We start from the raw sequence: 72,089 nt of genomic DNA, 5'->3' as shown, positions 1-72,089 counted from the left end.
AGCCACTCTAGCACCTGGGGCAGAGGCCAAGGAGCCATCCCCAGCGCCCGGGCCATCTTTGCTCCAATGGCACCTTGGCTGCAGGAGGGGAAGAGAGAGACAGAGAGGAAGGAGAGGGGGAGGGGTGGAGAAGCAGATGGGCGCTTCTCCTGTGTGCCCTGGCCAGGAATCAAACCCGGGACTTCTGCACGCGAGGCCGACGCTCTACCACTGAGCCAACCGGCCAGGGCCGAGAAATAAATTGTAAACTTCACTTACATTTAATTAATTTAAATCTAAAAACCCACAGGTGGCTAGTGGCAACCCTATTGAACATACTGGTCTAGATCTATTTACTTTAAATAATCAAACATACTAATGCTTTGGTTTTAGACCAACCTAAATTCCAATACTACCTCTGTTACTACCACCACAAGACTTTAGATGGGGTACTTGGTTTTCCTAATCCTCAGTATACTCATCTGTAGAGTGAGGGATGAGAAGAGACACTTCTTAATCTTGATTTGAGTATTGTATTGAATTAATGAATGCAGACCAACTATCACAGATCCTGACAGTAGTTGATACTCAAGAAATGTTGGTTTCCTCCCAGACCTATGTGGCCATCTTGAAACTGTGTGACTTCCAAACAAGGATGGGATTAGAGAATTTAGATGATTTAGTAAACTGTGCCCTGCATTTCTAACTGCAGTTCCAGGGACCTATCTGAAGGCAGCAGGCCCATCATTGCTACATTTTAGCAGAGCTTTTCCATAGTCAAACTCCACAGAAATATTCATGACCATGTTTCCAAGAAGAAATGCGTATCCAAACATGAGTTCAGCCCTTCTATATGATATATAGATAAAGACCACCTACCCACACCCAATGTTTTTGTCTCATTTCTTAGACTCAAGTTTACACATTTTATCTTTAGGGAAAAGGATACTTAATTTATATCTTCCCCCAGTGAATAATTCTTCACTTTCCCCCTATTTGTATGAATATTATGTTATATTACTACACATTATATGTTACTAAAACTTCTATTGTCTCTCAACATTTTTTACACCTGTATTTTTCTAATGTGTCTTAAGATGTGCCCAGACCCTTTGAGAAAACTACAGGCTTTTACAAATGGAATTCCTTAGTTACAACTAATATGGGCAAAATGGGTCCTTCCCAAAATTTCTATGTTGAAGTCCTTGAAGTCCTGTTTACCAGTACCTCAGAATTTGACTGTATTGAAAATAAAGTCTTTGGCCTGACCAGGCAATGACACAGTGAATAGAGCATCGGACTAGGATGTGGAGGACCCAGGTTCGAGACCCTGAGGTCACCAGCTTGAGCGTGGGCTCATCTGGTTTGAGCAAAAGCTCACCAGCTTGGACCCAATGTCACTGGCTTGAGCAAGGGGTTACTTGGTCTGCTGTGGCCCCAAGTCAAGGCACATATGAGAAAGCAATCGATGAACAACTAAGGTGCCACAACAAAAACTAATGATTGATGCTTCTCATTTATTTCCCTTCCTGTCTGTCTGTCCCTATCTATCCCTCTCTCTGACTCTCTTTCTGTATCTGTAAAAAAAAAGAGAAAATAGAGTCTTTGAAGGGACAATTAAGCTAAAATGAGGTGATGAGTGTTGGCCCTAATTCAAATTTCTTCTTAAGAAGAAATTAGAACACAGACACACAGAGGGGGAAAACGTTGTGAAGATGAAGGAAAAGGTGGCCATGTACAAAAAGAGGAGACAGGCTTCAGAGCGAAACCAAACCTGCTGAAACCTTGATCTTGGTCTTCTAGCATCCAGAAGTGTGAGACAATAAATTACTGTTATCTAAGCCACCCAGTGTGTGGTTCTTTGTAATGAGAGCACTAGCAGACTAATATAGCAACCTTTCTTGCCATCAGGATTCTTGATTTTTATATATATATAATTTCTAAATATTTTTTATTAGTTATCCTAACTCAGTTGCTGAAGTATAAATGAAATGTTCTGGTGATAGAAGTTGATTGCACATTTCTGTGTGAGCCAATAATGTGACACAAGACTTTAAAAGGATAGCACAATCGGTCTGTGATTGTGCCATAAACACGTTATCTCCACAATATAGGAAGCCAAGACACCTCTCCTTCCTTGTCCAGTCAGATCACACTTAGAACATTTTTCTCAAGTCCACAGACCATATTTAAAAAGGAGGTTAACTCGTCAATAAATGTCAAGCACTGTTATGTGAATTGTATACCATTCATCATCCCACAACCCAATGAGATAGGTATTAATACCCCTTCTCCATTTTACAGATGAGGAAACTAAGAGAGGTTAAATAGGTTGCCTATGGTTAGACAGCTGATAAGTAGGAAGTCTGGATTCAAACAAATTCTATGTAACTTCATTAAACCTCTTTCCAAAGATAGGAAGATCTTCGTTCTGGGTAGCATAAGTGGATCCAGAACCTTGCCTCCCTTTCTTTGCTTTTTCATTCAGGAATCTTCACTTCAGCCACCCTCTCCCACAGCCATGTTGTGGACTCGGTCATCTCTCAGAAGTGCATCATATTTAAAATCTTCACCTCCAACATGCCTATTCAGACCACCACCTCCTGTTCCACTCTTCTTCATTCACTTGTGTGCAAGATGAGTGTCCACCTCATCAAGAACTTTAGTTTCTTTTTGATCCTTTGAGTTTGCTTCCTTCTTGTATTCACTTCTTGGTCTTGTATCCACGTTAGACTATACCATTCATCACTGCTGCCCTTCTCTTGCACATGTCCCAAATTCCCTCCCACACTGTCCTTCTGTACCCTCTGCCAGGTGCATCCCGACCCTGATCACTTCAACTGCCTCCTTCCTCTGCACTCGCACATGGGTTGCAAAGGGAAGCTATGAAAATTATCCATAGATTTATATAGCACTACTGACTTATGATCCCAGACTCAAATGGGTCCTTAGGTCTGTTTGGAAATCTTTTTGGCTTCTGCAGCCAAGCCCCACTTCCCAACAGCAGAAGCAAAACTGAAAACTTTCTTCATTTTCCTGAAACGTTCACCGACCACTTCACTTTTAACAAATAACCTTTTCTACTCTTTCATAAAGAAAATGGAAACCACAAAGAGGAAGTTCCTCAACCTCCTGCCACCAGCCTTACAAACTTTCCTGCATCTGCCCTCTCTGTGCCTCGTTTTACAGGAGAAGGGAGCACTCCTCCTGTCTAGGGCTCCTTCCAATTTCTTCCTTCCATGAGCTCAGGAAGCATGCTCTATCAAAGGTCCTCCATGTTTAGCTTCTCCCTTTGTCCTAGCTCCTTCTCAGCAACATTTACAGACTCTTATTTAAAAACAAAATGAATGGGTGAGGGGTATGCAGCATAATCAAATGTCAAAATAATGTGGAGATATTTCCTCTGAACATATGTACCCTGATTTATCAATGTGACCCCATTAAAATTAATAAAAAAATGAAACCAAATCCTTCTGGTGCCTGTATTTTTTTTTATTCCAGCCAAGTTCTCTCTTCCCTATCAAAGCCAGTCATATTGTGATAACTGCATTCCTCGCCTTACCCCATTAACATCTGGCTTCCCTCCCTGTTGTCTACTGGAATCTCTTCCTGAGGTCACTACCTTCATTTTGCTGAACCCAGATGTCATTTATGAGTCTGTCTCATACTTAACTCTCAGTGTCAAATGACTGGTACCTGAGAATGCAGTGGCCGCCAAGCCCCGTCATTGCTAATTTGCCCTCTTTTCTTGGAATGGTTTTGTTCCTTTTCATATCAGGCTCTCCTTCTTCCACTGTCCCTCAAACCACGGTCTACAGAAGTGTCTGCCCCAAACTGCATACTTTGCCACTGCACCCTCCCATGACACTGTTTACCTTCTACTCACTGATGACACCTACACCTGTGTCTCCTGCCAGGCTTCATTGTTGAGCTCCACATCTGTACACCCAACTAACTGGACAACACGTCTTCTCAGAGATTTCACCTTCATAACAAACCCAGAGTCAGTCTTGTGGAAAACCTAATTCACTACCTTCCTTTACATAATGGTTGTTCTTCCTGTGCATTTTCTCAGGAGGTTTCATTACCATTAACCCACCTGCCCAAGCCAGAAACCACAGGTCAGCCTTGACTCCTTCCTGTCCCTCATCTCATCCTACCTTACTCCTCAGTCACCAAATTCTGGCAATATTACTTATTAATTCTCCTATTCTTCTTTTTTGCCATTCTCTCTAGTCGATTCTAGTCTAGTCTACTTCACATCACTATGCTCTCTCACAGTGTTGGTATAATGTATATTTGGTGTATTGTTTAAGAATATTTAATTCTGCTGTAAAAGAGAAGGAAAACAGGAAGCATGGAATTAGTGTGTGTTAGTCTTAGAGAAATAATTTATTAATCTAGAAAATAAGTGAGCTAAGAGATTAAGTATTGCAAAACACGCGTATGGTAAACATAGAAAAGGATAAAAGGACCAAGGAGGCCCTGGCTGGTTGGCTCAGTGGTAGAGCATCGGCCTGGCATGCAGGAGTCCCGGGTTCAATTCCTGGCCAGGGCACACAGGAGAAGCGCCCATCTGCTTCTCCACCCCTCCCCTTCTCCTTCCTCTCTGTCTCTCTCTTCCCCTCCTGCAGCCAAGGCTCCATTGGAGCAAAGTTGGCCTGGGTGCTGAGGATGGCTCTGTGGCCTCTGCCTCAGGCGCTAGAATGGCTCTGGATGCAACAGAGTGACGCCCCAGATGGGCAGAGCATCGCGCCCTGGTGGGCATGCCGGGTGGATCCCAGTAGGGCGCATGCAGGAGTCTGTCTGACTGCCTCCCCGTTTCCAACTTCTGAAAATACAAAAAAAAAAAAAAGGACCAAGGAAACACTAATACATGTGATATGAGGCACGTGAAGCATAAGACTTTGATATGAGGATTATGAGACACTCTAGATTTATGATATCTTACTTCAGCCACCCACTGGTGATACCCATTCTGGCCCCATGTGTCTTCCTCCTAAGAAGTACAAATAGAACTCTTAGCTATTAAGCAGATTTATTGAAAGTTACAACTGTGGCTAGAGCACTTGTCTCTGTATCTGTCAAAGGAAATGTGTGCATTGGTCCCAAGCAGCATCTGTCTGCAGAACCCTGGCTCAAGCCTCAACTCTGGTGCTCATAACCACATCATCAGCAAGGAAGGCTGATGCAAGGTAGAGACTAAGAGGAAGAGAAGGAGGAGAGAGAGAGAGAGAGAGAGAGAGAGAGAGAGAGAGAGAGAGAGAGAGAGAGAAAGGAAGGATATAAGCCCACTGCATATTCCAAGATTCAGAAAGTGTGGTTTGTCTGCTTGCTATATACCCTGTATTCAATACTTAAGCCTACCTCATATCTTTCATTTTGCCATTTTTCTGTGTTCTTTAAGTTTATTTAAGAAACTATGTGAATCAAGCTTTTTTTTTTGTATGGTCTGTGGATCTGTCTTTCCTGTGACCTCTGGGATAGCTTGCTTAGTAGTGTACTTGGAAGCCATCATTTCATTAAGGCACTTTTTCATCATTATATTAAGGTAGCTATCCACATGACAGGTGGATTGCATTAATGGCCTCAATTCTTTACCCTTACCCGTATGCACAGCATTTGTTATGTGACTTTATAGCTTCCCTATAGAAGGACTAAATGTATTTTCCTGCTGTTTGAAATTGAAGTCAGCTTTGTTATGTGTTTTGTTCCATGGGATATTAGCAGACATGATACTAGAAGAAACCTGAAAGAATACTTGTCCATTTTGACTTGCTCTGTTCTGTCTCTTTCCATCTATCTCTAAGAGAAGGAAGTGCCTAAGTTTGTCAGCTGTTCCCAGGAGAAGGATAAAAAAACACAGGGTATGGAGTCATGCCCAGCCAAACCCAGTGTACATCAGCTGACTACCAGATTGCCCAGCCTAGATTAGTCATCTGTCTACTGATTCAAGTTTTTACAGGAAGTAATTTTAGATGTTGTTTTAAGCTACTGGGTTTGGGGAGTTTGTTGATGCTGTAATAGCCAATTTATATGATATATTCAGCTAGATGAACTCTATAGCCTCCTAACTTTTACTCCCACTTACAATGCTTTCTTCTAACCCATTTCCTACTGAAGTCATAGTACTCTTCTAAGACACAAATCTGATATCTTATTCTTCTTCTTAAACCAGTCAATGAATCTTTTATTTATCTTTAGGATTAATTACAAACTCCTGAATAATCCAGCCCCTGATTGTTCATCTAGTCAGCCTAACTTCTTGGCATTGCCCTTATCACTCTCTAAATGTCAAATATACTGAACTATTTGCAGTTCTCTGACTGACCCCTTTTCTCTCTTGCCTCCAGGCCTTTAAACATGTTATTTTTCTTTACAAGGGACTTATATTAGTTTCTGAAGACTTCTATAACAAAATACCACACACTGAGTAGTTGAAAACAAAAATTTATGGCCCTGGCCAGTTGGCTCAATGGTAGAGCGTCAGCCCAGTGTGTAGGTGTCCTGGGTTCAATTCTCAGTCAGGGCAGACAGAAGAAGTGATCATCTGCTTCTCCACCATTCACCCTCCCCCTTCTCTCTCTCTCTCTCTTCTTTTCTTGCAGCCATGGCTCAATTGGTTTGAGTGCATTGGCCCTGGGTGCTGAGGACAGCTCCATGGAGCTTCGACCTCAGGCACTAAAAATAGCTTGGTTGCAAGCATGGCCCAAGATGGGCAGAACATTGGCCCCAGACAGGGGTTGCTGGATGGATCCTGGTCAGAGTGCATGCAGGAGTCTATCTCCCCTCCTCTCAATTGGAAAAAGAAGGAAAAAAAAATGAACTATCTTATGGTTTTGGAGGTTATGTTCCTAAATCAAGTTGTCAGCAGAGTTATCCTCCCTCTGAAAACTATAGGTAGAACCCTTCCTTGCCCCTTTCTTAGGCTTTGATCATTGCTAGCAATTTTTATAATTCCCTAGCTTACAGCTTCTGCACTTCAGTTTCTGCCTCTCTCATCACATGACCTTCTCATTAACTTCAGTTCTTTTTCTTATAAAGACACCAGTCATGACTGACCAGGCAGTGGTGCAGTGAATAGAACATCAGACTGGGACACGGAGGACCAAGGTTCGAAACCCCAAGGTTGCCAGCTTGAGCACAGGCTCGTCTGGTTTGAGCAAGGCTCACCAGCTTGAGCCCAAGGTCATTGGCTCGAGCAAGGGGTTACTCGGTCTGCTCTAGCCCCCTGGTCAAGGCACATATGAGAAAGTAATCAATGAACAACTAAGGTGCTGCAATGAAGAATTGATGCTTCTCATCTTTCTCCCTTACTATCTGTCTGTCCCTATCTGTCCCTCTTTCTGTCTCTCTGTCTCTGTCCCACACACACAAAAAAAGACACCAGTTTGTTAGACTAAGGGCCTATCCTATCCCAGTATGACCTTATCTTTATTCCCCAGCTTCTTTGAGATACAATTTATATATGTGATCATTTGATGTACATATGTATATATTACTATATGGTGATCACATTAAGGTTAGTTAATACCTCATCACCTCATATTATTAACATTTTTGTGTGGTGAGAACATTTAAGGTCTACACTCTTAGCAACTTTCAAATATGTAATACAGCATTGTTAAATATAATCACCATGCCATATATTAGATCCCCAGAAATTATTCATCTTATAACTGAAACTCTGTACTCAGTTTGAACTATGCAGGTACACTTATATACAGATATTTTTAATCAACATTTTGAAAACAATTGCACATGAGCCACTTAGCCTAAAATAGATGATGGAAACTTATGGTATCAATAAATACAGTCCAGTACTGTAAATGTGTTTTCTCTTTATGACTTTCTCTATTTTTTTTCTAAATTTACAATTATAGGAACAGAAAAAGAACAACAAAGAAAGCCCAAAGTCAGTAGAAGAAAGGAAATAATTAAAATCAGGGCAGAAGTAAATGAAATAGAGCCTAAAAAAAATAGAAAAGATCGATGAAATCAAGAGTAGTTTCTTTGAAAAGATAATCAAGACTGACAAACCTTTAACTAGACTAGTCAAGAAAAAAAAAGACCCAAATAAATAAAATCAGAAATGAAAGACGAAAAGTAACAACTGACATCAAAGATATACAAAGGCTTGTAAGAAAATATTATGAACAACTATATACAATTAATTGGACAACCTGGAAGAAATGGATAAATTCCTAGAAATAGATTTTTCCAAAACTGAATCTAAAAGAATCAGAATCTGAATAGATTACAGCTAATGAAATTAAAGCATAATAAAAAAAACTCCCAAAAAACAAAAGTCCTTATGCCTTTCTTAATAACATTTTCTTTTCTCTAGTTTATTGTGAGAATACAGTGTAAAATACATATAGCATACAAAATATGTTAATCAATTGTTTACATATTGGTAAGGCTTCCAGTCAAGCAGTCAGCTCTTAGTAGTAAAGCTTTTGGGGAATCAAAAGTTATAAGCAGATTTTTGACTGTGAGGGGAATCGGTGCTGGTAACCTCCACATTATTCAAGAATGAACTATGTATGACTATGTATGTGTGTATGTGTGTGTGTCTATCTATATCTATATCTATATATTTATATGTAATCAAATTTTTGTTATCCATCTATACGGGCCATACTATTTTGTTTCTTTGCATGCTTTGTTATTTTTTGTTGAAAGCTGGACATTTTGTAACTTAGATTCTACCCCTCCTTCAGGGATTAGTTGTTGTTCACTGTGGGCTGTAGTTGTTTGTTTAGTGCCTTTTCTAAACTGCTTTCATGAAGAATGTATTCTTTTCCATGAGTGTTATATAAGATCTCTGTTCCTTTTGCTCAGTTGTGTGAGCTGGTCAATTGACAGAGATTTCCTTAAACACCTAGAGCTACATTAAAAAAAAGAAAAAATACTGCACAAGTCCTTGAAGATTGGCTTTGTGTTGGGACATCCTCCAACCTTTAGTGAGGCCATTTATAATTCTGTCCTCACCTTCACTTCCTACTTGCTTGGAGCCTAAAGATGAACCATTCATGGAAGGTTATGGTTTTCTTAGGTCGTTTCTGAGCCTGCATCTTCCCGTGGAAATGTGTTTGGCCTTCTTGTTTTCCCAGTCTACAGGGCACCTTGTCAGAACCCTTATTTCTCAAAGAATCTCTGTAAAGCCAGTAGCCGCGGCCACCATCAAAGCTGCCTGGCCCATGCAGGTTTGCATTAGATTCAGACAGTCAGTAATGAAACAGCGGAGCCAAGAACTGGTGGGCCATTAGCTTTAATCCTAGCTTGCACCTGGTGGGCAAGTAAAAACAGACAATGGGCTCGAAAACCCACTCATTCAGTGCTCACAAAGCTACTGACTTATCCGAGTTTCCTAGAATCAAAGGTTTCTACCTTGGCCCTGGCCGGTTGGCTCAGTGGTATAGCGTCGGCCTGGCGTGCAGGAGTCCCGGGTTCAATTCCCGGCCAGGGCACACAGGAGAAGTGCCCATCTGCTTCTCCACCCCTCCCCCTCTCCTTCCTCTCTGTCTCTCTCTTCCCCTCCTGCAGCCAAGGCTCCATTGGAGCAAAGTTGGCCCGGGCGCTGAGGGTGGCTCCATGGCCTCTGCCTCAGGCGCTAGAATGGCTCTGGTTGCAACAGAGCGACGCCCCAGATGGGCAGAGCATTGCCCCCTGGTGGGCGTGCCAGGTGGATCCCGGGTCAGGCTCATGCGGGAGTCTGTCTGACTGCCTCCCTCCCTGTTTCCAACTTCAGAAAATACAAAAAAAAAAAAAAAAAAAAAAAAAAAAGGTTTCTACCTCATCAGTCTTATTCACCTCTGTTCCCCATCTCCTTCTCTCTGCACAAACTCTGCACAAACTGGCTTTTCCTTCAGCACTCTGCCATCTTGGCTACTTTTCTCCTCTCCTCCACGTGGCCTTTCTCTGCTCTCCTCCAGCATGAGCTCCTCCTAGAATGTAACCCCTCTTCTCTGGAATAACTTGATCTCCCTTCCTTTTAAAATCTTTTGGCGCGAAAGCCTTCCCCCAACACATATTAACATAATCACATCCATCCCAAGCAAGAAGGGCAATTAATATTATCACCTGGGCTATGGGCTTCCATGTAGACAGCGCCATTTTTAACAAAGTGAGCATAATATATTTTATCTGCCCAACAATCTCATACCCCAGTTTTTTCTGCCTGGCTGTCAATGTGTCTATTGTTTGCCCCAATTGTTTTTTTTTTTTTACCCCAGGTGGGAGTGGCTTTCCTTTCAATGTTTTTGAAGAAGGACATTTGCATACCCACATTTCTGCTGTGAGAGAACTCTAATTTAAGAAAAACAAAATTAAGTACTTTTGTCAGTCATTCAGGGCAACCCCAGGCAGGTCAAAAGAGACACAAACTTACTATTAATTGGGAACAAAGTCTGCTCTGGTCCCTTTACAAACAGGTGCCTAGAAGTGGGAATGCAGGCTGCTGTCTTAAAAATCACTACTGCCACACCGGGGAAAGGGATGGGACAAGGGTAAGTAAAAATGTCACAAGGCTCTCCTACTATGTTTTAGTTGCCTTTCTCTAAGTTAAGCATTTGCTTAGTTGCTGTAAACCTTTTGTTATCTTGCAGAGTTCTGATATATTTAACATGACAGTTTTCCCCAGGTTTTTCAATTATTTTGGGATGGAAAGCCTCCTGGATAACCTTACTTTGCCTGTATTAATCTTCTTAGGCTGCCATAACCTAATGCCACAGACAGGGTGACTTAAATAACAGATATTTACTTTTTCACAGTTCTGGAAATTAGAACCGTAATATAAAGGGGCCATCAGGTTGATTTCTGGTAAAGCCTCTTCCTGGCTTATAAATGGCTGCCTTCTCACTGTGTAATCACGTGGCTTCTTCTCTGTGCACAGGCAGAGAAAAAGTGTTCTGGTATCTCTTCCTCTTCTGATATGGCCCCACCCTTAATGCCTTTACTTAACATTAATTTCTTTTTTAATGCCCTTATCTCCAAATGCAGTCACATTGGGGGTTGGGGCTTCAACTTATGAATTTTGGTGTGGAGAAATTCAGTCTACAACACCTCATTTTTGCTGACATCATTCATGACTTTATTATTACTATTTCAATAAAATAAAAAGCTTCCCCAGTAAAGCTTTATTTCCCTTCCACCTGGAAGTCTTTTTTTTTTTTTAACTTTTCTTTTTTTGTATTTTTCTGAAGTTGGAAACGGGGAGGCAGTCAGACAGACTCCCACATGCGCCCAACCGGGATCCACCCGGCATGCCCACCAGGGGGCGATGCTCTGCCCATCTGGGGCATTGCTCTGTTGCAACCAGAGCCATTCTAGTGCCTGAGGCAGAGGCCATGGAGCCATCCTCAGTGCCCGGGCCAACTTTGCTCCAGTGGAGCCTCAGCTTTGGAGGGGAAGAGAGAGACAGAGAGGAAGGAGGGGGGGTGAAGAAGTAGATGGGCACTTCTCCTGTGTGCCCTGGCCGGGTATCAAACCCAGGACTCCTGCACCCCAGGCTGATGCTCTTCCACTGAGCCAGCTGGCCAGGGCCTGAAAGTCTTTTTTTTTTAAGGTTCATTGTAAGGAAGTATGCCAAGCTTGGGTGGCCTAGTATTTTTTTTTTCATTCTCTGTATTAGGAGGCAGCAGAGGAGAAGGGATTTGAGAAAATCTCATCTAAAACAATGCCTGCTATGTTGGTATTTAACAGGCTAAAAAATCCTGGGGAAATGTGAAGTGGTATTGCCAAAGAATTCCTCATTTTGACATTGGGGTTCCATTACTCATGGTGGATCTTTGATTTCAGAAATTCTATTAATGACAGCATTTATATCAGGGGTCGGGAACCTATGGCTCATGAGCCAGATGTGGCTCTTTTGATGGCTGCATCTGGCTTGCAGACATATCTTTAATAAAAAAATAATAGCATTAAAAATATAAAACATTCTCACGTACTACAATCCATTCATTTCCTACCGCTCATGTTCATGGTTGCGGGGGGGGGGGGTGGTGGCTGGAGCCAATCACAGCTGTCCTCCGGGACAACACCAAATTTTTATTGGATAATGCTTAACGTACATGGGTCATTGTATGGCTCTCACAGAATTACATTCTAAAATGTGTGGCGTTCATGGCTCTCCCAGCCAAAAATGTTCCCGACCCCTGATTTATATAGTCACTTAAGACCCAAGCATTATTCATTATTGGACCACACTGCCAGATACTTTATGAGAGTTTTGGCATCTATAGTCATATGGACACTGCCAATTTTGATAGGTATGTTTCATTTTTAAGCCAAATCAGTTTTTTTTTTTGGGGGGGGGTTTCGTTCTGAAGCTAGAAACAGGGAGAGACAGTCAGACAAACTCCCGCATGCGCCCGACCGGGATCCACCCGGCACGCCCACCAGGGGCGATGCTCTGCCCACCAGGGGGCAATGCTCTGCCCCTCTGGGGCGTTGCTCTGCCGCGACCAGAGCCACTCTAGCGCCTGGGGCAGAGGCCAAGGAGCCATCCCCAGTGCCCAGGCCATCTTTACTCCAATGGAGCCCTGGCTGTGGGAGGGGATGAGAGAGACAGAGAGGAAGGAGGGAGTGGGGGTGGAGAAGCAAATGGGCACTTCTCCTATGTGCCCTGGCCGGGAATCGAACCAGGGTCCCCTGCATGCCAGGCCGACGCTCTACCGCTGAGCCAACCGGCCAGGGCCCAAATCAGTACTTTTAAAACTGAAAAACACAGACAGAACTGATACATAATCCAGTTATGTATGTAAAAATATAAATATAAATATGTAGATTTCAAAGAGAAATGAGAAATTTTAAATACATTCATAGTCATCTAATCCTTTTTTTAAATTGTAGTTTCATATCCACCAAAATGTTTTCCTTCATTTAAAATTGCTAATTCATTGATCCCAGGGAAGTTTAGTAAGGGAATTGAATGTGGTTTCTGACTTATATAGAAGTCTGACTTGAGTCTGAGTACCTTCACTTCCTTGAACTGACAGCAATATTTACATTTTTAGCTGTAGTTTCAAGTTCAGTGTACACAGATGTCTTCTCACATCAGTGAGAAAATAAAACCTTATGATTCATTTGAACTCTTTTTGATTGAGTTCTTTAGACTTCTCTAATTACTGAGATCTGTCTCAAGAAAGTAGTCCAGTAAATCTCACAAATAACCATAGATTAATAATCTCACCACATTAAAGCAAATATTAACTGTTTTATCTTTCTGAACATTGTCCCTAAATTAGCAAATTTGAAAGTATACACATAGAAAAGTTCTCATTCTTAATCCACCTCATCTGCAATCGGTGACTTTTCCTTGCTAAATCATTATTCACCCAATAATCATGCAACTTAGTTTTCTTTATTTATTGCATGTGATTCATATGCAGCAACTGAACTGTGCTTTCCTTCGAATAATCAAGTTCTTCAGGGTTCTGCAGTTTTTTTTTCATTAATATCAAAATCAGTACAATTCAAACCCCAGGGGATGCTTGGAAATCTAATGTCTTTTCCCAAATATTTCCAGGGATTTTCAGGCTGTTGATATCCTGGTTGTCCCCTGCTGTCCCTATGGGTCACCTCTAATTACCACATCATTATTTCTCCTTGCTTACTCAGCCCCTTTTAGTCCATTTCACCCCATAGCCAGTTTCTGCCTTATCCCCTAAGACAACTATTAATTCAAGGCTGACACTGTGTTGTGCTGAATAATCAGCTTTAACGAAAACACACAAAGGATTTACAATATAGGAAAGGGAAACCCAGCAATAATTATTGTGTATCCTTGTTCTCTAAGATCATCACCATTAACTGATGAGTCCCTTATGGTCATGTCCTCTCTTGAGCCAGATATTCTGCCTTATTCTGGGGCCTATTACTCATTTTCATGAGAACCACTTCTATTTACCATGACATTCTTTTCTACAATCTCCAGTGCAATCCTCAAATCTGATAACACTGTAAGTTTCTCCCCCCAAGGATGATATCATCTCACTTTATTGTATTGAGCAGTTTAGCTTCTCTTCAACTCAACCTTTAACCCCTATGCCAGATAGGGAATTTAAATTACCAAATAGCACATTAAAATATCTTCCTTAAAAAAATAGCAGCATCTCCCCAAACCTAATCCTGTTTCCAATTCCCATGCAATCTGTACACAATGAAGACAGCTTCTAATATATATCATTTTTTTTAACTGTGAAATAAATGTTTTCATTCTTTCCATAAGTCAGATTTCTAAATAATGATCACAAATGTTTAGGTTAATAAGATGCTGGATATGTGAGTAGCCAAAGAATGTTATAAAATAACAAAATTCCATCAAATATATATCAAGTTTACTAAGACATAAAGAGAATATATATATTTATAGTTATATGGCATACATTATTGACAAAGAGAGAAGAGTTTTGCTCCCCTCCAGTGTCTCTAACAACTCTCTCCTCATGCAAATAACTCTAATTGGCCTTATTGGAGTCAAGTGCCCACCCCTGGGAAAATCATTGTGTCCAGCAAAATGAAGTCTTTTCACTGGTCATCCTTAGGCAAGGAAAGTGGGGACATATAACTTAGAGAAGCATATAGAGTGGCAGCATGACAGTTCTGGAAAGAATAGCATGTACAGCAGAGATGAAAGAAACAGAAATCCATTTTTCCTCATCACCAGGAACTAGACTCATTTGGTAATTTTGGTGTAACGTCTCTTTCTTCAGCAATTTCACACATCCTTTTTGGAATAAATTAGGAGCCTTTAAAAATATTTTTTTGAGAAATCAAGAAGGAATTATACTCAAGACTCAAAGTCAAAGAATTTCCTGGAGAGTCGTGTTTGCTTCTCCCTTTTTTCTCAGTCAAAGATGTTTCAGATTTCAATCACAAGCCTGAGGCAGTTGATCTTTACTGCCACCTGGAAGGGGTGAGCACTTCCTTACATTCACCACAGTCTAACTTGACACTAACCACTTAGGATACAATGGAAGCCAAAGCAGCTAGGAAGATAAATTGTTAGCTAAGGCATAGAGGTTCGGTTTTCTTCACTCCCTGTGTCAGCCAATACCAGTCAGCCAGTATCTGTTCTTTTATCAAAATCTCTGCCAGTCTTTTCAAGAGCAGCACACATTAAAACTTACTAGAACAGTGTTCTCAAAAAGGAAGTCACTTTCTGTAAAAGAAAGATTTTACTCTTGATTGCAACTGATCTCTCTCTTCCTCCAGCTGTGAAACTGATTGAGGTTCTTAAGGCTCTCAAGAAATCTCTACTCACAGCCCTGTGATAACTTTTATAAAGGAGAGGAAAAAGCAATAGGAGAGAATGGTTGATTACCAACAGAAAATATTGTGGTTTTTAAAAAAAATTTATTTCCTTCTCAAAATGTAGAGAGGGAGCTGGGAAATATTCTAAAAACAAGTTTATGTGAAACAAGGAACATTATTTCCTAATATTTGAGTGTTCATTGTCCCCTTCACATTGCTTCTCCAGCAGAGCACAGGTCTCAGGAAGTAGATGAAAAAGTGTGGGAGAAGCCTTGGCCTGCTCGCTCAGTAGTAGAGCGTTGGCCCGGTGTGTGGAAGTCCCTAGCTCAATTCCCAGCCAGGGCACACAGGAGAAGCGTCCATCTGCTTCTCCACCCTTCCCCCTCTCTTGTCTCTCTGTCTCTCTCTTCTTCTCCTGTAGCTTGGCTCCATTGGAGCAAAAGTTGGCCCGGGTGCTGAGGATGGCTTCATGGCCTCCACCTCAGGCACTAGAATGGTTCTAGTTGCAACAGAGCAATGATCCAGATGGGCAGAGCATCGCCCCCTGGTGGTCTTGCTGGGTGGGTCTCAGTCAAGCACATATGAGAGTCTGTCTCTCTGCCTACTCACTTCTCACTTCAGAAAAATTAAAAAAAAAGTATGGGAGAGACTTGAAGATCTAGGGAAGACAGACCAGTAGTAGTCTAGGAAAGATAAAATGGGACAGAAATATAGAGAAATTTTGATAAGTTTTAAAGAGCTTGGTGGAACAGTAGTCATCCTTATGAAGAGTATGAGAGCGCCTTAGATAGGGAGAGCAAGTTTTTAAGGTGTTTTATTCCTTATTAGGCATATATGCCTCACTTTTTTAATTACATGAGAAAATGAGTACATATCTGAATTACTTCAGGCAAAGTGCAGTCAGAAAACAGAAACTACCATATTTCAACAGAGGGAATTTCACACCAGGAATTTGTTACATGGATGATGAAAAATTGGAGAATCCCAACATGGGTATACAGACAACATAAATATTAACAACTACAAGAAGTGGTTACCATCCTTTGTCAATCCCAAAAGCCAGTACCATCTGGCAGGAACTAGAAATACAGTGGTGATGGCCAGCAGGGACTCATATTACACAGTGAAAAGCTGAGTGGTGGGAGCTGGAGCCCCAGTGAAAATGCAGCCACTCTAGTGATGCCACTTGAAGCAGAAAGCCAAGGGAAGAAATACTCTGGCTTCTCTCTTGCTACTCACCCTTCGGTTGGGCTGAACATACCAGAAGTTAGGAGCCTGGCAAATACAATTCTCTCTGAAACAGAGCAGAGGAAGGAAAGGGTAGGAAACAAATCTCAGAGCAGATGCAAATAACTAGCACATGTTATGATTGTGTTTCTTTGAACTTATTTGTGTGGAATGGAACCATGAAGACAATGGGTTATGTATTATCCAAATGGAATGGACAAAGTCACCTTAATTATCCTTTGTCCAATACTGAAAAAATAAAAATAATATTACTTTACTAATTATCATAATTCTGTAGGATATCTCAAATTGTTCATAAACAACACAAAAATAGTTCATGCCTGTCCTCTTTTTACTGCTCTCACTCCCTTTTGTTTTTCTAATTTCTTCTTTTACTTGTCTAATAAGTATAGCTGTTGTACAACCATTCTTGTGCAATTAGTTAAGTTTGATATCATAATGGGATTGCCATCCTGTTTCTTTCCTATCCTGAAGACTGGATAGTAGTCAGGAAAAAATGCTAAGTCTGACTTTTGGGATCTACTATGATACATCTGACCTACTTTTGTTCTAATCCTGTTTACACACCTGGCTGAAAGGATGTCATATCTGCCTGAAAATACTATAACCATCCTAACATTTTGTTATATTTTTATTTCCTATAGTTGTATTTGGAGTGATTTTAAATGGGGTTGTCACAGTCAGGCTTTTTTTTTTTTTTTCTATTCTGGTAACATGCTTAAAGGTAGAGCCAAATTGCTTGTGTTTCAAATCCCCACTCCATTATTTCTTAACTGTGTGATCTTTGCCAAGTAATGTAACTGCTCTGGGTCTTAGTTTCCTCATCTGTAAATATAATCATAATAACAGAACCTATGTTATACAGATTGAATTGTTACAATAAAATAAATTGCATATACTGAATTTATATTGTGTATCTTTGTGTATATATACACACACACATATATGTATCAACATATGCACATATATATGTGTATTTGCAGTCACACATACGCATCTTAGAAAACTGGCACAATGTAAGCAATTTGTAAATATCAACAATCGCTACTGTCATTATTTTTCTCAACAAGACTGAAAAAACTTCTCTAGCTTGTCAAAATATGTCACAACTATGAACAAAATATGTCACAAAATATGAACAATTTTTCACCCAGCATGAAGACATGGCTAGTTGAGTGACTTTTTAAAAATTTCTGCCCTGGCCGGTTGGCTCAGTGGTAGAGCGTCGGCCTGGCGTGTGGGGGACCCAGGTTCGATTCCTGGCCAGGGCACATAGGAGAAGCGCCCATTTGCTTCTCCACCCCCCCCTCCTTCCTCTCTGTCTCTCTCTTCCCCTCCCGCAGCCAAGGCTCCATTGGAGCAAAGATGGCCTGAGCGCTGGGGATGGCTCATTGGCCTCTGCCCCAGGCGCTAGAATGGCTCTGGTCTCAGCAGAGTGACGCCCCGAAGGGGCAGAGCATCGCCCCCTGGTGGGCAGAGTGTTGCCCCTGGTGGGCGTGCCGGATGGATCCCGGTCGGGGGCATGCGGGAGTCTGTCTGACTGTCTCTCCCCGTTTCCAACTTCAGAAAAATACAAAAAAAAATTTCTAGTTGATTACTGATTAGTCAAAAAGTTAATTCACTGTGTAAAATACATCCCATGAATCACACTGCTATTTGTTTCTCAGTTGTACAAATTAGTTTCATTCATTTCCCACTATATTTAGTTGTGACTGAATCATTGCAGACTCGTTTTGTGCAGTTTTTTGTGGTTTAAAGGTTAAAAATTTTTTAATGAAAACAAGCTTTTCAGTTGACCAATGATTAGCTAATTTCTGATAGTAGAAGAGGAAACAGGTTGCCCCAAAGTGCTGTTTTCATTTCCTCATAGGAAGAAGAAGCATAGCAGAAAAGAAAGGCAAACACAAGGCACTTGAACCTCTGCCGCCATGGGGAATTGGGCTGTGAATGAAGGACTCTCTATCTTTGTCATTGTAAGTACCAATGGGAGATACATTGTAAATTATCTGATTTGTCTGGGTTCTCTTGAGAACTAAAATAGAGCAAAGCAGTTTTTTTGTTGTTGTTGTTGATCGTTTTGCTTCTTCGATAAATTGTGTTGAAACCGATTTACTGTGTAGACATGGATCCATTTGTGAGCTGACTGAGTACATTCTTTTAAACTTACTTTTAGGAAGAATATAACTATTACTTCCCCTCACCTAGTTTATTTCTTGAGTTTTTAGGAGTACTAAATTATCCAGCATTTCAGAGATGGAGTAGAAGATATTTTATCACTGAATCTGAGTTCTTTATTACTGTTTACTCCAAAAAAAATTCTACTTTTTATGTGTTTATACCACTTTAAAAATGGGTAATTGAAATTGATACCATTTTCCAAATAACAAGTACAAGACTAGCTAATGTGTGGGAAATTGGCCTTTATTTTAATAATTACACTGAAAATGATTGATGTTCTCATGTTTGTTCTTTTTAAAAACTGTCTTCTTATATCTGAGGTAAATTGAGCTATTTATAAAGTTTATAAAAATTTACAGAAAGAGAATTGAAATTATATATCTAGACTTATATATACAGTGTATATATAACATATATTATGTATGACTATACATAAATCAATTCAATGTATTTTGAGAAACAATTTTTATAAGTAAACATATGGCTAATTTTCAAAGATACACATGAATTTTTTTTAGTTTTTAACATAACAAAGATCAACTATTATTTTGCAATGATCTCAACAAAGCAATCATGGACAATTTGGAAAATATAAATGTGATTTATAACTAGCTTTTCCAAACATCCAATGAAAGCATTATACAGGTGTTTGAAAGAACTCATAAATGGAACTTTTGAAAGAATTTATCATGAACTAAATATTGAGTTTTTGAGTTTTCAAGGTAGAGAGACGTTAGTGGCACAAATATAATTGAAACAACAAATTGATAAATTATGCCAAACCAACATTCTAATGAATATAGTATTCTTCTTAGGACTCAGAACCATTAACTTGAATTATCATCATTTTTTGAACAGGCTACTCCTACAGAAAACAAGTTCAAATTATACTTTTAGATCCTACTAGAAATTCCTCCAGGAAATAACTTCCTTCTAAATTATACATGCATAGCCTTAAAAATAAAGGCACAGCTTAAAAAGCAAGAATAAGAATGACAAGGTTAGGAAATGGAGAAGTTGTTTTATTACCTTCTCTGTTTTAAAGTGAGTCTGTTCTCAAGCGTCTATGGAAATTTAGTGCTTCAAAACAGTTAGGAAAAGGTCACGCCCTGGCTGGATAGCTCAGTTGGTTGGATCATCGTCTTGGAATGCAGAGGTTGCCGGTTCGATTCCCCAGTCAGGGCACATACAGGAACAGCTCAATGTTCCTGTCTTTCTCCCTCCCTCCCTCCCTCCCTCTCTCTCTCTCTCTTTCTCTCTCTCTCTCTCTCTGCCTCTAAATTAATTATTTTAAAAAAGGAAAAGATCACTATGGAGCTGGAGGTAGAGGACTGGGCAGTGTTACCCCTTGATGCAGTCAGTACTTTGGATGAAATAAGCAGTAATATTCAAGAAGGGTCTCTTAAAAAAAAACAAACCCATACTCCTCACCTCCTCATTCATGCTCAATAACCCTCCTTCAAACGTTAAGCAAAACTTATCAAATAGAATTAGAAGCTTGACATTTTAGCTGATGAGACTCCCAAAAGCTGGGATGGGTTGTTGTGTGGTGGAGGGAGGTGATTGGCACCTGTGAGAATAGAACAGAGTCTTACTGGTGTGGGGGACAGATAGCAACATATTCCTTTCCTTTCTCTTTTTAAAAAGAGTCACTACTATCATCTATCTATCTAAGGTTAAGAAGAAAAGAGGAAGAGAAATAAAGGAGGGGAGATTGATAATAACTTGGCATACTGGCCAAGTAGTAAAACAATCATGTGGAACAACATAAAGGTGAATTACAGAGTGTGGTGTCACTGCCTTAGAAAGAGCTGGCTCCAAGATGGTGACAACCAGCTTTGTAACCACCTGTGTCAAAAGCTGAACTTGAGAAAGTCCTAACCCTGGTCTGACATCAAATTTGTGTGGAATCTACTTGTTGAAATGTGAGAACTTCACACAACCATTTCTGTTTATGCAGCTGGTATGGCTGGGGTTGAACGTCTTCCTCTTTGTCTGGTACTACCGGGTCTATGCTCTTCCAGATAAATTCTTTTACACTCGAGAACTTCTTGGGGTAAGTATAAATTTCATCTCATGCAGTATTGATTGGGTCACATTTTTAATAAAATATTCTTGCTCATACTTCTTTTAACATTTATTGCTGTCAGCCTGACTCCTTCCACTGCAAATCCCTGTGCAGAAGTCTTTAAATCTTCTAGTGTGGGACAAACAAGAGTGTGGTAGGAGTCCCAGAAGCATCTCTCCCCTCCCAGAAACCACTGGATAAGTATGATATTTAGTTTCAAAGAGAAATCTAATATTGTCTCTGAAATGGAAGGCCAGATTGGAGCAACGAATCCATGCATGACACAGTTGGGACAAGTTGGACTTTTCATATTTTCTAAGCCATGATTCCTACGACTTTTGTATTGTGAAGAACCCTGCTCCTAGTGGCATGTTATGAAATCATCTTCAGGAAATAAGCCTCCCCTTGTATATGGACCTTTTAAAGGATTTGTCCAAGAGTCACAATCATTGATTAGGCCAACAGACTGAGGCCCCCAATACCCTTTGGGTCCATTAGCATTCTCAGTGTCATTGAACTTTCAGATCTCTTGTTCATCACAGATTAAAATCATTACAACTGTAGCTGCCCCCATAGGATATTATTTGCTACACCATGATGAAACTATACATTTATTACTTAAAAATAAAACTAATTACAATATGTATTATAAATCATATATATAATATAATTATACCAGTATACTACATTATTATGGTTGTTGTTAACTTATTCAAGCTGAAGCCAAGAAGGATTATTTCCCATTGCTTTCCCCCTTCAAAATATGCAACTTCTTTGGGTATTTCAAAGAACAATTATAATGCCAAAGCTTTATACTATACCAATTTAAGTTCTGTGGAGGTCAGCTTAAGTGCTGAGAAAACCTTCTTCAAAAAACCAAGTTTCTATACTGAATTCCAGTTTATGATAAGCGTGCTTTAGTATTTAGGGGAAAATGAACTGATGTCTGCAATTTACATTGAAATGCATCAAAAATAAAATATGTTGATGGATGGATAGAAGAATGAGCAGATAGATGGATAGATGGATGGATATATGAAAAAGCAAGCATAGTAAAATATAAAAGATGGAATCTGGGAGATGGGTAAATAGGGTATTCGATATTAAACAATTTAAAATTCCTTTTATGACTGAAGATTTTCATTAAAATGATGGGGTCGGGGGTAAAAAAGTCAGATTAAAACAAAGGTCCCAGCAGGCCCTAAAGGTAAACCCTTGGTTCAGAAGGACCTTCCTTTCCAGATAACTTGATATCTCTGGTCTCATGCTGGAAACCCTGGGGAATTGGGGGAGGTGTTCTGTGCTCACAGGTGTCACCCTACTCCTTCTTCTGCTTCTTTTAGTCAGCGCTGGCATTGGCCAGGGCCCCTGCAGCTTGCCTGAATTTCAACTGCATGCTGATCCTGTTGCCAGTCTGTCGAAATCTGCTCTCCTTCCTCAGGGGTTCCAGTGCGGTAAGAGCAAACATTTACAAAGTTTGAGTTCCTCAAAATTTCAAAGGCCATCAAGCTACATGTGCTTTTTTAGGAAAGGCAAACCAAAGGTTTGTGAGAATTTTAACCTCTGTAGAATATTTATGAGCCAAGCCATGCTTGATTCTGTAGTTTATTTCTGTATTATTTATTAATAGAGCTGAAACATTTAAAAAACAACCAATCAGCCTATAACTCAATAATAGCAATAAAGCCCATGTGCATGCACATAATGTAATATGTATGTATATGTACATAAACAGGGCTTTATGAGGCTGATGTGAAATTTGGGAATTAATCTTACAATGCCATGTTTTTCAACATTTTTAAGTGAAAGAAAATTTCTTTTGTGGGTAACATCCCAAGCAGATGGACTCAATAGGTAATAAGCCACACTATAGTGAATGTGATTAACAGACACTAGGTCCTTGGAGTTGAGGAGTTCAGCACTTTCTAATTGACCAGGGCTTCTCTTACTCTCAATTTAAAAATGTTGTGAGCCCCTGAATATACTGTGCCAGAAGAAAAAAAAAAGATTCAGTAGAAATAACTTATGTAGTCTATAAAATGGTATACAAAATTTCTTATGGGTATTATTATACAAAGAGGAGAAACACAGAACTTAGAGTCTATACATGGTACTCAAATAAATGGGTTCCACAAAACTTTAGTGGTAAGGAGCTGCAGAGAATCAAAAGAGGGGATAATTATATCAGTTGGGCAAAAAAGTGAAGAAAGGCTTCTTGGAGAAGGTGGCATCAGATATGGGCATATAAGGATAAAATAATCTTTTAGGCTCATTCTAATAAATAAGGGAGAAATGCTGGAGAAAAATATTTTACCTGGAGAACGTGGCATGCACAAAAACACAAGGAATGGTGAGGAAATCATATATATTCTTGAAAGCCCTGAATGATCGTGATGTCTGGCTTCACTTTGGATTTTTTTTTTTTTTTTTTTTTTTTTTTTTTTTGCCATTCCTGACCATACCAGAATAGCTCTTCCAAAGTTAGGGATTGACGGTAGAGCGTCGGCCTAGCGTGTGGAGGACCCGGGTTCAATTCCCGGCCAGGGCACACAGGAGAAGCACCCATTTGCTTCTCCACCCCTCCGCCGCGCCTTCCTCTCTGTCTCTCTCTTCCCCTCCCGCAGCCAAGGCTCCATTGGAGCAAAGATGGCCCGGGCGCTGGGGATGGCTCCTTGGCCTCTGCCCCAGGTGCTAGAGTGGCTCTGGTCGCAACATGGCGACGCCCAGGATGGGCAGAGCATCGCCCCCTGGTGGGCAGAGCGTCGCCTCATGGTGGATGTGCCGGGTGGATCCCGTCAGGTGCATGCGGGAGTCTGTCTGACTGTCTCTCCCTGTTTCCAGCTTCAGAAAGATGCAAAAAACAAAAAACAAAAAACAAAGTTAGGGATTGATACCCTGGTGAGACCTATTCTACTAGCTGATTAGCAACTAGTAGCATCTGATTTTTCTTCTAACAAAATACGTTTTTAATATTAACTATCTTTTTTTTAATGTTAATTCATTCACACCAGATTTATTGATTTTAGTGAGAGAGAGGAGGAAGGGGAATAGAGAAGAAAGAGAGAGAGAGGGAGAGAGAGTCAGGAACAATGAGCTGTTCCTGTGTGTGCCCTGACCAGTGATCCAAATGGTAACTTTGATGCACGTCCGACACTCTTCACAGAGTTAACCGGCAAGGGCGGGTTAACTATCTTTTTTAAAGTGACCTATTAAGCAGAAATAATTTCTAGAAGAGAGAAGCAAGCAATCCACCTTGATGGGAATGTAAGAATTGTAAAGAGCAGATCTCTGAGATAAGACTGAAGTAGAAACTGGAGCTTTATGGGTAAACTAGGACCTTGAATGAATAGCACAGGAGTTAATACCTAATTTGGCAATCACAGAGTATTTGGGGGAAGGAAAGTGGTTTAAACTGTCAGCAACAAGAAGAACTTGACTTGAACTCTGCTTCATTTTTCCTAGTTATAATAAATTTATATTGATATTGAGGGACTTTTTTTTTCTCTAAGAACTATACAGCATTCAATTTACTAATATACTGTTAGCAGGCTACAACTAACAGTAGACACTGATTACATGCATTTCTAAATAATCTTTTCAACCCAAGAAACTGCAGAACTAAAAATCCATTTGCTTGAATCTTTTTTAAGTGAGAGGAGGGGAGATAGTGAGACAGACTCTTGCATGCACCCCAAACAGGACCCCATCAGGGGTCAATGCTCAAACCAACCAAGCTATTTTTAATGCCTGAAGCTGACACTCAGATCAACTGAGCTATCCTCAGTGTCCAGGGCCAACGCTCAAACCAATTGAGAGACTGGCTGTAGGAGGAAAAGAGGGAGAGAAAGAAGGAGACAGAGGGGAAGAGAAGCAGATGGTCACTTCTCCTTTCTGCCCTGACCAGGAGTTGAACCTGGGATGTCCACACACCAGGCTAACACTTTACTGACTGAGTTACTGGCCAGGGCTGCTTGAAATTTTTATTGATGAGCCACCTGTAAAGTATGATGTCCAACACACTGTATGTACTTGGTGAATACTTGCTAAATAAAACTCATGCATTGTAGCTTTTTGTTTTTAAGGAGAGATGATTCATTTTTATTTACCCGTGCCCCTGTTCAAATACTGTATATTTAGAGGAAGTGAGCCCTCAGAAATAAGAAGTGTTTTCACCAGGATGGCCTGTTAGGAAACCTTTGTTACCCCATAGGCTCAAATTGCAGGGCCCTCGAGCTGCCATGCCCCATGAACAGTCCATGTTGTAATGGCTGATTTTAGACTTCCTGTAGCCAGGAGGGGGAAATCCTCATGAGTGTCTCTAAAGATAGGAATGAAATGAGACTGCTCTTCAAATTGCAGAAAAGCTCAGCTCTGTAACCATAAAGATCTGTATGTTAAATAATATATATTTTTTAAATTAGCAGCCAGCAACATTCTATTATAGATGAGGTTGGTCCCTCCTTCTGGGTTTCCGAGCCTGAAATATGAACTTTGCAAATGAAACTTATTCCTGTGATTGGGATTAGAGTGAGTGAGCATGTTGTTACTAATATTGGAAATCATAATAGTTGCCACTTACTGAGTCTTCATAGACCTCACCTCATGAAATTTGCATATCAGGTCAGTGGGTGAGGATGAAATTAAATGGGAGTATTGGGATTCAAACCAAGGACATTGTGACCCCAGTGCGCATTCACTTTCTTACATACCACTTAAGCTCAAAACTGTCTTATTGTAGTATTATGGCCTTATAAAGTCCATTATATAGAAGTGTTTGTATATGCTAAATAATATAGGCTAGAAATGGCAAGGATATTGTAGCTTCAAGGATTAGTTAGTACGACACTATACATACTAACCTGTTGCAGAACTTTTGTTTAGTTTCCAGTGATTTTAATCATTTAGACTTTATAATTCTTCTGGTTACCTGGAGAAAGAGAGATGCAAGGTTGGCTCACTGATGGAAAGAGAGGGGTAAAGGCAGCCTGCTTTGTTCAGGAAAATGGGGAAGGATGGGGCTTAGCATACAGAAATCCCCAAAGAGATTAAAAAGTGATTTGTTAAGAAGTAGAGAACAGTGTGTCAAGTGTAGATATATGGGTGAGTACATCATTATTAAAGTACATGACATACTGCTCTGCATACAGGAAGCTTACCTTCTAGCTGGGGAGCCAAGCCATCTAAACAAAAAGTTAAATAATAATACAAAAAATCAAGTATTTATTAAACAGCTCTCAATTAATCTATGAAATAGACCCAAGAGGGAAGAAATATGATAAATAAGGAAACTGGAAACTGAGTAAATTGTTCAATGTCTTGCAGCTGGGTAGGGTTGTGAAACAACACAGATATATCTATCTCATGGCGAATATGACACTCTGAAATGTAATTCAGTGTTGCTTTCTGACCCTACTCATTTTCATTCTCTCAGTTGTAGAATTCCAACTATGTTTCATCACTCCAACAAGGACTGTATTAATTCTCTATTACTGTATAACAAATTTCCACAAATTCAGTGGCTTAAAACAAACCCAATATTTTATCTCACAGTTCTGCAGGTCAATAGTACAACATCCATGTTTGAGTTCTCTGCTCAGGGTATCACAAGGCTGGAATCAAGGTGTCAATTTGGCCGAATACTTATATGTAAATTCTGGGTACAAATGTACTTCCAAGCTCGTCTTGTAGCAAAATTCAGTTCCTTGCAGTTGCAGGACTGAAGTCCCTGCCTCTTTGCTGATGGTCATTTGTAGGCCACTCTCAGATCCTAGATGTTCCCGTATTCCTTGTCAGGTAGCCCTGTAACTGCAAATCCAGCTCAAACTGGTCTTATCCTATTTCTAACAAGACCCAGAACCAAAGCTTACACCATTTATGAGTAACACTTGTGAACACCACTCATATGTAACACTTGTGAACCCTTAACTGCTCCCCCTCAACCTTGCCACTGAAACAAAGGACCAGGATATGACAAGAGCCAGAGTCTAACAGTGAAGGGTCTGTTGTCCAGGAAAATCCGGTGCTGAAACCCCTTAAAATTCCACCCCAAGCCCTGGATCGAGGAGCTAGACTTGAGCCTTGCCTTCTGTCTCCTTGCCAGCTGACTTGAGATAAAAGCCTTTTCTTTCCTAAAAAAACAGTGCCATAGTATTGGCTTCTATGAACATTGGGCAAAGAGCCTTTGCTTGGTAACAGTCCCCTCCATTTTCAAGCCAGCAACAGTGCATCAAACACTTCTTATGCCTCTAATCTCTGACTTCTTCTAACTCTAACTTCTAGATCCAGATTTAAAGGGCAGGCCCACCTAGATCATCTCTCTCATAAGGTCAATTTGGGACTTTACCTCTGCAAAGTCCCTTTTGCAATATAATGTAACAAAATCACAGGAGTGACATCCCATCATATTTATAGGTCAGGTCCCACCCGCACTCATGAGGAGAAGGTTATGTAAGGTCATTGGAGGTCATCTTAGACTTCTGCTTATCACAAGGACTCTAAGAAACAATTGGGAAATAGAAGAAAGATTTTTCCTCAAAATTGTAAAGAATACAAAATAGTAAAATAAAGCACAGAACTCGAAATAAACAAAAAAGATAACAAGGCTGTAATAAGGAAACAAGGACAGTCAATTTTTCACCAACAGAAATGTAAAATAAGTGATTTCAAACAGAAAATCCTTGTTTTGAGAGCTTGAATCACTGCTGAACTTCACTAATAGACACTTCATTGTAGCTGATGCCATTAGTATTCCACCCATATTCCTTCCACACTGATAATTCCAATACACAGGCAACTGCCTTCTGGAAGCCCCAGTCATTCTCTGTCTGAGGATTTTCTTTCAGCCATCCCCTGAGGCAAGCCTGAACTGCCAGAGTGCTGATGCCCTGGGTAAAACCCTCAGCTAGTGATAGATAGAAGTTAGTGAGTGAGTATCAAGCTTCCTAACCCCTCAGAAAAAAATAAAACAGAAAACAAAACTCTGGAGCATGTTGTACACGGTTTCTCAGAGTTCCCTGATCAGAGAGTTCACTGATATATGACACTGGTAGTTGATATAACACACCTGTTAGAGGTTTCCATCCCTTCCCAGTCTTACTTCCCTTAATCTTGTTTCCTGTGATTACTTTCCAGATAGAGTTTGTATACTTATATCCTTGTCTTGGATTTTTTAGACAGGTAGAATAATAGTGACTACATTTTTACATTTAGTTTGGTGGAAAATGGCACGAATCTTAAAGACAAATAGACTTGGATCCAAGAAACATGAGAGTTAGCTTTAGTTTTGTTATCTGCAAAATGAAGACAATACCGCTTATCTCATTACATTAAATGAGGTAATGATTATGGATAACCTGCCTGGCTCACAGAAGCCTAATTTTTTCTCCCTTTTCTTGGAAACGTCAATGTCTTTCTAGTATTTCTACAGTCCTAGGAATTTGCTGTCCTGGTTCAAGCAGCCTATCCTCCCTAGATGTAGCTAACTGAGTGATGGTGGAGTAAGCAATTTTTCATACAATTATATTTTCTTATAAAAATCAGAACATTTTATTAAAAATAAGGAACCCAAATATTAAACACCCCTCTATATAAATTGGATATGTTTAGAAACAGATATTTATAATACCTAAATTTTAATTTGTTTTTGACATTTCACTCTGCTCTGTTTTAAAGTTCTCTGAATGTGTATGGCAGTACATATAGTCTCGGGAACAGAGCAACCAGAGTGAGTACTTGAGCAGCTTTCAGGAGGGCAAAGATCTGATTCACTCATAAACCAGTTTTTTTGTTTTTTTTTTTTGTTTATTTATTGTTTGGTTTTTTTCTACTTTGGGCAATGACCTGAATCCAGATCCAAACCCACTTCTTACTATGCTATGAGGACAATTACACTAATGTATTGACCTAAATACTATTTCTAATGTCAAAGTAATCATGTAAGATATGAAATATCAGAATATTGATATCTTTCACATCAGACAGTCTGAGTTTAAATCCCAGCTCTGCCACTTATGAACCGTGTGACTTGAGGCAAGGTAACCTCTTTATGCCTTTGTTTCCTCATCTGTTATGTAGTGATAATAATGGTACCTCCCTGGTAGTGCTGGTGTAAGAATGAAATGAGCCAGTGCATATAAAACACTTAATGCTCTTTGTAAATATTAACTATTGCTATTTGTGCTACTAGTATTACTTAATGATCTCCCATTGTGATGTTGTCGCTATCAACATAGACAAGTGGACTCTTTTTCTCACCTCACAGTGTATGTCCTAGAAGGGTGTTGTTCCAAAACTATTCACTTGTTCTAGAACTGTTCACTTGTCTGTGTCTCCATTAGATTGTCGGATCTTTGAGGACAAGCTTGTCCTTTGTTAATTTCTATATTCTCTGTTTATTGAATAAATGAATCTGAACTATAAACTATGTGGTAAGATATGTTTTCTGTCTAAATTCATATTTTACACAGTTAAGCCATGGATTTCATGACAGACTTTTTAGGTCACTAGTAAGAGAACATAAAACATGCTGCTTAAGCCTGTTATAACACTTACTGGCCCTGTGACATTAGGAAGATGACTACATTAGTCTAAGCCCCAGTTAACTCACCTATCGAATGGGTGGAATGACATGGTTTTTAGGTTGTGAAAATTAAATGAGATGATATGTATTTAACACCTGGCACCAAGAAAACCTTCTTATTAACAATTACTATTTCATTATTTTCTCCTTAATCCAAAGTGCTGCTCAACAAGAATTCGAAGACAACTTGATAGGAACCTCACCTTTCATAAAATGGTGGCATGGATGATTGCTCTTCACACTGGTAAGTTTTTTAAGATACTTGAGATTGCAAATAAAACTTGGAGCCAGAGAGTTCCCTCTATTCTTAGATACTTTTAAAAATAAAAAATCAGTTTTTATAGACATATTAGATAGTGATAAGATATGTTGAATTTTTTTAATGAGTTCTGTTAAAAAAAATATTCACCCCTCTTTCTTCCATCCCAATATTAGGATTTATTCCTTCAGTTCTTAATACTTTTTATCTTGGGCTCCTCTGATAAAATCATAGTGTCTTCACCTCTTTTCACCCTCTGTAATATCAAAACTGTTTTTGTTAGTCCACATATGAAAGGTTTTATTCATTCATTTAAAAAAATTTTGTTTAAAAACATAGGTTCATAAATTTCTTGTAGTAACCGTAGAGGGGCCGCAGCCTATAAATTGAAACTCCCTTAAGATAGAGTTTATAAACTAAACCCTTTATTGGGATTTATATATATATATATATATATATATATATATATATATATATATATATATTACATATAAACACATGTATACCTATTGCACATGCAATAGGTATACATGTGTGTATATGTATTATATAATGTGTTATTATAATTATATAAGGTGGTGGTGTTGGCATAAGAAAGGTTGTATTTGGCATGGTGACTATAACAATACTATACTGCATACAATAATTGAAAGTCATTAAGAGAGTAGATCTTAAAAGGTCTCATAACAAGAAAATAATTCGAAACTATGTGTGGTTTTGTAATATATACAACTATTAAATCATTATGTTATACATCTGAAACTTATATAACTCAGTTATGCCCCAATTAAAAAGTACAAAAAGAAAAAAGAAAAGAAGGGATGTACCTGGGACTCATCACGTTTCTATTAGGTCACTTAATAAATAATTGATATGCCAGACAATAGCCATGCACACATGTATAGTGATGAACAAAAAAGAATTTTACTCTTCCTATGAGAAGTTTGTCCCTGAGTAAAATAGTCTTAGCCTGCAGACATTCAATTGGGTTGCTTACCTCCTACTGGTAGATCACACAGGCTTTCTGAGCTGTGGCAAATGAAATGTTTCAAAGTGAAATGTGTAAAAAAGGGAAATATATTATAAAATCTTGTTAGACAGCAACATAGTATAATGGTTAAGAGCACAGTTTTGTGGGCCAAACTGCTTGGATTTGATTCTTAAACCTGTTACTTATTAGCTTGGTGACCTTGGGCAAGATTTTATTTATTATTTTTAATCATTTTTAATTTTCAATTACAGTTCATATACATTATTATATTAGTTTCAGTCATACACCCTAGTGATTTTATTATTTTTATTTTTTTGTGACAGAGACAGAGAGAGACTGAGAGGGACAGATAGGGACAGACAGGAAGGGAGAGAGATAAGAAGCATCAATTCTTCACTGCAGCACCTTAGTTATTCATTAATTGCTTTCTCATATGTGCCTTGATGGAGGGGCTACAGCAGACCGAGTGACCCCTTGCTCAAGCCAGCAACCTTGGGTTCAAGCTGGTGAGCCTTGCTCAAATCAGATGAGCCTGCGCTCAAGCCAGCGACCTCAGGGTTTCCAACCTGGGTCCTCCGCATCCCAGTTTAACGCTGTATTCACTGCACCACCACCTGGTCAGGCCACCCCAGTGATTCTAAAGCAATCTATGCTTCAGCTACATCATCTGTAAGATGAGATAATAACAATATCTAAATCATTGACTCATAAAGATCAAGTAATTATAAAGCACTCATAGCAGTCCTTGGCACCTGGAATTCCTGTGACAATCCTTATTAAATAAAGAATGCAATTAAAAAAAAAACAGATTAATTCATGCCCTGGCCAGATAGATCGGCTGGTTAGAGCATCGTCCCATACCATAGAGGTTGCGGGTTCAATTCCAGATCAGAGCACCTTCAGGAACAGATCGATGTTCCTGTCTCTCTCTCTCTCCCTCTCTCCCTTCCTTTCTCCTCTCTTATTAAAATCAACAAATTAAAAGAAAACATTTATTCTTATGGCCGTTGGGTTGTATCCACTCAATATAATTTTGTCATGTCTCTTCGGAGTAATGTCAGAGAGTCAGGTAAATAGAATTCTTAAAGACATATGTTACATGAGAGTCTTCCTGTTTAAGCATAAATGTATCCGGGGAAGAGAGACAATAAGAGGATATCTAAATATCCTCAGAGACCAAGGTTACTTTGTAGAATCTTAAAACATGGTTGGGTCTTTAGGATCATGAAGCCAAACACCTTCATTTTGTAAATTAGGAAACTGAGACCAGAGAGTTTAAGTGATTTGTCTGTACTCACATGACTACAGAATAACTTACCCACTAAATTGCTTTGCCTCTCTGGTCCTGGATACCTAGCTTTTGTTTATAAATGTCCTGGGCCATATTTGTAACTTGTCATAGAGTCAGGGCCTACAGACAAACCCAGCTTACAATAACATTGTTCACAACCTACACCCTGTTTCTCTTTTCTGCCCTCTTTAGCAATTCACACCATTGCACATCTATTTAATGTGGAGTGGTGTGTGAATGCCCGAGTCAACAAGTCTGATCCCTTCTCAATAGCAATCTCTAATATTGGAGATAAACCTGGTGAAACCTACCTCAATTTCGCTCGAGAGAGAATTAAGGTAAGCCTCTTATTTCCTGATTCTGATGTTCCCTAGATCATTAAAATTGAGGACTAGATTTCAATAAGTGAAAAACTTCACTTGGTCAGAACAACAATGACAAAAGTTGACTATCAGAGGAACAAGTGTGTAGGTTGTAAGAAAAGTGCCTACAGAGGAAATGTCTCCCACACTCCTGATCCCATTTGTGGATGGTCACTATATGTCTTTCAGTTCCTTAAACTCACCTGTGAGAATGTGTGTGTGTGTGGAGCCTGGAGTAACTCAGGTTCACCCACGACAAGGGTCAACAGAAAGCCAAGAATACACATCTAGTCAAACAAAGTTGGGTTTATTACTTACTGCACCAAAAGAGGCCTCACACTATGAGGAAGTCTGGGGCATATTAAAAGGATGTTAAAAGGGAATTCTTATAGGATCTGGGCTGGCGTTAAATGATCTGGGAAGGGGATTTGCTCAGGATCAGGTATGGTCAGAAATTGTGAGTAGTTCTAAGATTGGGTATTTTAATTTGTTTCTAAGAGGCACAAATGAATAGGTAAAGAAGCAGTAGTCAGCCATGTTTTTATCTTGGTTGAGATGTGATTTTGGTGTGGTCTTGTTTTTGCCCCACTCTGTAACAGTCACAGAGTGATGCTGCTGGTCCATGAAATAGTTTATGTAACATAGGGAATACTCTGGTTAGGTGTTAGTACCAGGTTAGTCACCAACTGACAACTTGTCAGTGATACTTTTGTTCTTTCTTACCTAAAACATCAAAGGAGTGGCCTATGTCTGCTAATTGTCATTCTTTGAGATGCACAGTGCACTCAGCAGTTCTCCAAGGACAGCTATTTGGGGTATTCACAGGCAAGGACTTTTTCCCTTCCAGCAACTGTTGAAGCTTCCTACACTCAGAGGGAGAAATTCCAAGTTGTCTTCATGTGCCCAGTGGCTTTGGCCAAATCACATCACTATATACCATATTCCAAACATGTTTCTTTTTGTTTAGAAAATATTATAAGAAAAGTCCCTTAATTTGGAAGAAATAATTATCCTTGGGCTTGACATGAAAAAAACTTGCCTGATCTATGTAGGGAGAGAATTAACATCAAACAAAACAAATTATTTTTATGTAACGTGTTGGATATTTTTCTTTTATATTGTTCATTGTTCCTGTATATTGTTCATACAAGGGTGGTATTATGTACATATGACATAAGCAAGCCAACACTGCTCGCCAAGATCTCTTAGGATCACTTTTACTGTCTCTGTGCTTCCCCACCCTTCTCTTTGCTTTCACTTTCAATTTCCTGTACATGTGTCTTACTCATAAAACCACCCTGGGACTATTGGTGTCCCTTTGCCCACAAGCTCAGAGATCTAGAAGAGCCTGGATAATTACCTCTCCCTGGGCAGCCCTTAGCCAATAACTGATGGGTAGCTTCCTTGACTTGAATTAAGATAAACTCTGAGTTGTAACTTAACCTTCCACAGTTACTTTGCAACATCAGGATGAAGCTATCCTCTATAAGACTTGCCTTGAGTTCACCCTCTTATTGATTTCTTTCTCTTTCCTGTCCTATTAACCATTCCCTGTCCAATTTCTTCTGTAGCACAACCTTTCTAAATCACTTGCCCATGGATCTTCATCTAAAGGTCTACTTTGGGAAAATGTAGTCTAAGAATTTGCAAAATAACACTGTGGCCTTTTCTAAATCAAAGAAAAAAATTTTTAGCTCTTTTTAGGTCATCTTATAGTAGTCTGATTTATTTTATTTGATAGTACCTTAAGAACCATTTCAGTGTATTAATTTATATTTCCTATGACACCTCAACCACATAAAACTTTTTTGAAATTGAGAATATCTATTCTAATTCTATATTCTTCTAGGAGAGATAGTTAGGACTATGTAGAGGGGGGGGATGAAAACACCTATTGCTTTATACACTGGACACTCTACATATAGGTAGTCCTACATTTGAAAGCCTACACATAATGTGTGTATATATTTGTATTTTATAGAATCCTGAAGGAGGCCTGTACGTGGCTGTGACTCGGTTGGCAGGCATCACTGGAATTGTCATCACACTGTGCCTCATATTAATTATCACCTCTTCCACCAAAACCATCCGGAGGTCTTACTTTGAAGTGTTTTGGTACACACACCATCTTTTTGTGATCTTCTTCATTGGTCTCGCCATTCATGGAGCTGAGTGAGTGTTTAAACTCCAGTGCCAAGTATTTTATGTCACATTTTCTGTTTCCGGGTGTGATGCTTTTAGAAGCACAGTGAACTCCTTGTCTGTGTGTTGTCAGCTGTTCTTCTGAGGAAATAGAGGGAGAAACAGAGTTCAGTGTGATAGAAACCACTCAGCAGCACTTCAGTTTCTTGTACCTAATTAATAGCTATTCACAGTGCTGCCATTTTTAGCAAGCTTGAAAATACATTAAAGTTTTAGTTTCTTTGCAAGCATATAAAACATGTTTTTGAGAATGCTCGTCTGGTCATGGATGTCTGCAATGATGTTTCCTCATGACTTAAACACTAATATACTAGACCTGTGATGGCGAACCTTTTTATAAAAACTTCCCACTTTTGCAGTGCTGGTCAACCTGGGCCCTCCCACCCCTCCCACCCACTAGTGGGCATTCCAGCTTTCATGGTGGGCTGTGGCTGAGCAACCAAATGGCACCACGATTGGCCCACTATGAAAGCTGGAATGCCCACTAGCGGACGGGAGGGCCCAGGTTGACCAGCACTGCAAAAGTGGGCAGGTTTTTATAAAAAGGTTCACCATTACAGTACTAGACAAACTCCCAAACTCGAAGGGTTAATGATTAATCAGTTGAAAGGATTTGTTGTATTCCAATGAGTTTTGATTCAAGCCAATAATTGATTACTTATTTTATATGAGAACTGGTCTTAGGCACTGTGGGAATACTAGGAGGAAAAAATGCATGGTTATTGCCTCTAAGAATTCTAATATAATAAAGGTAAGTGAGCACTTGTTATAGATATGAAATATTTCTTTCAATCCTCAAGAGGTACAGATGCTCTTATTATTGACATTTCTTGGGGAAATTGTAGACAAGGAACCAGACTTAAAATAAAATATATAGCTTAAGCCACCCAGTTTGTAAGTTGCATAGCTGGGATTGGAGCCCAGATGGTCTAATGCACTTCAGAGACACATTGCCTGACCCTGTAGTTGGAAAAGTTTTCCTTATTGAGAATCTTCTTTAACACCAGGTTTCTTTTTCTACTGTTTCACACTAGCTGATTCTCCCACCTGCACACAAAAGCATGTTTGGGGCATTTATTGGTGGGAATAGGGCTCCAGATAATTAACGGTGTACAGAGCCAAGTCAGCCTAGAGGTGGCCAAGTAAATGTGAAAAGAGGAAGGGGAGAGGGGAGAAGCATCACTAGGCAACCACTTGTGTGCCTTCTTGATAGACTTGCTGACTCTGACCTCTGATCCACTCTTTCTACACACTGAAAAAATCTGTCTAGAAAAAGAATCTCTTGCCTGACTAGTGATGGCACAGTGGCTAGAGCAGGCATGGCCAACATATGGCCCGCAGGCCAGATCCAGCCCACATAATGAGTTTATGCAGCCCGCAATTAAATTTTTAATATTCTCTGCACGACGCACTGTGGAAATGAAATAAGTGGTACTTTTAAATCATTATACATAAACTACGATATCTTCAGTAATCTTCAGCTCAACTTATATTTGTGAACAAACTTTTTCTTTAATGAATCTAAATAAAAGTATAACAAGATCAAGATTGAATGATTTACATTTGGAGGCTGTGTTAAGAATAGCTACTACAATTATAGAGCCAAATATTAAAAAAATAATAGGTGATGCAAAGTGCCTCAACACGTCACATTAGTTTTTTTCTTAATTTGTTGTACTAAATTACTTACATTTATTCATAAACAAATTACATAATAAAATTTTGTTTACTTAAATGTATCATTTTTGTATTTAACATTTTTTAATTTTAATATTTTGTCTGGCCCATGAAAAAAGTTTTCTTTCTGATCTGGCCCAGGGGCAAAAACTGTTGGCCACACCTGGGCTAGAGCATTGACCTGGGATGCTGAGGTCTCAGGTTCAAAATCCTGAGGTCACCAGTTTGAGTGCAGGCTCATCTGGCTTGAGTGCAGACTTCACAGCTTGAGCTCAGGGTCGCTGACTTGAGCATAGGATCATCAACATGATCCCAATGGTGGCTGGCTTGAGCCCAAAGGTTGCTGGCTTGAAGCCCAAGGTCTCTGGCTTGAACTCAAGGTCACTGGATTGAGCAAGGGGTCATTGGCTTTGCTGGAGTCCCCTAGTCAAGGCACATATGGGAAGCAATCAATAAACAACGAAAGTGCCACAACTCTAAATTAATGTTTCTCATCTCTCTCCCTTCCAGTCTCTCTGTTTCTCTGTCTCTCACACTCACTTTCTACAGAAAAAAAAAGAAATAGAAAAGAATCTCTTGACTTCTAAAGCAATTATCTTTATTTTTAAAATATATATATCTATATATATAATTTTATTTTATTTATCTTTTTGATAGACTTGCTGACTCTGACCTCTGAGCTATTCTTTTTTTTTTTTTTTTTTTTTTTTGTATTTTTCTGAAGCTGGAAACGGGGAGAGACAGTCAGACAGACTCCCGCATGCGCCCGACCGGGATCCACCCGGCACGCCGACCAGGGGGCGATGCTCTGCCCCTCTGGGGCGTCGCTCTGTCGCGACCAGAGCCACTCTAGCGCCTGGGGCAGAGGCCAAGGAACCATTCCCAGCGCCCGGGCCATCTTTGCTCCAATGAAGCCTTGGCTGCGGGAGGGGAAGAGAGAGACAGAGAGGAAGAAGAGGGGGAGGGGTGGAGAAGCAGATGGGCGCTTCTCCTGTGTACCCTGGCCGGGAATCGAACCCGGGACTTCTGCAAGCCAGGCCGACGCTCTACCACTGAGCCAACCGGCCAGGGAAGAGCTATTCTTTCTACACACTGAAAAATCTGTTTAGAAAAAAAGAATCTCTTGCCTGACTGGTGATGGCACAGTGGCTAGAGCAGGCATGGCCAATATACGGCCTGTGGGCCAGATATAGCCCGCATAATGAGTTTATGCAGCCTACAATTAAATTTTTAGTATTCTCCACATGACGCACTGTGGAAATTTTTTAAAAAGCACCTTAAAAATGAAGTCCACAAAAAACCAAATGATGCCATTATCACCTAAGAAAGAATCTAAAATTAGAATTTCAATACTTGGTCACCTTAAATGAGCAGTTTCTGTTTCTCTTTTGTAATTTTAACCATTATTTTGTAACAACTTGCTCATATTGCAAGATGCTCTTTGTGGGAGGGGTATTTTCTTTTTATTTTTTGTAATGAATTTCATTGATTTTTTTATTATACACAAGGAATAGCTACCTTAAACTTCAGCTCTTTAGCATGCAATTGAGTATCTTGAAATAAAACTTGATCATAATCCAGCTGTTTCAGAGACCCCCCCAAAAAGATTTAATGCTTCCCCTCTTTTATCTAGTAATTCCACCACTGTATATTTATATAGTTTTATAGGTATGCATTTTTCTTGGAGAAGGCAGAGGAGATATATTTACCCCATTTCCCATTTGAGGAGAATCTGCTACTTACACTGGTTGACTGATTGTTCACATTCTTATGGCTTGGTAGTAGCTGAGGTAGGATTGAAATCCAGGCTCTCTGGTTTCTGGTCCTGGAATTGAGAAGAGGAGAAAATCAGATTTTAAATTATTTCCTACTGAGGTAAACTTGGGCATTAAGAATTTGAGCCCTGGCCGGTTGGCTCAGCAGTAGAGCGTGACCTGGCATGTGGGGGACCCGGGTTCGATTCCCGGCCAGGGCACATAGGAGAAGCGCCCATTTGCTTCTCCACCCCCACCCCCCTCCTTCCTCTCTGTCTCTCTCTTCCCCTCCCGAAGCCAAGGCTCCATTGGAGCAAAGATGGCCCGGGCTCTGGGGTGGCTCCTTAGCCTCTGCCCCAGGCGCTAGAGTGGCTATGGTCGCGGCAGAGCGACGCCCCGGAGGGGCAGAGCGTCACCCCTAGTGGGCATGCCGGGTGGATTCTGGTCGGGCGCATGCGGGAGTCTGTCTGACTGTCTCTCCCCGTTTCCAGCTTCAGAAAAATAAAAAATAAAATAAAAAAAAAAAGAATTTGAATAATTACCATTTGTTGAACGGTTACTTTGTGTTTGGCATTTGTTATGCATCATGCCAATTGGTTGCTAAAAGAAATATTTGGTGAGGTACTAGTACACCTATTTCACAGCTGAAGAAACTGAGGCTCAAAAGAAGTTCAATAACTTGCCCAAATTCACCAAAGCAGTAAAGGGTGAATGTAAGATTTGAAACCAGGGATGTCTGGTTTAGGTCGAATACTGTTTTCACCAGATCATTTTGCTTCTAATTATTTAGTCTTTCTAAGCCTCATTATCATATATACTGGTAAAATAAAAGTACAAATACTTACCTTTCAGGCTTGTTATGAGGATTAACTGAAATAATTTGCATATAGTGCCTTTCCTGAGGACTGGCACATATTAGATGCTCAGTAAACGGTAATCTCTTCCCCAAAGCTTAGGGATAGAAAAGCATGGTTAATGACCTTGAACAAAAAACATTTTCAGTATATACCAAGTGGCACAACAAATATTAGATCCCCAAACAAATCTCTACAAAGGACCGTCTGTATCTTTTCTTATTGCATATTTTGAAAACCCTGTTATTTATATTCTTTGAGGTCAGGGGCATGACTTACTGAACTTTGTGCCTCTGTCCCTATGTTCTACTAAACCCACATTGTCTTAAGTTTTAATATTTGCTCAATTTGTATTTATTGAAGTGAATGAGTTCTGAGCACTTCAAGGGAGAAACCATTAGTGTTCATGTCTTTGGGAATGTCTTAATCGCCACAAAGTTAAATCTTAAATTGATCTCAAACTTTTAGTTTAATTTAGACAATTTTGAGACAATAAATAAAGCACTTGTTCTAAGCTCCATGGATACTGTTTATGATTGTGGGTTTTGTCAACTATGCAAGGATGCCTGGACAAGAGGAATAAAATTATCTCATATTCTGCTGGCTCACAGAGGGAGCATCTTGTTCCAATTTTTACAAAGGCAATGTATGGGTTAGCAGTTGCTTTGCTAGACTTGCAGTTTTTCTGTTTTTATTTTTTTATAAATGAACATAATCCTATAATGTTATGTATAAATATTCTTTGTATCACTGTCCATGTTTTTATTTCTATTGCTGAAGATCATATATTTTCTTTCTTTAATATATTCAGAGGAAACAATAAGATTTAACTTTTAATAAAAAATACAAGACACATACCAGAATGTCAAAATATTTGCTTAATTTCTTGGTACTAAATGTTCCGTACTTACATTTCCTCCCCAGGCGAATTGTACGTGGGCAGACCCAAAGGAGTTTGGATAAGCATAATCCAAGAGTATGTTATAAAAACATCTCACAGTGGGGAAAAATAGAAAACTGTCCAATCCCTGAGTTTTATGGGAACCCTCCTATGGTATGTACAATTTATTGTTGCTATTACAGTTTCATTACCAAAATCTTCAAAATGTGTCTAAGAAATATGTACAAATGGCATAGAGTTGTCCGTTACAAATATCATGGAACTGCTTGAATGTTATCAGTATCTACTAAACTCAGTATAGAATTATTTCTTGAACAGTAAGAACATCCTGATGTAAAACTTGGATAAACATTGTTTTTGGAAGTGCTCTTTGGGTTCAAGAAGCTCCAAGTTTTCTCTTCTGTATGTAAGGGTCACAATAATACCAGTTAATGATTTTCAGAGGGATTCCATCGTGAGCTGAATCGAGTAGCTCAGATAATCACAAATAAGGAGCTAGGAGCCTCTTTAGATACCAGGAGGTAAGACTTTCTATATAGCTTTCAGAGCTGAGAAGGAAATTTGATGAGGTGACACATAGGGTTGCCTTTTGGCATCAGGAGGTCCTGTCAATGAAGCATAAAAGAGGTTGGACAACCAGGTTTATACAAATGACACTGCATGGTAGAGCAAGAGTGTGGCAAGGCTAACAAAAGAAAACATGCTGAAATATTTACCTACTTTTGTTGGGAGCTCCAAAGAACTCCATTATTTGTATTTTCAATATATCTGCTCCATAGAGTAAGAAGTGGGCCCTATGATGTTTACATTTTTCTGCCCATGACAAGCAGTATACTTTATTGGTTATTATGTTAACCATTGGTATAAAACTAGGAAAAAAATCAACATTTTTACAGGGCTTCTGAACCCTGTAAAAATGAATTACTATTTTTTTCCTTAAGCACAGTATAATATAAAGGTAAATTTCCCATGCAATTTTATCCTTTCTTTTTTTTCCTGTTCTACGAATATAGGAATACCTTTTCTTTAGACACAACATGTTCTCTGAGGACTAAACATCTTTAAGCATTCTTGCTCATTAATGAAAGCAATCAGACACCTCAGTGAACTGTTTCCACTACATGCAGACATCAACAGAAGAGAGAAAAAGGGAACTGTATTTCAGGTTCTCTTATGGACTAATAGAAGGCATATTTCCTCGAAGACAGCTGGAGTTAGAGTACTGCTATCTTAACATTAGCATTGGAATCAATGTCTAAACTTGGTTCCATTCAATGGAGTCCCATAGTGGCACCCAGGAAATAGATGCACGATGTCAGACTGGTTTAAAAACCTGTGTTATGAAAACAAAGACCAGTAGCAGAACATTACTGAATTTTAGAGTAGATATTCTTATTTATTTATTTATTTATTTATTCATTCATTCATTTTAGAGAGGAGAGGGAGAGGGAGAGGGAGAGGGAGAGAGAGAGAGAGAGAGAGAGAGAGAGAGAGAGAGAGAGAGAAGGGGAGAGGAGTTGGAAGCATCAACTCCCATATGTGCCTTGACCAGGCAAGCCCAGGGTTTCGAACTGGCGACCTCAGCATTCCAGGTCGACGCTTTATCCACTGCGCCACCACAGGTCAGGCAAGAGCAGATATTCTTCAACTTTGGCTAGAGAGGGGAACATTTAGGTAATATTACCTTCTAAAACTCTTTGCTACTTCAGGTATTAAACTAGGTGTCCTCAACTTCCAATAATTAGTTTCTAAAAAATAATTTAGTAGAAAGATCATGTGAGACTATGAGAAGCACTTTGTGGTTTTATTTCCTTCTTAGAATTTATTCTAGAATGTCATCTAGATGACATTGCCTTCTAAATTCTTTGCTACTTCAGGTATTAAAGTAGGAACCTAACTGACTGAGACCCAGGATGGATCTGTTAGGCCTAAATATTTTTATATAGCCAACAATGCTGCAAGTTAATTCCAGTGTTCCGAAACATCACAGATTCTGACAAGAGGAGAACCTAGAATGTGAAAATCTTTCAGTTTATCCCTATTCAGCAAGTACATTGCATAGCTCCTAGAAACTTACCAAGATATTGGAGAAACAGCTAAATTCTTTTTTTTCTTTTTTTTAATAATTTTATTTTTTTAATGGGGCAACATCAATAAATCAGGATACATATATTCAAAGATAACATGTCCAGGTTATCTTGTCGTTCAGTTATGTTGCATACCCATCACCCAAAGTCAGATTGTCCTCTGTCACCTTCTATCTAGTTTTCTTTGTGCCCCTCCTCCTCCCCTTTTCCCTCTCCCTCTCCCCCCTCCCCCCGTAACCACCACACTCTTATCAATGTCTCTTAGTCTCACTTTTATGTCCCACCTACATATGGAATAATGGAATTCCTGTTTTTTTTTCTGATTTACTTATTTCACTTCGTATAATGTTATCAAGATCCCACCATTTTGCTGTAAATGATCCGATGTCATCATTTCTTATGGCTGAGTAGTATTCCATAGTGTATATGTGCCACATCTTCTTTATCCAGTCATCTATTGACGGGCTTTTTCGTTGTTTCCATGTCCTGGCCACTGTGAACAATGCTGCAATAAACATGGGGCTGCATGTGTCTTTACGTATCAATGTTTCTGAGTTTTGGGGGTATATACCCAGTAGAGGGATTGCTGGGTCATAAGGTAGTTCTATTTTCAGTTTTTTGAGGAACCACCATACTTTCTTCCATAATGGTTCTACTACTTTACATTCCCACCAACAGTGTATGAGGGTTCCTTTTTCTCCACAACCTCTCCAACATTTGCTATTACCTGTCCTGTTAATAATAGTTAATCTAACAGGTGTGAGGTGGTATCTCATTGCAGTTTTGATTTGCATTTCTCTAATAACTAAAGAAGATGAGCATCTTTTCATATATCTGTTGGCCATTTATATTTCTTCCTGGGAGAAGGGTCTGTTCATGTCCTCTTCCCATTTTTTTATTGGATTGAAACAGTTAAATTCATACATAAAATTTCTCATCTTGCAAAAGAATAAATTTTTACTATATAACAATTGAAAGTAATTTCAATATTGCATTAAAAATATGGTGTTGCTGAAATGCTATCTTTTAGAGAAATGTTCATTCTGAAACCAACCTTGCTTTGGTATATGGTTATTGCAACTGCTATTGCAACACTAGGAGGAAATCCCATTCTTTTAGGCAGTTCCTCTTGAGAAATTTTCATATTACATATATAGTTCCCTAATGTTGCCATGAGAATGTTCACTTTTACTGGCTCAAATTTTAATTTTAAATATTTTCATGGATTCTATTGTAGAATACATTAGCTAATCTAATACAAAGTATTGAAACAAACCTATAAATATTAACTTGACTTCTAAAATGTTTTGTCCTTATGAATCTTTTATTAGCTATCACCCTTAACATATCTTTTTGCTCTGGTTACAGACTTGGAAATGGATAGTGGGTCCCATGTTCCTGTATCTCTGTGAGAGGTTGGTACGATTCTGGCGATCTCAACAGAAGGTGGTCATTACCAAGGTATTGGATTCTTTAGGATTTACTAATAGAATCTAACAATAGCATGGGAAAGTCCACCCAAATTCTCTTTTTCATTGGTCATATTTTTCTTTTATTCAGTTTCTTATGATTAGAGTTAGAGCAGAGAGATGACCTATAGTTAATTTCAATGTATTTAGCTTGATATTCAAATGATTGAGCCTTTTAACTGTATAAACTAAAAGTTAACATTTTCTGTTGAAAAGTGAACCCAAATGCTTTGTGTAAATGAGTGTGGTATGTGTGTGTGTTTGTATGCGTGTGTAGGGGAGGGAAGCAAGAGATGAGTTCAAAAGGCTATATGTTCAGCCTCAGAATATTCAGATGACAAAAGAACAAGGGAAACAAGGGTAGGTCTGGTTGAGGTTGAGAAAGTTTCCCAGATCCTCTTTACTTCCTTTTCTGTGCTTTATATATAATCATAGACCATCAAAGTTAGAGTACCCAAAGTCTTATGCAACTTACCAACTAAACTGCATATAGAATTGAGCCCCTTAGTTGTAAGCATATAGTGGCTTTCCCCCCAACAATTCTATGCTGCTTCTCATCATTAAATAAGTAAATAAATAAATAAATCCAGCTAAATAAATAGAAACTTCTCATTATAGTTTCAGGAAACACAAGACAAGATTATTTGTATAAAATAAAATTCAATTTAATTTAGTTCAAAAGATATTTACCAAAAGCCTACTATGGGTTATTTTTTTTGAAAAACATACCAGTTCTTTCTGTCCTTCACCCCAACTTTTCTTTGCTATCATCTATGGAAGGTCGTAGTAAAGACAGAAGCTTGTATTAGAAATCTGGAAATATAAAAAGCTACAGAAGTTCTCCTTTTATGATACTGTACTTATATTGTACTTTAAGAGAAAGGAAAAAGCACAGATCAGCAAAAAGCATTACCTCAAAAATTCCCTTACTAGACAAGAACTAAAAAGTGTTTCCTTTTAACATATTTCTAAGGCAAACTTGTTTTCCTTTGAATAAAATAGATACTCATTTTCTTCTCCTATTAACACACATAAGAAACAAGGTATTATCTAAAAGTGTTCCAGTGATAACAATGTCCCCTACTATATTTTATTAAATTAAATTTCAATTTTGCCTGTGGTAGGTAGCAGAATTGCTATAGTAAAAATTGGTTTCACCATACAAAATTACGTGTTAAACATAATTTTCAAAATAATTTTGATAAATATTTTCTGGTTTCAAAATGAGGCTTTACAACTAATTTCAGTGTTGAGGGGAAATTGATTACAGCTTTATCCTATAAGATATATAGAGTTGGGCAAAAGTAGGTTTACAGTTGTAATACCAATAAATAATACAATGATTAATAAATAATAATACAAGAATAACTCTGTGTTTTGCATACTCACAACTGTAAACCTACCTTTGCCCACCCCTGTATTCTTGTATTTAAATTACAAGTTTGGAAATGTTTGACATTTATTTATTTATTTATTTATTTATTTACAGGGACAGAGAGTCAGAGAGAGGGATAGATAGGGACAGAGACAGGAATGGAGAGAGATGAGAAGCATCAATCATTAGTTTTTCATTGTGACACCTTAGTTGTTCATTGATTGCTTCCTCATATGTGCCTTGACCATGGGCCTTCAGCAGACCAAGTAACCGCTTGCTCGAGCCAGCAACCTTGGGTCCAAGATGGTGAGCCTTGCTCAAACCAGATGAGCCCTCACTCAAGCTGGCGACCTCGGGGTTTCGAACCTGGGTCCTCTGTGTCCCAGTCCGATGCTCTATCCACTGTGCCACCACCTGGTCAGGCTTGACAATTTTTATTAAAAGACTTCCCATTCTATTCCTCCTCACTAGTGAAAAGAAAAGCTCAGCAAGATCAGTCACCATTATGAAGCAGCTATTTTTTTTTCTATTTATTTATTTTCTTTCTATATCTCATGGTTTGTTTTTAGTTGTACACATGAAGTTCTTCTAGGCTTCTCAGGAATCTTCAAAGAAACAATATAGTGCTTTATGTATTGAAAAGAAAACTTTTTATTGTGTTCAATTTTTTCAAATTATTTACCAACTCACCAGTTGATAGACATTTGGATTTTTTCCAATTTTTTGCTATTATAAAAAAAGATGTTATCAACATCCATGTACATGGGTGGATGCCAATGGGTAGGTAGGGCTTGGCTTTGACAGAGATGGATAGTGTGTTCCCAAAATAAGGAGAAATGTAGAAAAAATGCATGACATCTGACAGGTTCAACGTGTGACCCAGGACAAAAGCAGACCAACACAGTTAGTTTTGGTTTGGGAGATGTTGCTATAATTAGCCAAATGGGGTCTTCTTTTTCTATTCAGATGCTAAAATTCTCAATCATTCCCTGGGAAGACAGAAAGTCTGGACAGGAAATAATTTTTTTGTTTCTAGTTTCTAACCTCTTAGAGAAAAAAAATAGCAGGCTGGTGGCTTAGGTTGAATTCCATTGTAAAGACTCTGAGACAGAGGCCCTGACCAGTTGGCTCAGTGGTAAAGCATCAGCCCAGTGTGTGGATGTCCTGGGTTTGATTCCCAGCCAGGGCACACAGGAGAAGCGCCCATCTGCTTCTCCACCCTTTACCCTCTCCTTTCTCTTTATCTCTCTCCTCCCCTCCCGCAGCCAAGGCTCCATTGCCCAGGCACTGAGGATGGCTCCATGGCCTCCACCTCAGGCACTAGAATGACTCCAGTTGCAACAAAAGCAACGCCCCAGATCGGCAGAGCATCGCCTCCTAGTGGGCATGCCGGGTGGATCCTGGTTGGGTGTATGTGGGTGTCTGTCTCTGTGCCTCCCTGCTTCTCACTTCAGGAAATTACAAAATAAATAAATAGGGGAGAGGGAAAAGCTGACCCTCAATGTGATTGGAACTGCAGCCTCAACTGATCTTATAGTTAGTGCTGGAGTTAGTATGGTCAGGACTTTGTATTTCTACATCAGCTAATTCTTGACCATGGGCTACAGCTGAGGGCAATTCCCAATGAAAGACACATATACTGCAGCAAATTCTGTGTTAGCCCTGAAGAAGGAACCTGTGTGTGGCACCTTAGTTTAACCCTTTATCCACATGGAAAATGAAAAGGCAAATATTTGGGAAAACCATTGTTTCCAGAGACTTCTTTTGTTCTATAGGTGGTCACTCATCCTTTCAAGACCATCGAGCTACAGATGAAGAAGAAAGGATTTAAGATGGAGGTGGGACAATACATTTTTGTCAAGTGCCCCAAGGTATCTAACCTAGAGTGGCACCCTTTCACACTGACCTCTGCCCCTGAGGAAGATTTTTTCAGCATCCATATCCGTATCGTTGGGGACTGGACAGAGGGACTATTCAATGCTTGTGGCTGTGACAAGCAGGAGTTTCAAGATGCCTGGAAACTACCTAAGTGAGTACAAAGCACCTTATTACAAAGGTGTATGAGTTCAGGAAAAATGACACTAAATAGCTCCTCTCCTCTAATCTATCACTATCTCCTAAGTCTGACAAAACACATAGGTTCTACAAATATAGGTAGCTATTTCTATGTTCCCCATTTTATGTGTGTGGTGTGTTTGTGCATATATGTATAAAATCTTCAGTGAAACATAAAATATTTGAATCAAGTATTAATAATGAACATTCCCAAATTCTTTTCATATGTAAGGATCAAGGCCAATGTATATTAACTTTTCTAATAAACAAACTAATAGTGTATTAAAGATATTCTTAAATTTTAATTGGCATATGATATTTGAGGGTAAATGACATGTCATTCACTTTACCTCCTTCTCCCCACATGCTCAACATGGTGCCAGGCAGTTAGTGGATGCTGACAAAGAGTTTGTTGAATACCTCCAGAAATAGATAAAAATTGGACATATGAAATCTACAGGATGTTATGATATAGCAATTTCCCTTTGAAGTTCAATATAAGCAGAAATGTCAAGTGTGGGATACCCTGTCACAAAACACAGATATGCTTGTGTGTATGTGTGTGGGTTTGTGTGAGTATGTTGTGGGTGAAGTGGTTGGAGATGAACAAAATATCCCTGAGAGTTACCAAATGTTTTCAATAAGATAAAAATTTCTCTTCATACTTCCAAGCCCAGTGTTAACAATAAGTTGGTTAGTTGAAAGCTGTTTCACAGAACAAAGTGCCCTGTAGATACCTTGCCCTGGTTTAAAGTTACATATTGCACAGCCCCAGGAATAATGTGTGTACCATCCCCACTCTGAAGAGTAAGATATGTCTTTAAACCATCTCTTCTCATGCTTCCCTCCAGGATAGCAGTTGATGGGCCCTTTGGCACAGCCAGTGAAGATGTGTTCAGTTATGAGGTGGTGATGTTAGTAGGAGCAGGAATTGGAGTCACACCCTTTGCATCCATTCTCAAGTCAGTCTGGTACAAATATTGTAATAATGCCACCGATCTGAGGCTCAAAAAGGTAGGTTTTTTCATTTTTCAGAGGGCTTGGAGCATCCATCACACTCTGCCAAGTGAGATCTAAGAGAGCCTTTGGAGCTGAGGGTGGCAGAGACCAAGGGAATGTAGTCAGGTTCAGGGTGATGCCAGAGAGGCAGGATTGGCTTAATAGCACTATTTGATAAGTTAAATGTACTTCAGTATAAGTGACCCATTAGTAAAAGTAATAGACTGTATTTTATATTATCATATGGAATAATATGTTACAAGAAATTTGGAAGAAAGAAAGTTGGGATAGAGAAAAAGTATTCACAATCAATAGCTATTCAAATCAATACCTATCATTGTTTGTATATTATCTTTCTTTTTTCTTTTTTAATTTCAGTGAGAGGAGGGGAGATAGGCAGATTCCTGCATGATCCCTAACTGGGATCTACCCCACAACCCCTCTTTGGAGACAATGCTTGCAACCGAGCTATTTTTAGTGCCTGAGGAGGAGGCTCCATGAAGCTATCTTCAGTGCTTGGGGCCAATTTGCTCGAATAAATTGAGCCATGGCTGTAGGAAGAGAAGAGGGGGGGAGGGGAGGGGAGGAGAAGCAAATGGTTGCTTCTCCTGTGTGCTCTGACTGGGAATCAAACCCAGACTTCCACATACCATGTCAATACTCTACCACTGTGCCAACAGGCCAGGGCCTGTATATTATCTTTCAATATGTTCCCATATGTTTACATATTTTAGAAAAGTTCTAAACATTGAGAATGTACGATTTCATGTCCTGCTTTTCTAAAAATAATGTTTTTCAGTGTTGTCACAAGCTTTATAAAAATGATTTTAATGATTTCACCATGTTCCATTGAGAGGATGTAGAGTAATTTTTCTATTATCCCAGGTTAGAGATCAAGATCAATTTTATTTTCATCTTCCTAAAACTTCTGTTGCAGAAGGAAGGCAGGATATGTACCTTTCATGTAACTTTTACTTTTTTATGGATAGCTATTCAGAATAAATTCCCAGAGGATTTTTTTTTTTTTGGTCTCAAGTAAATTTGGTTTCATTGCCTGATAAAGGATAATAAAACTTGAAACATTCTAATAACTCCAGAGATTAACTCTAATAGGAACACTAAGCTTACCTTGACTTTTTGTTTTCCCTTTTTCCTCTTTTCCATGTCAGGGAGGTGTGGGTAGAACTAATTTTTCCCCTAGGAACTCAGGAATGTTTGGTGGTATCAGGCAGGGAAGTAGTTCTGTGGCAGCCACTGCCAGTATAGATTCCAGTGGTCTGTCTGAGAGGAGGTACAGGGGAAGCCTGGGATTCTGGGAGGGGAAGAGCAGACCCAGAGAGAAAGTGGTAGGCTGGTTTTCTTTCCTTAAACTATGTATTTTTGAAGCCAAGCTATCCATCCACTGCCTTGCCAATGTGAAGGCCAGGGCAAGTCCATGTGAACTAGCTTGTCAAACGTCTAGAGCTTTCTGACAACCTGTCTCTAGACTTTTTGAGCAGAAAGAAAGCCTTGTGGGAACAGAAGAAAGCCCTGTGTCAACGCTGACAGGTCCTACTTAATATAATCTGTTTTATGATTCATCCTCTTTCAGATCTACTTTTACTGGCTGTGCCGGGACACGCATGCCTTTGAGTGGTTTGCAGACTTGCTTCAGCTGCTGGAGACCCAGATGCAGGAGAGGAACAATGCGGACTTCCTCAGCTATAACATCTACCTTACCGGCTGGGATGAGTCACAGGTGAGGACATAATCCCAAATTCCAGGTCCTTCTTACAGTGCCAAGGGCTACTAACTTTCCCTTGGCTACTGGAGTGTCTTCTGCACTGTTTTTACTAAGAACAGTTGATGGATTCCAGTAATTCAACCCATTCACGCTCACTCAAAATCCTCATATATTTAGACTGTTGAGATTAGATATAAAGTTGATATTTGTGAAAAGGATCAAAGCTAAGTGGCTGACAATGAATAAAAGCCATGACTTTGAGCTTACTAGAGTAATGCTCCCACCAGGGTTCTCAAACAAGTTAGACCAGATGATCCACTGGGTAATGAAAAGAAAGTATTAGTGCTCTCTCTCTTATTTACATATATATATATATAAAATTATATTCCTCTAATTTTTTTATTTATGTATGTTTTATAATATACACAATAAATTTTAAAAGTAGTATTAAATTCCTCAGTTATTAGAGTTATTAAGCATATCCTATATGCCAGGTTTTTTTCTGTTTTCTTTTTGTGTGATAGAGACACAGAGAGTCAGAGAGAGGGATAGATAGGGACAGACCAACAGGAATGGAGAGAGATGAGAAGCATCAATCATTAGTTTTTCGTTGCGGCACTTTAGTTGTTCATTGACTGCTTTCTCATATTTGCCTTGCCGGGGGGGGGCTACAGCAGACTGAGTGACCCTTTGCTCAAGCCAGCGACCTTGGGCTCAAACTGGTGAGCCTTGCTCAAACCAAATGAGCCTGCATTCAAGCCGGCTACCTCAGGGTTTCCAACACGGTTCCTCTGCATCCCAGTCCGACGCTCTATTCACTGCGCCACCACCTGGTCAGGCCAGGTTTTGTTCTTAGTGTTTATATAGTTTGTCCATTTCAATCCTCACAACAGCCCTATGCAGTAAAAGCTATTATTATCCACATTTTACAGGTGAGGAAACCAAGACTAGAACAAATTAGGTCATGCTCCAGAACTGCACTCTTTATGACTCTCAGTAGTTCACTATTATCATTTGTAAATAAATCAAAATATATCTGACAAACGTGATATATATAGTACATATGTATGTGTATATGTGTGTATGTGTATGTGTATTCCCTCCATTCAGTGATATTTATCAATGTAGACATTCTACAATTCACAAGACAACCCTCCACAACAAAGAATGATCTCACTACCTGACAAAAGTCGCTCATTTGAGAAACTCTGAAACAAGTTAATTCCAAAGGGGTAACATATTTATAAATAAGCAAACATTAATGACTTTCATGGAAACAGTATAAGCTATCACTTGAAAGAAAAGCTACAGCAAGAGTCTCTGGCCATTTCTGACCAGTGTCTCAGTGACTCCTCAATCCTTGGCATTTTTCCATGCAGCTTGTACCTGGGAACTGACTTTTTCTCATTTGGGTTTTGGCATATTGTTTAGCATAGATTTTCCAACTCTTAGAAGAGCCTTGCTGCAAATGTGCCAGGGACACATGACCATGAAAATTGCTACTCCAGGAAAGTGGTTTCAAGATATGACTTCTGAAATTTAAAAACAAAATAACAAAAATACTTAATGAAAATGAAACCCCAAAGAAAAATTTATAATATACAAATTGCTTTGCAGTTATTTAAAAAGCCAGATATAATTTTTAATAGGAAATTTATTTATATTGAAAAATAATTATTTTGCATTGTAAAACTAATCTCTGTAAGACTAGTAACCATCCGTTTTTTTCTTTTTTTGTGTGTGGCAGAGACAGGGAGAGACAGAGAGAGAGGGAGGACAGATAGGGACAGACAGGAAGGGAGAAAGATGAGAAGCACCAATTCTTTGTTGCGGCACCTTAGTTGTTCATTGATTGCTTTCTCATATGTGCCTTGACCATGTGCCTTCAGCAGACCGAGTGACCGCTTGCTCGAGCCAGCGACCTTGGGCTCAAGCTGGTGAGCTTTGCTCAAACCAAATGAGCCCACGCTCAAGCTCGCGCTCTTGGGATATCAAACCTGAGTCCTCTGTGTCCCAGCCCGACGCTCTATCTACTGCGCCACTGAGTGGTCAGGCAGTAACCATCCTTCTTAACCTCATTCATCACCTGTCCAGTGGGTTGAAAATATGATTTGATTTTTAAATAAATTTAAGTAAACACTTCTATGAAAAATAGCTGTTGTTCAAACTGAAGCTTCCTAGGATGGTAGCAGAATTAAAGATATGATTATGTATATACACACACTCACTGAGACTAGATTTCGGCTTGATTTGATGTCTCATTAACTATGTTACCAAAATATGAGTAAATTTTAGTCTATGGTTTTTTTTTTAATTCTTAGTGATTTAAATAATCCCAGAGGAGTGAGAGTGAAAGTATATTAGTGTGAAGAGAGAAAATTATAGAGCAAATAAAATATAGAGCTGAGAGAAAAACAAATGAGACAGAAATCAATGCAACTCACACTTCAAAGCCTAAGTCAAATGCTGCGACCCTGAAACCTCCCCATATCTCCCCACTTTACCTCCCTTCTTTGTTCTCATTGAGATATTTGTGTCTCTTCTAAGGCACTCATCATACCCTATTCTACAAATACAATTATTCATGTCGATACTTCAAGGTCTGCCTTTCTAGATTATACATTGTGTGAGGAGATCTAGTTTGTTCATTTTTTTTTTATCTTCAACCCTTCAGCATGCCTTGCCCCAAATATATTGTTAGAATGGGTAGTGAGAGCTTGCTTTGTGAGATATGTAAACCTATCTATGTGGTTTTATAACACATCTGTATTTTTCTGAATCATGTCCATTCTTGCAGGCCAATCACTTTGCTGTGCACCATGACGAGGAAAAAGATGTCATCACAGGCTTGAAACAAAAGACTTTGTATGGACGGCCCAACTGGGATAATGAGTTCAAGACAATTGCGGGTCAACACCCAAAGTAAGGCATCCCCTGCTTTAAGGTGTTCTTGAGGCTTGTGGTTTGCCTAAAAGGAACAGCTCTAAAACATGGTTAGATTTGTATATTCTAGAAACAAAAATACCTAGATAACAAATATTTACACCCAATGGAAGTTTCTAAATATGTCTGACTTCAGGAGGAGTCTTTTAATCACATCAAAATTACCTGGGGAGTTAATAGAAACAATAATTCCCAGACCCTCACCTCAGACTTTCTGAATTCTGCTGCTCCCAAGTAGGACCATAACTTAGTTCTTTTCCTTCATTTTCTAAACTTTACTAATATATCTATTTCTTTTAATTCATTACAGTTTATACTTTTATAAAGGAGACACTGTCCTCACTTTCCCTTTTAATCTTGGGGCCTAAATCATAAATTGATAGACATTCCAAGATCTTTTCTGCCTTCACTAATGCTTTAGCCATCGTGAAACTTTGAGGGGATCCTTTATCTTGCTAGAAAACAGGATAAACTCAAGAAATCTCCACAAATATACCTTTTAGGCCATTGCTTCTTACACTTTGATGAGCGTAAGAATCACTTTTGGGATCTTTTAAAAATGCAGGTGCTGATTTTACTAGGTATGTTGTGGGACCCAAGAATCTGTGTTGTTAAAATGCTGCCACTGAAGCTACTGGTCCGTAACCATACCTTGAGAAGCAAGGCTTCAGACTCTAAAATGTGGAGGGATAAAGCCACAAACTGTGGGCAGAGTCGGTGTACCTAAAGCGGGTTTATTCCTGATTTCCAGTGGGAAGGTTGAAAAGATATAGAACCCTGAAAGAAAGTAGCCCACACACTCACAAATTCACCACCATCATTTTGTAGTAGAAGTTCCCATAAACCTTGCTTGAATATCATTTTCCAGGAGAGTTGACTGTTATTTGAAGTACGCTGCTGCCCTCACAAATAAGGCTGAGCAGCTCTCTCATAGGGTAATCTGAACTCAGTCATTTGTGGAAAAGACAAAGGAGCAGAGGGGACTCTGCCCTGGGGTGTAAATCATTTGGAATCTCCAATGTGCTGTGTAATCTATGGCATCCCAGAACCTGAAACTGTCTTTTCTTTCTTTCTTTCCCCAAAGTACCAGAATAGGAGTTTTCCTCTGCGGACCTGAAGCTTTGGCCGAGACCCTCAGTAAACAATGCATCTCCAACTCGGAGTCTGGCCCTCGAGGAGTTCATTTCATTTTCAACAAGGAAAACTTCTAATTGGCTCATTTTGTGAAGAAATAAATGTGGGTTATGTTGCCAAATACCCAACTAATGCTATTTGATAGTGTAAATCCTCCCCCAACCTTTAAAAATGGAGAAAAAGAAAATTTAATGTGAAGGTTTCCGTGAAAGAAATGCCAGATTATTTGATAATGATAATTTGCATTTTAATGGAGCTTTATGGTGTTTAGAGCACTTTTAAAAACATCATTTCATTTTTTTTAATCAGTCATGCCAGAAAAGGGTAATTCAAGGATTCCTGGACTCAGTTTTTAGAAAACTAAAATGGGGACTCAAATGGTGAATTAACTAACTCTCTGAAGTTTATGAAGCTGAGTGGGAAGACTACTAAACCAGGCTGTCTGACTCCAGGTTTAGTAGTCTTCCCATAATCCCAGGCTGCCTGGAAATGGGTCTGTATACTCCCCAAAAGAAGAAGCAAACCGGATCCATTTTGTATCATTTTCGTTGTCATTATTCTCATATGGAAAGAAAATTTCTGAATAGTTAAGGGATGATATATGCTGAGAGTAATTGAACACTTAGTGACAGGATTGACATTTAGGCATGCTCAAGTTCACCAAAACATCGCATTAATTGTCTCAGTGATTCTTCTTCCCAAAATATATTAGACTACCTGGAATTAATGTGTTACCTGGCATTTATAATCATGCCTGGCAGAGAATGGATACTCAATGAAAATTTACTAAATAAATGAACAAAAAGACATTTAGAACCATGCAGTGCCAGAGTAGAATCAATTTAAAGCCTTAAACAGAAATATCTAAGAAAATATTTCCTATTATTATAGGCCAAATGAACATGATTCTCCTGAGAATAGAGAACAGGCTAAGGACAGCAACTAATAGGATGTCTTAGAGGTTCCATTACATTCTTAATTGAAGCATAGAGAAAAGGAATATAGAGGCATGAAACTAATTGACCTCCTACCATAACTCTGGCTGGCTCCTTTAGTCTTGCTTTCTATGATATGAAAGAAATGCAAGCTGATTTATTGCCTAAAAGGGTCTCCTCCAGCCAGAACTTGTGAATTTGAAATTAAGAATTGTGACAAGTATGCATCTGACATGTCCATCTGCTTTAAATAACATCCTCCCTTGTTTTACTTAAATATGCACACAAACAAAATGGATCTTATTGGGTGACTAATGGTTTATTGTTTCATCATCATCATCATCATCATCATCACCACCACCATCATCAGGAAATATTTATCCTAGAAACTACAATACCCAGCTTACTGTGTAGGTATTGAATTCACACACAATAGAATGTTCTTGATATTTATGTGTTCAAAAGAGAGTCTCTAAATCACTGTTAATATAGTCAGAAAGAGTTTTCTTTTTCTTACAACTACTCTTATTTCTGGGAAATAACAACAGTTTTATTGGCCCAACCCCCTGGAGCCACAGATATTTAGAATTACTCAGCTTCAGTAATGAGGAAGAAAGAGAAGAAAGGGGGAAGGGCACAAGACTAGATTAGGAAGAAAGAGGCAGGAAGGAGGAAAGAGAATAGAAGGGGAATGCGAGAAAGATAAAAAAGGCAAAAGGTTGCAGGCGTCCCCAAACTACAGCCCCGCAGGCCGCATGCGGCCCCCTGAGGCCATTTATCCGGCCCCCTGCCGCACTTCGGGAAGGGGCACCTCTTTCATTGGTGGTCAGTGAGAGGAGCACTGTATGTGGTGGCCCTCCAACGGTCTGTGGGACAGTGAACTGGCCCCCTGTGTAAAAAGTTTGGGGACCCCTGGAAGGGGGGTTCTCACATTGCTCAGGTTCTACCCCAGACTTAAAGTCTTGCATGTACTGAATGTAACTGAAGGAGGCATACACATATTCATTTTATTTTGATTGCATATGATATTGAATCTGAAATTTTGGTCACAAATTTGGATGCTGAGTAGGCATATTCAGGGGACAGAGATGAACTAGTAAGAATTCAGTTGTTCTTTTGGGTTCGCAGGATCACTAGGGCACTAACAAGCCAGTCTTGCTGCTAGAATGTCATCTTCCCAAAATGTCCCAGGAAGATTTCCACTTACAGAGAGTTAAGTCCAGACTATTCACACTGCATGCCAAGTGTCAGTTCATTCATTTAAAAGAAACCTTTTATTGTGTTATTATAATGACTCCAGCTCTGTGTTCCTGGTTTCAATTCTTGAAACCAAAGTGTGAGAAAAAGTGAGAACCACAGTTATAAAGAGTCTGGAAATCTTGACCCTCACAAACCTATTGTGGCATAAATAAAAACAGCTCCATTTTGTTCTGAAAATATTTCTCCCTTTGACACAAACAAAAAGTTTTCTCTCTTTGACATCACCATGCTTAAAAAATAGAGATATCTGTCCTGTGTCATCCTGGTTATAAGATTTAAAAAATAAGTGTAAAAGTGCTTGTTATTTTGAGAACTTCCTTCCTCATGCTTCTTCCAAGCCTCCAGCGCAGCTTTTGCGGCATTCAGTATTTAGCATTTAGTAACAAGTACTGAGAGAATGACTAAACATTGTTTTAATCTCCAGACTCTAAAGGCTTTTCTTAGTTTTGCTTTTGCAATATTGCATTTATGAAATTTGAATATTGTAGCTGTGATATATAAATGTCCTGGGGGACCCTGGGAGATAATTCTTAAGAAGAACTATTAAAATTGTGCTCAACTATTAAAATTAATGAGCTCTTTTAGTGTCTGTATTGTTGATTTTTGTGTTAAAAGGTGGACTCAGATAGCAAAGATTTTTTTCCTCCCCTGATGGAGTTAAGATTCTCTGATTTTTTATATATGAAATTCCAAACACTGCACAATTTATGGATTGGGAAGGGAAACTTGAGTTCTATGTTGATGTCCTGGTGACCCTCACATCATTGGTATAAGGGACAAGGTAGTATCAACTTATATCATGGACAGAATTTCAAAGGCAAAGAAACCCTAGTATAAGGACCTCTCTTTTTTATTTCCACTAGGGTTCTAACTATGCAAATAGGTATCATGAAGTTAGATTGTAAATATGTGTGTGTGTGTGTGTGTGTGTGTGTCTATGGTTCTGTGTTGACCATTGTCAACCAGTAACAATCGCCACTGTTCAGGAAGTGTATAGAAACATGGGCATATGTTCCTGTGGGAATCAGCAAGTGCTGCCACAGTGGCAAAGGACATTACCTGAAACAAATGTCCGTAATAGAAATACAGGCAGTCCCTGGGTTATGAATGAGATAGGTTCTGTAGGTTTGTTCTTAAGTTGAATTTCTATGTAAATAAGAACAGGTTCATTTACCTATTAAATGCAACTTAGATGTTTGTCTTAACATAGTATTTATTTTTACCTTTCTATGTACGTAAATACTCAAATATTTTCAACCCTACAGAACCTATCTTGTTTGTAACCTGGGCAGTGCCTGTAGCCAACATTTAGTAAACACTTTCTACTATGCCAAACATCTACCTGCTCTTCAGCTAATCCCTCAGAAGACTGCAAAGTAGTCGTTGTATCCAAAACTGTGTTGATTAAAAAATATAACTTAGGCTGAGAGAGGGTAAATGTTATGCACAAACTGTTCTACAACTGCTATGTGACTGTGTCAACACTAAATCCACATATTTCCTGCAAAAATGCCATATTCATTATACTATACTATCAGATTAAACAAGGTGTAAGTAACAAAAGATATTTTCAAAGCTATTGTGCTCAGTATAGATTATATACTAAGAATAGCTGGGTAACAGTGGTGGTATGAACCTCTGGTTCATGCTATCTAAATATTATATTTTAGTGTAGAAACACTGACTTAATTCATGCTATTTTTACTTTTATTTATTTTTAATTTGTTCAGCTTTATTGAGTTATAATTGACAATTAAAATTATAAGATATTTAAAGTATACAATGTAATAATATATCACATAATATTTTTCCAAACAATAACTTTCACTTATATAACTACAATGCAATGAAGCAGTCTAAGAAAGTTCACAATGAGAAGTTGATGTTTGTTTGTTTGTTTGTTTGTTTCACTGTTATTGAAATGTCCTAAGTGGATTGCGGAAGTCTCTCAGAACTGCTTTTGTTCATGGATGTTGTCTAATCATTGATCTTTGTGGGAGGACAGGGAAATTGGGTTCTCTTACCACACTGTTCATTCTGTGGACCCTAATTTTTACTGTTAAGATAAGACCTACAAAGAAATGGAATTATTTGGCTTGGAGGAAAAAGGCTCTAAGGTGACTCAATAACATTTAATGAGTCTACTTTTTAAATATTTATTTTGTTTATAAACTATTTCTATTTGACAGAGAGTGGTGTGTGTGTGTGTGTGTGTCTGTGTGTATGTGTTGAAAATAGAATTGCATGAGAAAGAAGATAAGTTATAAAAGAACAAAATTTCTCAGCCGTAAATGCAGTTTGTTAAAAACAAATTGCTGGCAGAACCTAAGAAATCTGGCCCTTAGAGATCTCTAAATATACAGCAAAAGACCAACCAAGTAGCCTGAGGTTATTTTAGAACTATAGACTTTTTATCTTGTGGTGTACGGGGAATACAATAGTCTCAAAAATGGTATATTACAGTTAAATAATTATTGCTAACAGATTAGCAATTTTCAAGGAAGTAGAATACTTTCAGTTATAATAAGAAACTAATTTTTTTTTTTTACAGAGACAGACAGACAGGGATAGACAGGGACAGACAGACAGGAACGGAGAGGGATGAGAAGCATCAATCATCAATTTTTCATTGCAACACCGTAGTTGTTCAATGATTGCTTTCTCATATGTGCCTTGACCGCGTTCCTTCAGCAGACTGAGTAACCCCTTGCTCGAGCCAGCGACCTTGGGTCCAAGCTGGTGAGCCTTGCTCAAACCAGATGAGCACTCGCTCAAGCTGGCAACCTCGGGGTCTCGAACCTGGGTCCTCTGTATCCCAGTCCGACGCTCTATCCACTGCGCCACCGCTCGGTCAGGCAAGAAACTAAATTTTTATATATACTGTTTTGTGGACGAAAGGAATTACTAAGAAATAGTGTACATAGATAGTGGCCATGGTGAATTGATTTTCTTCTTTTTTTTTTTTAGTGTGTGAAACACACACACACACAGAGCAAGAGACAGAGACAGACAGGAAGGAAGAGAGATGAGAACCATTAAATTGTAGTTGCAGCACTTTATTCATTGATTGCTTTCTCATACGTGACTTGACCAGGGGTAGGGAGGCTTCAGCTGAGCCAGTGACCCCTTGCTCAAGTCAGTGACCTTGGTCGTTAAGCCAGTGACCTTTGGGCTCAAGCCAGAAACCATGGGGTCATGTCTATTATTCTATACTCAAGCCAGTGACCCCTACCTCAAGCTGGATGAGCCCGTGTTCAAGCCGGTGACCTCGGGGTTTCAAACTGGGGTCCTCAGCATCCCATGTCGAAGCTGTACCTACTGAACTACCGTCTGGTCAGGCGAGTTGATTTTAATTTTCTTATTCTGAGAACCAATGCCTTGGAGACTGTACCTGTCTGACTTTTGGAAACAGCCAAATAGCAACTTAAGTATTATATTCTGAAAATTCATCCTTCAGAGAAGACTGCTGCAAATTCAGTAAACCTGATTTATATAAAAATGAGGGTCAAAAGCTCTTCATAAATTTTAGAATTACGTTAGACTATTAAGTAATCACCAAATTTACCATTAGGTTAGATTACTCAATTGCTAAACATTGCTTTCTCTTTTCAGCCATGCAATTCCAAATTAAACACAGACATTTGTTTTTTAAACTTCCTGCTCCATATATTACCCAGTGTTTCATTTAACTCAGGGAAATGTACCTAGAACTTTACTGAGATCAAAGGCAACAGTGAGCTGGACGTGGAAGTAGGCTGTAAAACACCTTTTTAAAATGTACTTTTTTTCCTTTGTAGAAAATACTTAGGAAACTATGTTCCATTTGGATGATATAAAAGTCCATTTTGAGTAATCTTCTTTAAGATACTGTATATCAAAGAGGAAAACAACTGAAACATTAATAGATGGTATCAGCACTAACTAGAGGGAACAAAACTGTAGGGAATATTAAAATAAAATGAATAGAGTTATTATTAATTTTATTAACCAATGATATCCCAATAAATTTAATAAAAACAATAAAAAAACATATCAGTTCTATTTGAAAAATAAATAAATAATGTTTAATTTGATTGCAATTTGCAACCATTTCTCCACTTCTTTCTCTGTCCGTGTCCTCTGCAGTGGGACTTTGCAGTTTTTTTCCAGCAAGAAGAGTGATCTATTTGTTCACCTCTTAACTCTGGGTTATTCTTTTGAATTGCACTGACCAATAGAAAGCAGCAAAATTGATGTGGGAGTTCTAGTCTAGGCCTCAAGAAACCTGGAATACTTTTGCTCTGTCTTTTACTCTCCTGCTTTTTCCATGACATTATGCCCAGGCTAATTTGCTCGAGGATGAAACATGTAGAGCAGAGTAGTCAACCTACAAGTACCAACCAAGACACCAGACATATGAGAGAGAGCCCAGGATTAACAGAACTTTTTAGGCAACCCACAGCTGACTGCAGATGCATAAGTGAGCCTAGTTTACAACCACAGAATCACCCAGATGCAGAGGCGGATTAAGGTCGGTTGAGGCCCCAGGTGCAGAAGAAAATATTGGGCCCCTTGTTGTTAGAAAAAAAAGTGTGAAGTTGGGGTTTTGTGGGGCCCTTCAGAAGTCGGGACCCAGGGCCCATGCCCAGTGCGGCCCACCATTAAATCCGCTTCTGTCTAGATGACCTGTAGATAGATGCATGGGAGGTTGTTAAATAGTTCTTCTTTTAAGCTACTAACTTCAGGGTATTTGTTACACAACAAAGCTACTGACATAAATGGTACCAAAAACCGATGCAAGAGATGGAAGGTTCCAGGATGAGAATTGTAGGTGATTATACTTATGCTTACATTGCATGGCAAGCTTTTCTAAGGATTACTGTAAAAAACATATTAACTTTGCTATAAAGAAAAAAACTATATTGTCTGGATTCTCATGACTTATTTGGAATCATACTTGTTTTACATGTCCCTGGGCTTATGGAGCACAAAGGTGTTGCCATCTAGAATATATCAAGTAATTTATTTTAGACAATTCTACTCCAATAACTAGTATGTTGTTCCATCCATATATCAATAAGCTATTGAACAATTTCACTATTGGAAATAGAAGTAAAAAGAGGGAATGTTGGCAAGAGGAAGTGCCTCAGTAATCAAAACAGAACTAAAATCCATAAACAGTAGTACATTAAATTCTAGCATAGCTAATCAGAAATTCACTCAAAGTTTTTTAATATTTGTTATAACAAGCTTAGCAATTTTGTTCCCCAACTCATTGTTGATGAGAAGTGCCAAGTTAAAAGAAATGAGAATTACTAGAGGCAAGTATATATACACAGTCATTACAAATGACATCTGAAAACCTAAAGAAAGAGAAAAGAAAAAAAACACTATAAGCTTAGAAATATCAGAAGCAGAGCAGTCTGGGCTCATTTACTGTAAGGAAAAAGATCTCCATATACCTCAACAGAACTTAACAGCATCATTGGAAAGTATTTCTTCATTCATTCATTTATTTATACATTTGTTCAACAAATGCTATATATACTAAGCTTTTTATCTTGTCAATGTAGTGGCCAGAACCTAAAGGACTGAGACTACTGATTAGAGCTTACTATTTAGAACAATAATATGTGTAATGGCAGTGATGTTTTTAATAATCCATTCACTAAAGGGTTAAATCATGTTAAGTCAGCTAAAATATTCATGCACAATAGTCAAGTTTTTGCCTATGTTTATAAGTTAAATCTTCAGTTAGCTTAAAAGTATACACATTTAGAATGACCCATTCCAGGGTGTTCCCAGATGACTTAAGTTTTGTATTATTAGTATGTCCAATTTTTTGTAAGTTTTGTATCATTAGTATGTCCATTTCTAGTACAGGAATATCTACATTTCTGGGGGAAAAGAAAAGAAAACTTGTGCAGATTGTGTGTAAAGAAGTAAAATTTGTTTATAAATTAAAGATAAAAATAAAGAATTATGTTGCTCTTAAAACAGGGAGTGGAAATCAAAATCGCATGATACATAAGATATTAAAAGAAAAAAATAAAGTTTTATTTTTCTAAAAATAATTTAAGTATGCTGAAAGTAAAAAATATAAAAGTTACTAATATAGATTTTTTACACTCTGCTTTTTTAATGGTACTTAAAAACACAGTTATTTTAAGAAAATGAGGAAGTTTTGACCTGCCTGCTGGATAAAGGTCTGCTGCAGGTGGTGTTTGCAGGTGGTGTTGATTACTTGAGAAAGCGGAAAACTATAAGCTCTTGCTTAAGTAAAGATTAAACTGGCCAAATGAATAAAAAACAAGACATTTAAAAGAAGAAGAAGAAGAAGAAGAAGAAGACAAAGACGAAGAAGAAGAAGAAGAAGAAGAAGAAGAAGAAGGAAGATAGCCCTGCTAAATAGTCATGACACCCACAAGTCACATGGAATAGACAGATTCAGGTAGGTAATAAAAATTCAGACCGTTCCAGCTCAGGATGGTGAACTGACCTGAAGCAGTCATCAAGATTATATATATACACACATATATATACACATATATATATAAAAGTATATATATAATCAGAATTATATATATTAATATATATTTACTTGTTCTGCACCAGGAAGCCATTGTAATTAAGTTAAGGAAAATTATTGTTTTCTTTAAATGATGCTGGAGCAATTATATCATAGCATAATATAAACCTTGACTTCTACCTCACACCACACCCTGAAATCAGAGATTAGCATAGACCTAAGTGACCTAAATGGCCAAGGTAACAAATATAACTTCTAGAATCAAACACAGACTATATTTATGATCTTGGAGGTAGGCAAAGATTTCATAACAGTATAAAATGAGAACTAATCATAAAATTTAAAAAAGTAAAGAAGACTTTATAAAATTAGAAAATTTTGTTCACCAAAAAATATTAATGAGACAGTTGAAAAGACAAGTCACAGACTGGCAGAAAATATTTACAATACATACATCCATAAAGAACTCATATTTTGACTATATAAAGACCTTGTACAGATTTATAACAAAAAGAAAAAAATTTAAAAATGGAAAAAATACTTGAACAGTCACTTCACAACAAACATATCTAAATTGCCAATAAACATGAAAAATTCTCAATATCACCAACCATCAGGGAAATACAAATATCACAGGCACTACTACCTCATTCATAGCTAAAATTTACAAGCATTGGTGTTGGTGAGGACATGGAGCAACTAGAACTCTCAGACACTTTCAGATTTTTAGATACACTAAAATTAATCTCACATAACTCTTGAGATGTCATTTAAAGCTGCATTTTAGGAAAATGAAGAAGTAACCTGAACCAAATGAGGAAATAAGTTCTCCAAAGCAAGGACTCCAACCCAGGAGGGCAGAGAAAGAATGTTCCAAGATTATGACTGCACAGTAGTTCAGGTTGGCCAGCTATTTCAGATAGAAGTGGGAGAAAAGAATGCTCCAAGATTTCCAGGAAATAAAGGAACTCGATGAAATAAGTAAAGTCATAGAGAGTTGGGCTTCTTGAGTTGATGGTAAAATCATTTAATGGGAGTTGAAAATAAAACATCATTCTAGGCATACCTCTCTTTAGTGGTATAGTCTTGATATTAGATCCATAGAGAAGGAAAAATAAACTTAACACATAACTCAGCTTGAAGTAAAAAAAGTATCATATTATTATATGACATATTTCATAATAATATAATGTTGTTATAATAATGTAAATGCTGTTCATTTGTTTTCTAATTTTAGAATTAATAAGTAAACCATAGAAAAAGTAGCTATGATTGAAAAATAGAATTTAATTATTGTATGTGCACTGTAATTGAAAAATAAAATTTATTTTTAAAAATACAATATAGAGTTATTGACTGTGAGAATATAGACTTAAAATCGCAAGAAAAGGCCCTGGCCGGTTGGCTCAGCGGTAGAGCGTCGGCCTGGCGTGCAGGGGTCCCGGGTTCGATTCCCGGCCAGGGCACACAGGAGAGGCGCCCATTTGCTTCTCCACCCCTCCCCCTCTCCTTCCTCTCTGTCTCTCTCTTCCCTTCCCGCACCGAGGCTCCACTGGAGCAAGGATGGCCCGGGCGCTGGGGATGGCTCTGTGGCCTCTGCCTCAGGCACTGGAGTGGCTCTGGATGCAACAGAGCGACACCCTGGATAGGCAGAGCATCGCCCCCTGGTGGGCATGCCGGGTGGATCCCGGTCGGACGCATGCGGGAGTCTGTCTGACTGCCTCCCTGTTTCCAGCTTCAGAAAAATGAAAAAGAAAAAAAAAAAGAAAAAAGAAAAAAAAAGCACAAGAAAAGAGGTGCAGTATTGGCACAAGTGGACAACTGTCATCCTCTGTTAGGAGGGCTGAAGAGATAAGACACTACACCCCTTCCTTACCCTGCTCTCCCATCCCTCAGAATCCAGTGGGGATGGCAAATGCTTCCAGCCTGAACCTCCTGGATAAAGATGGAAACTCTTCCGCTGAGAAGTGTTTACTAACTACCCATTAAATACCCATGAAAGCTCCAGCTGTTCTGAGTGAAAAAAAAAAAGAAGTGAAGTATTAACAAGACCTGAGGGAGCAAAGAGATATGTCAACCATATATATAGATATGCCCATGGAAAATTTCATAAAAATAATTTTATATACCCATATGTGGCACAGAAATAGCTTAGAGACACCAGATCAGCTGGGGAAACTGGACAGATGAAACAGTGTCCAAATGCTCCATCCCACTGGGCTTGTATAAGATTTTAAAATTGTAACCCGCCTGACCTGTGGTGGCGCAGTGGATAAAGCGTCAACCTGGATACACTGAGGTTGCTGGTTCAAAACCCTGGCTTGCCTGGTCAAGGCACATATGGGAGTTGATGCTTCCTGCTCCTCCCCCTTCTCTCTCTCTCTCTCTCTCTCCCTCTCTCTCTCTCTCCCCCCTCTAAAATAAATGAATAAATAAATAAAAATTTAAATAAATAAATAAATAAATAAATAAATAAAATTGTAACCCAAAGTCTATAGGTGGCAATAAAGCCATAATCCTAAAAAGACTAATTAGCTTTACTTCTATTGATAGAAGGGTCTTAAAGGATAAAGTAAGTTTTGTTAAAGGGAGTCATATATACTTTTTTTTTTGTATTTTTCTGAAGCTGGAAATGGGGAGAGACAGTCAGACAGACTCCCGCATGCACCCTACCCGATCCACCCGGTACGCCCACCAGGGGCGACGCTCTGCCCACCAGAGGGCGATGCTCTGCCCCTCCGGGGCGTCGCTCTGTCGCGACCAGAGCCACTCTAGCACCTGGGGCAGAGGCCAAGGAGCCATCCCCAGCGCCCGGGCCATCTTTGCTCCAATGGAGCCTTGGCTGCAGGAAGGGAAGAGAGAGACAGAAAGGAAGGAGAGAGGGAGGGGTGGAGAAGCAAATGGGCGCTTTTCCTGTGTGCCCTGGCCGGGAATCGAACCCGGGACTTCTGCACGCCAGGCCAATGCTCTACCACTGAGCCAACCGGCCAGGGCCGGAGTCATATATACTTTTAAGTAAAGGGAGTCATACATCGTGTATACTGCAGCCTGAAAACAAAGTTTACAATTGCACCAGATATATACGAGGATATTTATGTAGTATCAGAACCATCCAAATTATCCTTCAATAACCAGGGGTAGTCAACCTTTTTATATCTACCGCCCACTTTTGTATCTCTGTTAGTAGTAAAATTTTCTAACCGGCCAACAGTTCCACAGTAATGGTGATTTATAAAGTAGAGAAGTAACTTTACTTTATAAAATTTATAAAGCAGAGTTACAGCAAGTTAAAGCATATAATATGAATTACTTACCAAGTACTTTATGTTGGATTTTCTACAAGTTTGGCAGAATAAATCTTTATAAAACAACTTACTATAGTTAAATCTATCTTTTTATTTATACTTCTGTTGCTCCGCTACCACTCACCATGAAAGCTGGGACGCCCACTAGTTGGCGGTAGGACCAGGTTGACTACCACTGAATAAGACATTATAGCAGAGGTCAGGAACCTTTTTGGCTGAGAGAGCCATAAATGCCACATATTTTAAAATGTAATTCCATGAGAGCCATACAACGACTCGTGTACATTAGGCATTATCCAATAAAAATTTGGTGTTGTCCCGGAGGACAGCTGTGATTGGCTCCAGCCACTCGCAACCATGAACATGAGTGTTAGGAAATGAATAGATTGTAATACATGAGAATGTTTTATATTTTTATGTTATTATTTTTTTATTAAAGATTTGTCTGCAAGCCAGATGCAGCCATCAAAAGAGCCACATCTAGCTCGAAAGCCATAGGTTCTCGACCCCTGCATTATAGTGTATCCATACACTATCTCTGATTCTGTTAATAAAGGAAAAAAACACTGTGTGTGTGTGTGTGTGTGTGTGTGTGTGTGTGTGTGTGTGTGTTTAGGTAAATGGAAAAGGTCTCGAAAGATACACATCAAAATATTGATATGGTAATTTGGGGAAGTAAGAGAAAATTTAGGGTTAGGTAAGAATGAATTCTCAATTATACTCTTTACTATGTTATGTTAAGCATCGTGTTATTTTTGAATATTTTGATCAGATTTCATATGATCAGATTTGTACATAGATATTGTCTACAAAACATTACCCTGTTCGGAGACGCTAAATTTTCTTCTCCTGCAAACTTCTGCCTTCTTTTATTTGATCCAGCTAATAACACTGTTTTGTCTTTTTCCAAATAGCTCCAGATTTACGGAAAAGGTTTATATAGGTGGATGGGGATCCTCAAACCCCTCAGCGAGATCTTCTGAGCATGGCTTTTAAGGTACCAAGAGGCAGAAAAAGTCCAATAGAGATCAGGTGAACTATCAGCTTTTAGGATATGCCCTTAAAGGCTCCAGTGCTCCAAAGGCGTCTCATAGGAATCCATCTGGGTCCTGCTTCAGTAGTGAAAAGGAAGGTCATTGAGCTAAAGCCTGTCAGGCTTACATGCCTTTGCTGTGAGGAAAAAGGGACACTGGAAGGTAGACTTCCCCCACGCTCCTCTAAGGGAGGGTTCAGTCTCTTCCAGCCCTGCTCTAGCCACCTATGACCTAACCTTGCCCAGAAAGCTGGGGTTTGCCACTGAAGGCTGAAGGTGCCCAGGGCCGTCAGCCCCATCTACGACACTGTGGACGAGCCTAGGGTATTTCTTCCAAGAAGCAGGTAAACTGATCTCATTTGCACAAGGACTACTTAACTATGTCTTGCCTGAATAGTCAGGTTTTTTATTCTTCCCTCAAAGATCTCTGTTGTGGGTGTTGATAGTCCTATTTTCTGCTGCTTTGTTTAATATATAGTGTTTCCTTTATCCTTCCTACCTCAATGCCCCACTCATATTTCAGGCTGGGACCTACTCCTAATTTAGAGCTCTCTCTCCCCCTTTTGCCAACTTCTATTGTGAATTTACCTTTGCCACCCAGCTTAGTGTATCCCAAGGTTCTCTTTACCACGCCACAGTTGCAGAGCTCCAGGGAAAAGCACCCTGGTTTCATCTCTTCAGGCAGAGAAGAACAGAGGTTTCATCTCCATACATGCTGCAGATGGCTTTTCCAGTCTACCTGAATCATTACCAGCTAGAAACAGCGGTCATTGGGACTTGGACGTGAGCTGCAAAGTATAGAATTGTGACAACAATTCCAGTGCCATGTGGACTTTTTCTGGACTCCTGCTCCTTGTGATAGCTCCTAATGGACGGAACTGGGGTTGGGTTGCATTCGCAGGGATTTGGAATGGTGTTGGTGCCAACTTGGACTTGGTGAACATGTTAAGGACACTACTCTTTTATGGATTCTTGTTGTATTGGCCAAGAGTTTGCTTAAAGGCTTTAATCACTGTAAAAAAAATATATAGAAGACTGGATAAAGAAGATGTGGCACATATACACTAAGGTATACTACTCAGCCATAAGAAATGATGACATCGGATCATTTACAACAAAATGGTGGGATCTTGATAACATTATACGGAGTGAAATAAGTAAATAAAAAGAAACCCAAGAACTGCATGATTCCATACATTGGTGGGAAATAAAAACGAGACTAAGAGACATGGATCATAGTGTGGTGGTTATGGGGGGGAGGGAAGGAGGGAGAGGGGAAGGAGGAGGTGGAGGGGCAGAAAGAAAACTAGATAGAAGGTGATGGAGGACAATCTGACTTTGGGTGATGGGTATGCAACATATTAAATGACAAGATAACCTGGACATGTTTTCTTTGAATATATGTACCCTGATTTATTGATGTCACCCCATTAAAATTAATAAAAAAATTATTTATAAAAAAAATTACCCTGTTCTAAGGTTTGTTTGGAAATGCAATTCCAGCTAGCCTATCTTATATCACCCTTTTTTTAAAAGCTCGTCAAGTCTTCCTACTGCTTCAGGATAGACCCCTGGCTTTTTAACATGACTTAAAAGGGCCTTTGTTTACTTCTTTGGTTTCACTTTTTCGCTTCTTGATATTATACCTAATACTAAGAGGCCTGGGAAGTGCCATCCTGCTATATGCTTACAAGTAATACTAGACACTTTTGGAGAATGGCATGAGTTCATGATCCTTTTTTTTGTTTTTGTTTTGTTTTTTAATTTAGCATTAGCAACATCATTTTTAAAATTTTTTTTATTTATTCATTTTTAGAGAGGAAAGAGAGAAGGGGGGAGGATCTGGAAGCATCAACTCCCATATGTGCCTTGACCAGGCAAGCCCAGGGCTTTGAACCGGCAACCTCAGCATTTCCAGGTTGACGCTTTACCCACTGCACCACCACAGGTCAGGCTCATGATCCTTTTTGTATGCAAAATACAGTCAGTCCTTGGCCAAGGCTGACAACCCCAGATTTCTCCTATCCTGTTAGAGCATTAAATGACAGGACTAGGAATTTTAGCTGATGCCCAGGAGTTACTGAAATTTCTACTGGCAAACCAGTCAATTCTTAGTTAATAGTCAACAATTCATTGCTAGAATTGTATTGAACACTTGGGAAAGGAGTACCATTTCCCAACCCAGCAAGTGTCAAACATGGCTGAGAAATTCACTGGTGTCAGCAAGACTGTGAGGTAGGCAAAATCTATAGCCACAGTTGCAGTCAGAAGGGATGTCATTTACATCATTAGAGTATGACACAGTTGATCACACCCTCCTTCTTGCAAAACTTTCGTCACTTGAGTTTGAAGTACCCCACATTCTAATTTTCTTACATCACTGCCTATCTCACAATCTTTCTAATCCCAGTAAACAGAAACTCCACAACTTTAGCTTATCTTTGTCTCTGTTTTCTCTCACATACCACACGCAATTCATCAAATTCTGTCACTTTTCTTTAAAACATTTGCGGAATTTGATCTCCACTGCTTCTTGTCACCTCCACTGCTTCTTGTTATCTCCACTGCTGTCTGGGTCTGAGCCACCAAAACCTCTTACCTATACTATTACAATATTACAATAGCCTTCTAACTCAGCTCTCTGCTTCTGTCCCTGACAACCTACAGTCTACTCTCAGCACAACTACTAAATTTATGACATCACTCTTTATCTCAAAACCATCAATGCTACTACATCATCTCACCCAAAAACAGTCCTATATGATTGAGTTCCCTATCACTTAATTGGTCTTATTTCCCATCACTCTCTTCCTTTCTTACTCAGCTCCAACTACACTGGCCACCTTGCTATCCCTTTGAAATGAGATTGGTCTCATTTTGAAATTTTTACACTTACAGTTTCCTCTGCCTGAAATGCATCTTTTCTCACAAATCTGTGTGATTTTCTCTCTCACTTCCATCATATCTCAGTTGAGAAATCACCTTTATTAAAGAGGTCTTCTCTAACAATGCCATCTAAAACAGCCCTGCCACGGTCCACTCCTTGAATCACTCCTTCCCTCCATTCCTTCTTATTTATTATTACTTCTATGTAACATGTATTACCATCTGAACATATTTTTTTGACAGAGACAGAGAGAGAGAGAGAGTCAGAGAGAGGGACAGATAGGGACAAACAGGCAGGAAGAGAGAGAGATGAGAAGCATCAATTCTTCGTTGCAGTATTTTAATTGTTCATTGATTGCTTTCTCATATGTGCTTGGACTGGGGGTTTACAGCAAAGCAAGTGACCCCTTGCTCAATCCAGCAACCTTGGCCTCAACCCAGCGACTTTGGGCTACAAGCCAGTGACTTTTGGGCTCAAGCCAGCGACCATAGGATCTTGTCTATGATCCCATACTGAAGCCAATGACCCTTCGCTCAAGCTGGTGAGCCTGCACTCAAGGTGGATGAGCCCACGCTCAAACCAGCAACCTTGGGGTTCTGAACCTGGGTCCTCTGGGTCCCAGTTCTGAACCTGGGTCCCAGTCTGAAGCTCTATTCACTGTGCCACTGCCTGGTCAAGCTCTAGTGTATTCCTGATGTCAGGTATTATATTCTTTTTTCTGACTGATTCCTTTTTATGGTTTCTATGTCCTTTCCTCATGCCTGCTTTTTCTTTGTTGAAGTTCTCACTTTGTTCCTTGAGCATCCATATAACCATTAGATTGAGCACTAAATCTGATAAATTGTTTATCTCCATTTTACTTAGCTCTTTTTCTGGAGATTTCTCAGGAGAAATCTGTCATTTTGAGTCTGTTTCTTTTTCTCTCCATTTTGGCTGCCTTTTGGGGTTTGTTTCTATGAATTAGATAGAACTGCTATAATTCCCAGTCTTTGTAGGGTGGCATTATTCAGCAGTTGTTTTGTTAGGTCCGGTAGTGTACAGTTCTTGATCACCTGAGCTGTGTGCTCCAGGATGTCCCTTGTGTGAGCTCTTCTGTTGTAATTGAGTCTTGATTATAATTGGACCATTGTACATTGGATTGAACCTGAGACTGGCTGACTGTGTGGCTCTACCGTCAACAATGTATACAAGCTGTTGTGCAGGTGCTGATTATAGGAAGCAAACTTACCTCAGCTGGGTTTGGTGCCTAATCAGCTCTCCCTTTGGATATGCTACCTGTGAAGCTAATTGGATCCTGCTTTGACATTGTTTTAAGCTAGCCACTAGGTGTGTTGGTTCTGGGCTTCTTGGGAAGAAACCTGTAGCAAGTTAATGTTAGATGCTGCTTGTGACTTGTTCTCAGCCACCTGTTTGGAGCTACAAGCAATCCACAGTTTGTGATAGCCTCTGCTGGGTTTAGGTTTGTGTAGGAAGAACCACACTGCCCACCAAAGCCAGCTTTTACCATCCCCTGGCCCAAGAGCAGGCCAGCATCAGTCCCAGTGCAACCCAAGATCTGTCTCCAGCTGTCTCCTGCTGCTGGCTGCTTGTTAAGCTTGGCCATCAAAAGAGTCTCTGTTGAGGCCCTGGCCGGTTGGCTCAGCGGTAGAGCGTCGGCCTAGCGTGCGGAGGACCCGGGTTCAATTCCCGGCCAGGGCACACAGGAGAAGCGCCCATTTGCTTCTCCACCCCTCCGCCGCGCTTTCCTCTCTGTCTCTCTCTTCCCCTCCCGCAGCCAAGGCTCCATTGGAGCAGAGATGGCCTGGGCGCTGGGGATGGCTCTGTGGCCTCTGCCTCAGGCGCTAGAGTGGCTCTGGTCACAACATAGCGACGCCCAGGATGGGCAGATTATCGCCCCCTGGTGGGCAGAGCGTCACCCCATGGTGGGCGTGCCGGGTGGATCCCGGTCGGGCGCATGCGGGAGTCTGACTGTCTCTCCCCGTTTCCAGCTTCAGAAAAATGGAAAAAAAAAAAAAAAGAGTCTCTGTTGGATTGGGGGTGGATGAAGCTATTGGATCTCCCCAGAAGGGGAAGTGGCAGTCAGTTTTCAGGGAAGGTGGTAGGTGTGGCCTCCAACCTAGAGTCACAGGTTTCAGTCTATCTTGGATTTTGTTCCAACCTCAGCATGGCGAAGCCACTAAAAATTGAGTCGGTCAGATTCACAATAACGTGGAAGGAATGGCTCCTACCTTAAAGCCAGATAACTGAGTCACTGTCTTTCCCTGAGTCTATCTGGACCTCTAATCAGTGGCAAAGGCAGTTTACTCCTCAGCAATGCCTAATCCCTGCAAGGTGGGACAAATTTCTTTCTCCCAGGCTGATCACTCTTGGAGAGCAGCACTCCGTCCAAGAATGATGGTAACTGTGGTATGGGAGAATGACTCAGCACAGGATTTTGGTAGCTGTTCCTCTGTATTTCTCCCCAGAGCCACAAACTGCAGACTCTCCTCATGCAACTCTAGTTGGCTCAGCCCTCCCTCCACCAGAGTCAAGGGTAAGTGGCTGCCAAAAAAGATTATTTCTTTTGTTGTTTTTGGCTCTTTAAGAGGGTTTCTGAGTCTCTGCAGACTCTGTCTCTTTATGGAAGACAGAAAACCACTTTACAGCCAAATGCTGTGTTGGCACCTCCTCTCAGCTATGCTGCTCTGTGCTGGGAAGCCAATCTTGGCGTTTAGCCCCCCCCCTTTCAGGTGAATTTCATCCTACAGCTGAGATATCCCTCTTGAATATCATGGGA

The 72,089-nt window shown here is 39.3% G+C and overlaps 1 protein-coding gene and 1 non-coding gene across 2 annotated transcripts; one reads left to right on the top strand and one right to left on the bottom strand.

Moving 5' to 3' along the window:
* Positions 1–154: 154 nt before the first annotated feature.
* TRNAA-CGC (transfer RNA alanine (anticodon CGC)) lies at positions 155–230 on the bottom strand. The gene has a single exon. It is a non-coding gene; the product is annotated as a tRNA-Ala (tRNA).
* An 18,125-nt stretch (positions 231–18,355) lies between these two features.
* Positions 18,356–56,156, top strand: CYBB (cytochrome b-245 beta chain). The gene is made up of 13 exons (XM_066249634.1): positions 18,356–18,458; positions 20,624–20,719; positions 22,075–22,185; positions 29,469–29,553; positions 32,043–32,188; positions 34,194–34,384; positions 39,624–39,753; positions 43,056–43,148; positions 46,307–46,560; positions 47,438–47,600; positions 49,177–49,323; positions 52,106–52,230; positions 53,336–56,156. The coding sequence occupies exons 1-13, from the start codon at positions 18,414–18,416 to the stop codon at positions 53,460–53,462; spliced, it is 1,713 nt and encodes a 570-aa protein (XP_066105731.1). The 5' UTR covers positions 18,356–18,413; the 3' UTR covers positions 53,463–56,156.
* The last annotated feature ends 15,933 nt before the right edge of the window (positions 56,157–72,089 follow it).

Source organism: Saccopteryx bilineata, chromosome X, assembly GCF_036850765.1.
Source record: "Saccopteryx bilineata isolate mSacBil1 chromosome X, mSacBil1_pri_phased_curated, whole genome shotgun sequence".
Taxonomy (NCBI): Eukaryota; Metazoa; Chordata; class Mammalia; order Chiroptera; family Emballonuridae; genus Saccopteryx; species Saccopteryx bilineata.
Note: the sequence above shows the minus strand (reverse complement) of the source record. Positions and strands in the feature narration are given on the sequence as shown.

What these genes read in the sequence shown, in the direction of transcription:
- CYBB (XM_066249634.1), top strand. Translation starts at nt 18,414, where the DNA reads ATGGGGAATTGGGCTGTGAATGAAGGACTCTCTATCTTTGTCATT. An exon ending in GACTCTCTATCTTTGTCATT is followed by an intron (nt 18,459 to 20,623) that starts GTAAGTACCAAT and finishes CTGTTTATGCAG; the next exon opens with CTGGTATGGCTGGGGTTGAA. An exon ending in CTCGCCATTCATGGAGCTGA is followed by an intron (nt 34,385 to 39,623) that starts GTGAGTGTTTAA and finishes TTTCCTCCCCAG; the next exon opens with GCGAATTGTACGTGGGCAGA.